We start from the raw sequence: 72,089 nt of genomic DNA, 5'->3' as shown, positions 1-72,089 counted from the left end.
ACCGGGAGGTTACCGGAACCCCCCGGGAAAAGATATGGGCCTTATGGGCCATAGGAGGGAGGCTAACCAGCCCACTAGGGGCTGGTGCGCCCCCCACAAGGGAGGAGGCCGAATTGGACTTGGGAAGGGGGCGCCACCCCCCTTTCCTTCTCCTACTCCCTCTCATTCCCCTTTCCCCCCTCCGGTAGAAGGAAAAAAAGGGTGGGGCCGAATCCTACTAGGACTAGAGTCCTAGTAGGACTCCCCTCTCCTTGGCACGCCCCTTGTTGGTCAGCCTCCTCCTCGCCTCCTTTATATACAGGGGCAGGGGGGCACCCCAAAGACAACAGACAATCTCTTAGCCGTGTGCGGTGCCCCCCTCCACAGTTCAACACCTCGGTCATATCGTCGTAGTGCTTAGGCGAAGCCCTGCGCCGATAACTTCATCATCACTGTCACCACGCCGTCGTGCTGAAGAAATTCTCCCTCGGCCTCAACTAGATGAAGAGTTCGAGGGACGTCACCGAGCTGAATGTGTGCAGATCGCGAAGGTGCCGTGCGCTCGGTACTTGGATTGGTTGGATCATGAAGACGTTCGACTACATCAACCGTGTTACTAAACGCTTCTGCTTTCAGTCTACGTGGGTACGTAGACACACTCTCCCCGCTTGTTGCTATGCTTCTCCTAGATAGATCTTGCGTGATCATACGCAATTTTTTTTGAAATACTACGTTCCCCAACACGAACGACACAGGCGAATGTGAATAAGGAGGCTGGCGGTCGCGAGCGCGTCCGGCCAGAACCGGGGAGGCACGTAGGAGTGGAAGAGCAACGTGCGAACACAGTCATTAAGAGTGTGAATGACGCGCTCGGCGCGACCATTCTGCTGTGACGTGTAGGGACAAGTGAGAGAAAAGATGGTGCCGTGGGACGCAAGAAGATTGCGGACGGCGACGTTGTCAAACTCCTTGCCGTTGTCAGTTTGGAATGCAAGAATAGGACGACCGAACTGTGTGGTGACATATGAATAAAAAGCTGTGAGTGTGGCAAGAGCGTCGGACTTGCGACGGAGAGGGAATGTCCACACATAATGAGAAAAATCATCCAATATCACCAAATAGTATAAGTAGCCCGTGTTGCTCGCAACCGGGGACGTCCAAACATCACTATGCAATAACTGAAACGGAAAGGTGGATATGTTTGTAGACTCGCTAAAGGGAAGACGAACGTGCTTGCCAAGACGGCAAGCCTCACAAGTGTGGTCGTCAACCTTATTACATGAGAAAGAAAAACTCTGAATAATCTGACGCATAACGGTGGAGTTGGGATGACTGAGGCGGGCGTGCCAAAGATCGACACTAGCAGCGAGGGCGGCGGGACGACGGGTGGTGGTGGCGCTGGAGGGGATGCACCGGGTAAAGCTCGTCCGGGCTGTCACATTGGTGGAGTACCATCAGTGTACGGGCGTCCTTCACAGAAAAGTCGATATCGTCAAATTCAATAGTGATAGGATTCTCATGAGCAAGGCGACGAACAGAAACTAGATTAGTGACTAAGTCAGGAGACACAAGAACATTAGACATGCTAACAAAGTAGAAGTAGAAGGAAATGACATATGACTTACATGTGTAATGGGTAGGGAGGAACCGTTACCAACAATGATGCGAGTGGGAGTATGAACAGGAATGGCGGACGTGAGGTTACCCGAATGAGCAGTCATGTGAGCGGTGGCGCCCGAGTCCATGTACCAGTCACCGCGCCACCATATGAACTCAGCGACGGGGCGGAGTGCAGAGCAGTGAGAAGGGCCGGGTCCCACGGCGGCGGCACCTGAGGAGGGTAAAACCCTTCGTAGGCCGGCGCGGGGGCAGCGCCATAAGCTAGCGCGGGGGCGGCGCCGTAGGCGCGTGCAGCCCCGTAGGCGGGCGCGGGCGGGGGCGCGGCACCGTACCCGCTGTAGGGAGCGACGTTCTGCGCGGCGAAGAGGGCCTGGTGGCTCGCCGGACAAGGCCCAAGGATGCCCGAAGCGGGAGCCCGAGGGACCAGCATCGAGTACGCGTGGACGACGCTGGTCCACGGGTTGGTGCCGTACGACCACGGACGGGTGGCCTGCTGCTGCTGCTGACGAGCCCCCCCCCCCCCCCCCGGCGCCTGTTGCTGTTTGCGGCCGCCCCTGCGGCGGTTGCCGTGGCGCCCGCCACCTGGCTGCTAGGGGGCAGTGGGAGGGGCGGGAGGCGCGGGCAGCAGGGGGAAGTACCCCGGAGGCGCGGGGGGCGGCGGCTGATGGCGCGGCGCAGGTGGAGCGGCCGGTGGTGGGGCGCCACGAGAGGTGCTGGCCGCGAGGGCGTGATGCTGCACACGCTTCTTGACCCCCTTCATCCGGCGCTCCTCCAACCGCAAGTATGCCACGAACTTGGGGAAGGAGGGCTCCGGCATCAAGGTGAGGTTGGAGGCGGCGTTGCCAAAGTCCTCGTTGAGGCCGGCGGTGAGCGTGCTGAGGAGGAGGTCGTCGTCAACCTTGGCGCCAATGTCGCGGAGCTCATCCGCCAACGTCTTCAGGCGGCGGCAGTAGTCATCAATAGACTGGTCATCCTGGTGTGACAGTCAAAAAATTCCTGCTGCAAAAAAAACGCCGCGTTGAAGCTTGTTGTCGGTGAAGAGGCTGTTCAGCTTAACCCACATGGCGCGGGCGTCGTCGCCGGCGCTCACGACCGTGTGGAACAGGTCCTTGGAGATGGTGGTGAAGAACCACCGGATGATCGTGGCGTCGATCGCGGTCCACTCGGCGTCGTCCACCATGGCGCGGGAGTCAACGGTGCCGTCAACATGATCCACGAGGTTGTTCTCGCGGAAGAGCGGCGAGAAGTACGTCTTCCACGCGAAGTACGTGGAGTTGGAGGCGTCGAGGACGACGGGGACGCGTGCGTGGACGTTGATGTCTTGGATTTCAGCAGGGTCGACGGCGAAGGGGTTGGAGTAGGAGGAGGCGTTGGACGACATGACGGCGAGGGTTTGGGGAAGAGGGCGGCGCGGCGGAGGAAGGGCGGCGCGGCGGTGGGAGAGGCGCGGCGCGGTGGGAGGGCGGCGCGGCGGGGAGGAGAGGACGCGTGGGGAGGGGAGGCGCGCGTGGGGAGGGATGGCGGCGGCGGCATCGGGCGGCGGCGGCGGCTAGAGTTGGCGGAAGCGGGAGGATCAACTTGCGATAGTACAAAGTAAAAAGTTTACCGGTGCTTTCAGGTTCCGCTTCCGCGTATGTACACACGACACGTGTTTGTCTAAGATCTTATCAGTAGCTCGCGCTAGAAACAAAGCCCGAATTCCGCACGGTGCTGCGCTTCTGGTCCGTAGGTGCTGGAGTCCTCGGATGCTTTCGCAACTTGTCAGTCTGTTTGGCGTTTCCTGAAGCTCTCCGCAGTCCGCACGGTGGCCTCCACGTCCGCGTGGTCGCTGGCTCGCTCCACGTAGAGTGTAAATTCACCGCCGGGAGCAGCTCGCGACGTGGGCACCGCCGCGGCCAGCCGGCCACCGCGCACACGCAGCTCGTCACGGGTTGGCTCGCGCGGAGCACGGCCTATAAAATTGTGCCCACTCCCTCTGAACAAAACATCAAGCAAACACTCAGCGACATAGCAATCATCTTTGCCTGTTACAGCATCTGTAGCTTTTTTCTGTCCTTTCGTCACTTTCCGCCCGCGGCTGATCAATGGCGACTGTGATGGCCATGAGCTCCTTGGCCGGTGCCGCCGCCGTCCTGCCGCGCGGCTCGGCAGGCCGCCTCGGCGCCAAGTCTCTGCCAGCGCTGGGCCGGCGCGCCCTCGTCGTCAGGGCCCAGACCGAGGGCCCCAGCGCACCACCGCCAAACAAATCCAAGACCAGCACCTCGATTTGGGACGCGCTGGCGTTCAGCGGCCCTGCGCCGGAGCGCATCAACGGACGCCTTGCCATGGTTGGCTTCGTGACGGCGCTTGCGGTGGAGGCAGGCCGCGGCGACGGGCTCCTCTCCCAGCTCGGCAGTGGCACCGGGCAGGCGTGGTTCGCCTACTCTGTGGCGGTCCTGTCCGTGGCGTCGCTGGTGCCACTGCTCCAGGGCGAGAGCGCCGAGGGCAGAGCCGGCGCCATCATGAACGCCAACGCGGAGCTCTGGAACGGCCGCTTCGCCATGGTTGGACTCGTCGCTCTGGCGGCCACCGAGATCATCACGGGCGCACCCTTCATCAATGTGTAAAACTAGCTTTGTTGTCAACCGGATAACACAATGTGTAGTTAGCTAGTAGGACATGTAAATGATGAGAACTGATCATCCTCGTATTCTTTGTAGTAGTATTACTAATTAAGTAATTAAAGACGGTTTATCTTTCTTTTTTCTCACTCGAAATATGTTGACATGTGTTCATCTTTCGACCACGTTTATTACATTTGAATGTTTTTATCACAAAAGCAAGTTAAGACGTTCACAATTCGGACATAAAAATCTTTATTCCTAATAGAGCAGTTGGTAGGATTGTGTTCAGGATTTTTTCGTCCCACCACTTCCGTCCGTTTTTTATCAACTTGTTTCTTTTCATCCCCTCCTCCACCCCACCGGTTTAGTTTCGCGTCACCCTCTCACACAAGAAAAAAAATCTAAACGGATCAGAACTTTCCATGATGGCGCAAGTTAATTTTTTTTGATAAAGAGTATATATTAATATCGCGAAGATACCAATTACACCCAACCTCTGCAACAACGCAATGCCCTAATGACATGACGGATGCACACAGCCAAAAAAAGAGACTAAAAAGAAGAAAAAAAGTCCCGCTACAGTGTTTCGGGCCTTGCAGCAGCAGCACAACCACCACCAAGACAACACCTGATGTCCAGGTTCTCCAAAAGTGACGCCTCCAAGGAGGAAACAGTGCACCAACACCGTTGTCGTCCGATCGTAGATCTTGGATTTTTACCCCGGAGATAATCCCCGCTATCAGAACAATGCCTTCAACAAGACCATTGCCAGGCACAACCAATTAAGACCAGACCTTGGATTTTCACCCTGAACAGAAGACTTTGAACTTCACCTGTGTTGCCGCCCCTGAAGAAAATATGCCCTAAAGGCAATAATAAAGTTATTATTTATTTCCTTATATCATGATAAATGTTTATTATTCATGCTAGAATTGTATTAACCGGAAACATAATACATGTGTGAATACATAGACAAACAGAGTGTCACTAGCATGCCTCTACTTGACTAGCTCGTTAATCAAAGATGGTTATGTTTCCTAGCCATAGACATAAGTTGTCATTTGATTAACGAGATCACCTCATTAGGAGAATGACGTGATTGACTTGACCCATTCCGTTAGCTTAGCACCCGATCGTTTAGTATGTTGCTATTGCTTTCTTCATGACTTATACATGTTCCTCTGACTATGAGATTATGCAACTCTCGTTTACCGGAGGAACACTTTGTGTGCTACCAAACGTCACAGCGTAAATGGGTGATTATAAAGGTGCTCTACAGGTGTCTCCAAAGGTATTTGTTGGGTTGGCGTATTTCGAGATTAGGATTTGTCACTCCAATTGTCGGAGAGGTATCTCTGGGCCCACTCGGTAATGCACATCACTATAAGCCTTGCAAGCATTGTGACTAATGAGTTAGTTGCGGGATGATGTGTTACGGAACGAGTAAAGAGACTTGCCGGTAACGAGATTGAACTAGGTATCGAGATACCGACGATCAAATCTCGGGCAAGTAACATACCGGTGACAAAGGGAACAACGTATGTTGTTATGCGGTCTGACCGATAAAGATCTTCGTAGAATATGTAGGAGCCAATATGGGCATCCAGGTCCCGCTATTGGTTATTGACCGGAGACGTGTCTCGGTCATGTCTACATAGTTATCGAACCCGTAGGGTCCGCACGCTTAAAGTTACGATGACAGTTTTATTATGAGTTTATGTATGTTGATGTACCGAAGGAGTTCGGAGTCCCGGATGAGATCGGGGACATGACGAGGAGTCTCGAAATGGTCGAGACGTAAAGATTGATATATTGGACGACTATATTCGGACTTCGGAAAGGTTCCGAGTGATTCGGGTATTTTTCGGAGTACCGGAGAGTTACGGGAATACATATTGGGCCTTATTGGGCCATACGGGAAAGAAGGAAAAGGGCCTAAGGGTGGCCGCACCCCTCCCCTTGGTCTGGTCCGAATTGGAGTAGGGAGTGGGGCGCCCGCTTCCTTCCTTCTCTTTTTCCCTTCCTCTTTTCCTATTCCATATGGGAGGTGGAATCCTAGTAGGACTCCACACTTGGTGCGCCCCCTCCTAGGGCCGGCCTCCTCCTCCCTTGCTCCTTTATATACGGGGGCAGGGGGCACCCCATGGACAAAACAATTGATCCTTGAGATCTCTTAGCCGTGTGCGGTGCCCCCCTCCACCATATTACACCTCGATAATATCGTAGCGGTACTTAGGCGAAGCCATGCGTCGGTAGAACATCATCATCGTCACCACGCCGTCATGCTGACGAAACTCTCCCTCAACACTCGGCTGGATCGGAGTTCGAGGGACGTCATCGAGCTGAACGTGTGCTGAACTCGGAGGTGCCGTGCGTTCGGTACTTGATCGGTCGGATCGTGAAGACGTACGACTACATCAACCGCGTTGTGTTAACGCTTCCGCTTTCGGTCTACGAGGGTACGTGGACAACACTCTCCCCTCTCGTTGCTATGCATCACCATGATCTTGCATGTGCGTAGGAATTTTTTTGAAATTACTACGTTCCCCAACAGTGGCATCCGAGCCTGGTTTTATGCGTTGATGCTATGCACGAGTAGAACACAAGTGAGTTGTGGGCGATATAAGTCATACTGCTTACCAGCATGTCATACTTTGGTTCAGAGGTATTGTGAGATGAAGCGGCCCGGACCGACATTACGCGCACGCTTACGCGAGACTGGTTTCACCGTTCGGAGCACTCGTTGCTTAAAGGTGACTGGCGGGTGTCTGTCTCTCTCACTTTAGTTGAACCGAGTGTGGCTACGCCCGGTCCTTGCGAAGGTTAAAACAGCACCAACTTGACAAACTATCGTTGTGGTTTTGATGCGTAGGTAAGAACGGTTCTTGCTAAGCCCGTAGCAGCCACGTAAAACTTGCAACAACAAAGTAGAGGATGTCTAACTTGTTTTTGCAGGGCATGTTGTGATGTGATATAGTCAAGACATGATGTGATATAATGTGTTGTATGATATGATCATGTTTTGTAACCGAGTTATCGGCAACTGGCAGGAGCCATATGGTTGTCGCTTTATTGTATGAGATGGAATCGCCATTTAATAGTTTTACTTTATCACTAAGCGGTAGCGATAGTCGTAAAAGCAATAAGTTGGCGAGACGACAACGATGCTACGATGGAGATCAAGGTGTCGCGCCGGTGATGATGGTGATCATGACGGTGCTTCGGAGATGGAGATCACAAGCACGGTGCTTCGGAGATGGAGATCACAAGCACAAGATGATGATGGCTATATCATATCACTTATATTGATTGCATGTGATGTTAATCCTTTATGCATCTTATCTTGCTTTGATTGACAGTAGCATTATAAGATGATCTCTCACTAAAATTTCAAGATAAAAAGTGCTCTCCCTGAGTATGCACCGTTGCAAAAGTTCTTCGTGTTGAGACACCACGTGTTAATCGGGCGTGATAGGCTCTACGTTCAAATACAACGGGTGCAAAATAGTTGCACACGCGGAATACTCAGGTTAAACTTGACGAGCCTAGCATATACAGATATGGCCTCGGAACACAGAGACCAAAAGGTCGAGCGTGAATCATATAGTAGATATGATCAACATAGTGATGTTCACCATTGAAACTACTCCATCTCACGTGTTAATCGGACATGGTTTAGTTGCTTTGGATCACGTAATCACTTAGATGATTAGAGAGATGTCTATCTAAGTGGGAGTTCTTAAGTAATATGATTAATTGAACTTAAATTTATCATGAACTTAGTCCTGATAGTATTTTTGCAAATTATGTTGTAGATCAATAGCTCGCGTTGTTGCTTCCCTGTGTTTATTTTTGATATGTTCCTAGAGAAAAATTATGTTGAAAGATGTTAGTAGCAAAGATGCGGATTGGATCCCTGATCTGAGGATTATCCTCATTGCTGCACAGAAAAATTATGTCCTTGATGCACCGCGAGGTGACAGACCTATTGCAGGAGCAGATGCAGACGTTATGAACGTTTGGCTAGCTCAATATGATGACTACTTGATAGTTTAGTGCACCATGCTTAACGGCTTAGAATCGGGACTTCAAAGACGTTTTGAACATCATGGACCATATGAGATGTTCCAGGAGTTGAAGTTAATATTTCAAGCAAATACCCGAGTTGAGAGATATGAAGTCTCCAACAAGTTCTATAGCTAAAAGACGGAGGAGAATCGCTCAACTAGTGAGCATGTGCTCAGATTGTCTGGGTACTACAATCGCTTGAATCAAGTGGGAGTTAATCTTCCAGATAAAATAGTGATTGACAGAATTCTCTAGTCACCATCACCAAGTTAGTAGAACTTCGTGATGAACTATAGTATGCAAGGGATGACGAAAGTAATTCCCGAGCTCTTCGTGATGCTAAAATCGACGAAGGTAGAAATCAAGAAAAACATCAAGTGTTGATGGTTGACGAGACCACTTCAAGTGTTGATGGTTGACGAGACCAATAGTTTCAAGATAAGGGCAAAGGGAAGAAGGGGAACTTCAAAAAGAACGGCAAGAAAGTTGCTACTTAAGTGAAGAAGCCCAAGTCTGTACCTAAGCCTGAGACTAAGTGCTTCTACTGCAAAGGGACTGGTCAACTGGAAGCGGAATTACCCCAACTATTTGGTGGATAAGAAGGATGGCAAAGTGAACAAAGGTATATTGGATATACATGTTATTGATGTGTACTTTACTAGTGTTTATAGCAACCCCTCGGTATTTGATACTGGTTCAGTTGCTAAAGAGTAGTAACTCGAAACGGGAGTTGCAGAATAAACAGAGACTAGTAAAAGGCGAGGTGACGATGTTTGTTGGAAGTAGTTCCAAGATTGATATGATCATCATCGCACACTCCCTGTACTTTCGGGATTAGTGTTGAAACTAAATAAGTGTTATTTGGTGTTTGTGTTGAGCATGAATATGATTTGATCATGTTTATTGCAATACGGTTATTCATTTAAGTTAGAGAACAATTGTTGTTCTGTTTACATGAATAAAAACCTTCTATGGTCATACACACCAACGAAAATGGTTTGTTGGATCTCGATCGTAGTGATACACATATTCATAATATTGAAGCCAAAAGATGCAAAGTTAATAATGATAGTGCAACTTATTTGTGACACTGCCGATTAGGTCATATTGGTGTAAAGCGCATGAAGAAACTCCATACTGATGGAATTTTGGAATCACTTGATTATGAATCACTTGATGCTTGCGAACCGTGCCTCATGGGCAAGATGACTAAAACACCGTTCTCCGGTACTATGGAGAGAGCAACAGATTTGTTGGAAATCATACATACAGATGTATGTGGTCCGATGAATATTGAGGCTCGTGGCGGATATCGTTATTTTCTCACCTTCACAGATGATTTGAGCAGATATGGGTATATCTACTTAATGAAATAGAAGTCTGAAACATTTGAAAAGTTCATATAATTTCAGAGTGAAGCGGAAAATCATCGTAACAAGAAAATAAAGTTTCTACGATATGATCGTGGAGAAGAGTATTTGAGTTACGAGTTTGGCCTTCAGTTAAAACAATGTGAAATAGTTTCACTACTCACGCCACCTGGAACACCACAGTGTAATGGTGTGTCCGAACGTCATAACCGTACTTTATTGGATATAGTGCAATCTATGATGTCTCTTACCAATTTACCACTATCGTTTTGGGGTTATGCATTAGAGACAGCTGCATTCACGTTAAATAGGGCACCATCAAAATCCGTTGAGACGACGCCTTATGAACTAAGGTTTAGCAAGAAACCAAAGTTGTCGTTTCTTAAAATTTGGGGTTGCAATGCTTATGTGAAAAAGTTTCATCCTGATAAGATCAAACCCAAATCAGAGAAATGTGTCTTCATAGGATACCCAAAGGAGACAGTTGGGTACACCTCCTATCACAGATCGGAAGGCAAGACATTTGTTGCTTAGTATGGATCCTTTCTAGAGAAGGAGTTTCTCTCGAAAGAAGTGAGTGGGAGGAAAGTAGAACTTGATGAGGTAACTGTACCTGCTCCCTTATTGGAATGTAGTTCATCACAGAAATCTGTTCCTGTGACTCCTACACCAATTAGTGAGGAAATTAATGATGATGATCATGTAACTTCAGATCAAGTTACTACCAAACCTCGTAGGTAAACCAGAGTAAGATCCGCACCAGAGTGGTACGGTAATCCTGTTCTGGAGGTTATGTTACTAGACCATGACGAACCTACGAACTATGAAGAAGCGATGGTGAGCCCAGATTCCGCAAAATGGCTTGAGGCCATGAAATCTGAGATGAGATCCATGCATGAGAACAAAGTGTGGACTTTGGTTGACTTGCCCGATGATCGGCAAGCAATTGAGAATAAATGGATTGTCAAGAGGAAGACGCACGCTGATAGTAGTATCACTATCTACAAAGCTAGAATTGTCGCAAAAAGGTTTTCGACAAGTTCAAGATGTTGACTACGATGAGAGTTTCTCACTCGTATCTATGCTTAAGTCTGTCCGAATCATGTTAGCAATTGCCGCATTTTATGAAATCTGGCAAAGGGATAAACAAAACTGCATTCCTTGATGGATTTATTAAAGAAGAGTTGTATATGATACAACCAGAAGGTTTTGTCAATCCTAAAGGTGCTAACAAAATATGCAAGCTCCAGCGATCCATCAATGGACTGGTGCAAGCATCTCGGAGTTGGAATATACGCTTTGATAAGTTGATCAAAGCATATAGTTGTATACAGACTTGCGGTGAAGCCTGTATTTACAAGAAAGTGAGTGGGAGCACTACAGCATTTCTGATAAATATATGTGAATGACATATTGTTGATCGGAAATAATGTAGAATTATTCTACAAAGCATAAAGGAGTGTTTGAAAGGAGTTTTTCAAATATAGACCTCGGTGAAGCTGCTTACATATTGAGCATCAAGATCTATAGAGATAGATGAAGACGTTTGATAAGTTTTTCAATGAGTACATACCTTAACAAAATTTTGAAGTAGTTCAAAATAGAACAGTCAAAGAAAAGAGTTCTTGCCTGTGTTACAAGGTGTGAAATTGAGTAAAGACTCAAAGCCCGACCACGGCAAAAGATAGAAAGAGAATGAAAGTCATTCCCTATGCCTTGGCCATAGGTTCTATAAAGTATGCCATGCTGTGTACCAGATCTATTGTATACCCTACACTGATTTTGGCAAGGGAGTACAATAGTGATCTAGGAGTAGATCACTGGACAGCGGTCAAAATTATCATTACTGAAATAAGGATATGTTTCTCGATTATGGAAGTGACAAAAGGCTCGTCGTAAAAGGTTACGTCGATGCAAGTTTTGACACTAATCTAGATGACTCTAAGTCTCGGTCTAGATACATATTGAAAGTGGGAGCAATTAGCTAGAGTAGCTCCATGCAGAGCATTGTAGACATAGAAATTTGCAAAATACTTACGGATCTGAATGTGACAGACCCGTTGACTAAAATTATCTCACAAGCAAAACATGATCACACCTTAGTACTCTTTGGGTGTTAATCACATAGCGATGTGAACTAGATTACTGACTCTAGTAAACCCTTTGGGTGATGGTCACATGACGATGTGAACCATGGGTGTTAATCACATGGTGATGTGAACTATTCATGTTAAATCACATGGCGATGTGAACTAGATTATTGACTCTAGTGCAAGTGAGAGACTGAAGGAAATATGCCCTAGAGGCAATAATAAAGTTATTATTTATTTACTTATATCATGATAAATGTTTATTATTCATGCTAGAATTGTATTAACCGGAAACATAATACATGTGTGAATACATAGACAAACAGAGTGTCACTAGCATGCCTCTACTTGACTAGCTCGTTAATCAAAGATGGTTATATTTCCTAGCCATAGACATAAGTTGTCATTTGATTAACGAGATCACCTCATTAGGAGAATGACGTGATTGACTTGACCCATTCCGTTAGCTTAGCACCCGATCGTTTAGTATGTTGCTATTGCTTTCTTCATGACTTATACATGTTCCTCTGACTATGAGATTATGCAACTCCCGTTTACCGGAGGAACACTTTGTGTGCTACCAAACGTCACAACGTAAATGGGTGATTATAAACTCTACAGGTGTCTCCAAAGGTATTTGTTGGGTTGGCGTATTTCGAGATTAGGATTTGTCACTCCAATTGTCGGAGAGGTATCTCTGGGCCCACTCGGTAATGCACATCACTATAAGCCTTGCAAGCATTGTGACTAATGAGTTAGTTGCGGGATGATGTGTTACGGAACGAGTAAAGAGACTTGCCGGTAACGAGATTGAACTAGGTATCGAGATACCGACGATCAAATCTCGGGCAAGTAACATACCGGTGACAAAGGGAACAACGTATGTTGTTATGCGGTCTGACCGATAAAGATCTTCGTAGAATATGTAGGAGCCAATATGGGCATCCAGGTCCCGCTATTGGTTATTGACCGGAGACGTGTCTCGGTCATGTCTACATAGTTCTCGAACCCGTAGGGTCCGCACGCTTAAAGTTAAGATGACAGTTTTATTATGAGTTTATGTATGTTGATGTACCGAAGGAGTTCGGAGTCCCGGATGAGATCGGGGACATGACGAGGAGTCTCGAAATGGTCGAGACGTAAAGATTGATATATTGGACGACTATATTCGGACTTCGGAAAGGTTCAGAGTGATTCGGGTATTTTTCGGAGTACCGGAGAGTTACGGGAATACATATTGGGCCTTATTGGGCCATACGGGAAAGAAGGAAAAGGGCCTCAAGGGTGGCCGCACCCCTCCCCTTGGTCTGGTCCGAATTGGAGTAGGGAAGTGGGGCGCCCGCTTCCTTCCTTCTCTTTTTCCCTTCCTCTTTTCCTATTCCATATGGGAGGTGGAATCCTACTAGGACTAGGGAGTCCTAGTAGGACTCCACACTTGGTGCGCCCCCTCCTAGGGTCGGCCTCCTCCTCCCTTGCTCCTTTATATACGGGGGCAGGGGGCACCCCATGGACAAAACAATTGATCCTTGAGATCTCTTAGCCGTGTGCGGTGCCCCCCTCCACCATATTACACCTCGATAATATCGTAGCGGTGCTTAGGCGAAGCCATGCGTCGGTAGAACATCATCATCGTCACCACGCCGTCGTGCTGACGAAACTCTCCCTCAACACTCGGCTGGATCGGAGTTCGAGGGACGTCATCGAGCTGAACGTGTGCTGAACTCGGAGGTGCTGTGCGTTCGGTACTTGATCGGTCGGATCGTGAAGACGTACGACTACATCAACCGCGTTGTGTTAACGCTTCCGCTTTCGGTCTACGAGGGTACGTGGACAACACTCTCCCCTCTCGTTGCTATGCATCACCATGATCTTGCGTGTGCGTAGGAATTTTTTTGAAATTACTACGTTCCCCAACAGCCCCCACTTACATACCGCTGCTACGAATCCCGAAACTCCAAGCAAGTTCCTCAACGCCGTAGACTCCAATCACCATTACTAGTCCTCCAATCTCGGCTTCCATGACATTCTCCGCCTCTGACATCACCATGGAGCTAAACATATCTCCTGATGGCAACAGATAGCAGAGCTTCGCGCCGCTCGCTCCATAACGGAGAACCAATGGGCACGACCGAATCCCACCCGATCTAGCAATCTCCAGGCATAACACGCCCATGGGAGTTTGCCGGCGGAGCCTTCCGGAACCCGCCACTCCGGCCAGATCAGGAAGGACAGACGTCAGGCAAATCTTCGTCTTAGCGCAAGAGGAACTCTAGGACCGCCGCCTTTATTCGAGCACACCAGTAGGCCCCCCACACCGCCGGTCAGAGCAACATCGGGGAAGGCAGCCGCAGCGCACAACCATGCTGCGCACCACCCTCCCTGAAGACGCCGCTCTGGTTTCAGGCCACGGCTACAAGCATCACCGCGTGGAGCAGTGGAGCAACGCCGGCCCCGCGCTCGAGAACGGCGACCGAGGGGTCCCGTCGCCGCCGTGCCGCCAGGGCTTTGCCCGGCGGCGGCGAGATGAGAGGGAGGCGCGGGGTGGCTTGCTTGAGCCTGCAGGGGCGCCCTGGTGCGGCCCGGCGCGGCCGCACGGGAGCGGGACCGGGAGAGGAGGAGGGCCCGACTCGAGCTCCTCGGCGGGGGGAGAACCGGTGAAGACGGCACCGGGCTTCGTGATGGATGGAGAGAGGACGTCGGGAGGGTCCCGGATCTGTGCTTGGTTGGGCCGGAGGTGGACGGAGGAGGGAGATCGGCTGCCGCCGGCGGCGGTCCCTGCGCGAGCGCGAGATGGGAAGGGCGTGCCTGGCGCAAGTTATTTAGTAATGTCTTTACGTGAAAGAATCAATCATGATCAATCTCTAAAGATCAAATCTAAATTAATTAACCTTACCCTAAATCATTCAATCACATTAATTAATCTTTCCATACGGGCAAAATTATAGTTTCTTTACAGAGATTTGGTAATTTTTCTGGTTTTATTTTTCTCCCTCCTCCCACCCACCTAGGAAGCCCCCCTCGCACGAAAAATCGGACCACGAACCCTGGAGCGAGGCCCATCGCACGAAAAACGTGGCTGCCCTTGATCTATTCACTACGACAGCAGGAACCACGCCCACGCCGCCGCCGATCTATCCCCCTTTGACACCGCCGAGGTGCTACAGGAGCCGCCGCCGCCTTCATTGCGAACCTCCAGGTCGTCGTTGGGACACCGCTGCTGAGGGTCGCGTGTCCGACACCCTCGAGCCACTCTTTCTTTCCGAGGCCACGAGGGGGGGGGGACGCCCGCTTGCGCGTGCTCGTGTACGACCCCGCAGCTCCTGTGCGCGGGATGTGTGGCGCGCGCCGCCGGCGTGTCGATGGCCACGCTCTTCTCGCAGCTCTGCTCAGTGGACGTCATCTACGGGGAGGTCAATGCGGGCCACTTCGACCGGCCGGTCATGGAATGGGGTGCGCTGCGGGGCCTGCTGAGTGATGGAAGTGTCGTCGTTTGTGGCAATGTCGGAGTCATACCGGCCGTTGCATGAAGTGGTGGGCCCGTTCGAATGGTTTGTGGACGCCGGTGACGTCTTCATCAACTCATTCCATAAGAGCATCTCCAGCCGCGCCCCCAACAGGCCCTCCCCAGGCGTTTTTTCCGCGCCGGCGCCCAAAAATCGGCCCAGTCGCGCCCCCAGGAGCCCGATTTTCGCCGGTTTGGGCCGATACTGGTGTCGGCGGACCCAGGCCGAACCCGGCGCGCTGGAGGCGCCGGGGTGAGCGATTTTGGCGCGAAAGCGGATGGGCCCGCCGAGTCAATGAGACGCCGCTTCGTCGCCCTCATCGCCTCGGTTCACGCGGGAATCAATGCGAAGGCTGCCGCACCGGTCAGCCTCCAATTTTGGAGATATTTGTTTCATCCCACATAGGAGCAGCTGCTGGAATAGAAATCAATTGCTTCTATACATGTAAGGCATCGTGGGTACTCTTCTTACAGGGAACATACCTACTTGGTCGCATACTCAAGTGCATTTGCTTGGTGGTGTGCTTCTTTTTTTTCTTGTAGTCATCCAGAAGGGTCATCAAAGTAGTTCTTTCGTTTGATGCATTAGCCTTTTTTCTTTTGTTTTTGGGATATGCTAACTTGTCTAAACAACTATGATGGGTTTACATATTTGCAAAATTTTGATTTCTACATGTGGAGCTATTCTGGCACAAAGAAGGGTGTCCCTAACACGTTGTTGATTCCATTTCTTCTACTATATTATATGAATATTCATTGTGATTGCTGATTCAGAAGTCTTTTAGGGAACAAGATGCCTAACTCGTTATCATGTTGTGTGGGTTAAAAAAAAATTACAACTGATGGTGGTTATAAAGCTTGGCTGAATTTTTTTTGTAAGAGATGTTCTTCAGGTAACTTTCCACAGTTGTAATCCCCTTAATTTCCAACAAATGAATTGTTACTTATATGCAATATGAGGTGAATTATTCCGGATCCATATCTGTATTTATCCCTGATGATTGGGCATCTCCAATGTATGCCGGGTACATTCCCTACAAGATTGCAAAGCACATTCGCAGTCTTCCTATCAAGTGAAATCGACATCTTCAATGTATGTTCATCCGGGGTGGATCAATACATTTGCTATGCAGACCGCAAAGAAGCAATTGGTGGAATAGGAACCGGTAGCAATAATAACATGTCAAATATGCAGTATTCTTGGATGTCAAGGACATTTGTTATTTTGGTATTTAGAAATTGTTTGAGGGACTAAAAGCATATAGGGAAACTGATGGGTCTGTCCTATTATTTCGTCCGGAGGAGAATGTCATTAGGATGAAAATTGGTTCAGATAGGATGTTCATGCCTGCACCAACTATTCAGCAATTCATGAATGCAGTGAAGCAAAACGTTTTAGCAATTAAAAGATTGGTAAGTGATTTTTATGTCTCCTGATTATGCTCATTTCATTGTGCTCTGTATACGCCCATGATCCCCTAACTTCTTATTTAATATTTTAGGTCCCTCCTACTGGTAAACATTCTTTGTATATCATGCCAGTACTAATTGGAAGGGGGGCTATTCTAGGTCTTGCACCTACTCCTGAATACACCTTTATTATTTGTATTGAACAGTTCAACACACACTGTATCACAAGTAGTGGTCTCGTCCTTACCAAAATAATTTGATCATAATATGTATCCATAAATTTTCTCACACAAACTTGTTCAGATATAAAACTGACTGTTCCTAACAGTTCACTGAGTAATTTTGCAGGAAGAGATCTTGTGTGAGGCAAATAAGTGCCTTATAGAAGAAAAGAAAAATGTAAGTTCCCATTGCACGTATTAATTAGCTTACTGAATTCTTTCCCTAAGAAGAAATAAATTAACTCGCCATTTTTCTGTCCTTTCTAGGAGGATTTAAAATGTTTTCCCAATTTTCCTTCCACCGTTTTGTAACCCTTTGCAGAATGGTCCGGGGAGGTTTGCAACATTGTCTACTCATCTCTGATGGGAAATCTGTATCTGTTGTCTATTGTGTCTCTATGGAACTGATGCAGAGGTACCAGGTACCCTTCTTTGCCTGGGAGTTATATGTGGTTCAGTTTGCTGAATTTGGTTTGGTTTTACACTGAATCCTATTATTTGATCAATGGACGCGGCCGATGGGGCATGGAGATGATGGCGAAGCATCGTGCGGTGGTGGCAGTGATGAAGGTAACCTCGTCGAACGCAGCGACGACGGGTGGCTGTCGCTGAAAGCGGTGCGGGGATGTGGGAGATGGAGTGGCAAGGGATGGAGGAAGAGAAAAGCAGCCGAGGAGATGGAGTGGCGGCGAGATTGGACGAGATCGCCTGCAGAGTGCGTGGGTAAGATTTCCTTTTCGGGTCGGCCGAGGGCTTCCTCGTGCGTGCGTGCGTGCGTGCGTCTATAAGAAGATTATTTTTCAGAGCTTTATTTTTTGGAATATTTTTCTATTACAGAATTTGATATTCGATCTTGTTATTCATTACCCGGAATCATTTATTGATCTACAGCATCACTAACAAGAGCATGGGGATTGCTTCTAGGATTCTACGGATTTTCTCCCATAACCTCCTGAAGTGACGCAATGCTGCGATCTTCAACCATGAAAATGAAACTGTCAGCGCTGACGGACTACTCCTATGATCTCACAAGTATCAAAATGCAGCTCGTAAATCTGTTTTTAAGAATTTGTTCATGATGTTCTTACATTAAGCTACTCCTATATAGCTTTTCGGTTTAATTAGGATTTTGTTTCATTTTGTAAATTTTGGTTACTCACCTTGTAATCAACTCTGTATTTGATGGTTTGGAAATCAGTCCAGGTGCATGGAAATGAATTCAGTTTAACTCTGCAATTAACCCTTAATAATATAACTGTTTTGGTTGCACTCATCCCTAATTCATAGCTTCACCAATGGTGATAGCCTCGTTCAAGGAGAAGGTGGAGAGGGAGAAAGAGAAAGGGAGAATGGAAGCCAAGTGATAGATAAAGAGAGTGGAAGATAGAAGACAGACAATAACTTGTGTTCTCTTACTAACGTTTTGTTTATTGAAGACCCGTACAAATGCATGGGGATTTCTCGCTGTATGATGGAAACCAGATGCCATCATGTTTAACACATAGTATTTCTTAATTAAAAAAATAATTTGATCATTATGTCTATATTTTAGTATTTCGTGTCAACACACTGGCAATTGGCTTCAGCCTGTAGCAACGCAGGTTGCAGGGGCATTGTCCACCCAGGTGGTGCTCCCTCAGGCGCTTCCCACCCGAGCGGCACTCGACGGCTGGACCGCGCTCGACGGCACGTTGAGGTTCCTCAGCACACTGTGCAGGGGTCGGCGCCTTACGGTGCTCTCGCTCATTGACGTCCCTTCGATGCAAGGCACGGTTGTGCTCCCTCCGTCTCTCCACCCGCGTCTTTCGGTGCAAGCAGAGGAGGGCGGCGGGTGGACATCCTGGCCTGTGCTGGTAGCTACTCCAACACCTCTTTGATCTTCTTCGGCAACAGCAGGGCCATGACGTGTCCGTTTCAAATGGGGTAGCACCATTGGGTGTACCGCCCGTGTCCGCTAATGGAGCTGCTCATTGGCTAGCGAACAATGGTTGTGCAAATAAGTAATGTAAAACTTGGGTCAGGTACGCGCCGGGTTCGTGATTTTTTGGATTCGGATCGTGCTGACATGAACGAATAACATTATTATGTTTGATAGTATGACATGTGTTAGTTTATTGTCAAAGAGAATATGTGTGTTGCTTTTCTTAAGGGTAGATGTGTGTTAGCTTAGACGGCATTGTTCTTATTATGTTAGCTCTGTGAGTAGCATTTTAGTTTTTTTATAAAAGCCCGTGACAACGCACGGGCGTTCTACTAGCACACATTAAAGCTAAGTTATAACTTGCACCTGCACCTAACTGTTGACCAACATAGATTTATAAAAAGGTTAACTACTCCAAGTTGCACGTTTCTATCTCGAGGTTACAGATAGGGATGAAATCTGAGTGGATGAACAATCAGCTTTGGGGCTTCTTTTAAGAAAAATGAGGGAGGCCGTGCATCTGCTCGGGCGACGCCGGAGGTGGCTAGGGTTTCCTAGTGCCGTCGCCCCTTCCCCTCCCATCCCCTCTTCACCACCACCCAAGGAGGTCACCGAACAAGCACACACAATCGAAGTAGACGTTTGCGGCTAGGATTTTGCCACTTCGTCCCCTTGCGAAGGACTGCATAGCTGGTGAGGCGATGACACCTTGACGGTAGTGGCGCTCGCGTGAGGTTCTCGCCGATGTCCTCGACTACGCAGCTGGTGATACATCGGTGGATGGCTGCTACGGCGCGAAGCGCCTTCCTCCTTGCCAGATTTGAAGGTACAGACTTCTCCTCGGTTCTGGCCGAAAGCCGCTCTACGACACCAGATGCGAAGTAGACAAGTGGTTGGTGGTTTATCTTGGAACCAAGGGAAATCCCCGCTCGGTGGCGCCAACTCCCTCAAGGTGTCGTTTTTCTCCTTTGAGGCGCAACCAAGGTTTCTCCTCTGGGCGAATTGGGCACCATGCCCATGTGCATCGTGTCCTCTATGGATGTGTCACCTATGAAAGGTTTGGGGTTCGGTTGAGGGGTGCTACGGGTGGGAGCTATGTGTGGCAATGGATCCTGAGTGGCAACGGTGGCACTGTGTTTGGTAGGGCTTGGCATGTGCCCGCATATCTCCTGGGTGATGCTCCTCGGTGGTGGCAACGGTGGCATTGTGTTTGGTAAGGCTTGGCATGTCCCCGCATATCTCCTGGGTGGTGTTCCCCGGTGGTGGAAACAGTGGCATTCATTTCGGCGAACGGAGCAGGGACCGCACCTCCGCCCTGACCGTCGGCGCCGCCGAAGAAGCCGAGGCTCATGTCGGGGTGCAGCCTCGACGGGTTCAAGGTTTTGAGCATCATGGAATTATGTTGCTTCCTTCGTTGACGAGCCACCTTGTTTGTTTGTTTATTTTTTTCTTTATTTTTTATGAGAGAGGGGGACTTCTTTCTTTGGTGTTTTGTGCTCTTCAACTGTTCTTTTTAACCGGAATAAGGCTCTAACTTTTGCATTGTGGGCTGCTATGCTAAAGCGGCCGTGACCTTATACTAAAATAAAGGAAAAGTATATTGTTCGTCCCTTAACTCTTTCAAGAATATTGAGATGATTCCTCAATTTCAAAATCAGCAAAACCAAGTCCCTCAATTTTCAAAAACGGATAAGTTTAGTCCCTGCCTCGGTCAAACCAGGTTTAGCTCTGACGTGGCATGGTGAAAGCGATATCGGACAATATAGGTAAGCATAGCCGGCAGCGCTGCAGCCAGGGACGAACCCCACGGGTGAGGCATGCCTCGTGCTTTTCCTGGAGCGTAGGCACAGGCGCTGGCTGCACCTCCCCGACACTCCATCCAATTGGAGACGACGGCGATTTGTGGTATGACGACAACGGTTGTGCTCCAGCATGTGGTGAGATGGAGGTGAGTTGTGGCAATGCGACGACTTCCAGAGCAGGCATAGCAATGGCGGCTGCGGGTGCATCTATGGCAGCAGGTAGTGCAGTGCAGGGATAGGCAGTTCGGCATAGGAGCCTCAGCCTCGCGGAGCCCCCGAGGTGCAGAGGCCGCTGCCGCGCTGGCCTGCTTGGCCGCAGACGCACGAGCCAGCGACCTCCGCAATAGCTGTGTGCTGTTGGTGGGCCTGTGTTCTGATCCTCGTATCCACCCACAAGCATGATCCCCGCCCCCTTCACGTTCGTCCTCAGGTGGACAAATTCACTGTTTTGACCCTTTTTCTTAACTTAAGCATAATTTGACCCTATGTGCAAAAGTATTTCGAATCTGGCACTTTTTTTATCGTCATTGTCTTTGGCGGTAGGCTAGCACATCCTACCGCCAAGGCCTTTGACGATAGGACTTACTTACACCGTCATGCCCGTTCAGTGTGAAAAAGACCCTACGACCATGGTCTTTGGCGGTAGGGACATGCATATAAGTATAATAAGGGCACGCATGCAATAAAAGATTCATTTTTTGCGAAAAAGACTCTATCGCCATAGCCTATGGCGGCAGGGTAACACATCCTACCGCCATATACTATGGCGATGGTAGGGTCTTTTTTGCAAAAATCAAAGATGACGATGCATGTAAGTTCTACCGCCAAAGACCTTGGTGGTAGGATGTGTTAGCTTACCGTCAAAAACAATAACGTTAGGAAAATGGTCAGATCCGAAAAACTTTTGCACGTATGGTCAGATCATGCTAAACTAACGACAAAATAGTGAATTTGGCCTCCTCAAGTTGCTACCTGGAGCATGTACCATACACGGCCTCGTCTACATGTCCCGTTTGACGCGTGGTGTCCACTGAGGCAGCCGCCATGCAGGGTCACGAGGAGCAGGCACTGCATGCTGCCTTGACGGAGAGCTAGATACGACGACTCGACGAGGTGTGCGAGGCTGGCGGCGGCGATATATGTAGAGGACGCAGGCAAACTGTTCGCGGGCTAGGCTCCCGGGGAGCTGTTGTGCGTTGAGGCGCGCAGGACAGCCCACAACGGGGGTTCCGTTGACGGTGGCAAGGTGAACGTGCAGACTTTGCTGGTCAATTTTTTTTAGGGAAACTTTGCTCGTCAATTGATTGTTGAAATTTCCGCACTATAGATAGATGAGAGAGACAAGACTGGTCAAAACTTGTTTTAATCAAAATCGTGTCCCAAACCGGTATGAGGGACTAAACACATCCGATTTTAAAAGTTGAGGGGCTAAAAATATCCAGTTTAAAAAATTAAGGAACTAAAGATTATCGGTTTTAAAGTTTAGGAATCATTTCTATATTTTTAAAAGAGTCGAGGGACGGAAAATATACTTTTCCCTTGAAATAATTATCACTTAAACTAGAGCAGCTCAAAGCGTTAAAGTTTTCTTTTATTATCTGTCGACGACGAAAGATAAGAGCATCTCTAGCCGCGCCTTCAGGGAGGCCTCCCCAGGCGATTTTTTCGCGCCGGCGCCGAAAAACGGCCCACTCGTGCCCCAGGAGCCCGATTTTCGCCGGCCTGGGCCGAAATCAGCACCGGCGGACCCAGGCCGAACCCGGCGCGCTGGGGGCGCCGGGGCAAGCGGTTTTGGCGCTTGGGGGCGTCGGGGCCTCGGTGCTGGGCTGATCTGCACTCTGGATAGCTTGCGCCAAGAGCAATGGATCGGTTTCAATAGTCGCCCGTGGTCATTCCAAATCCCTGCTGCGTCTTGGACGACAATGGGGCCAGGAATTGAGTTTAGCCAAAAAGAATAGGGCGGTACTCTGCGCCTTGGGCCGGTGCGCTGCTGAGCGTTGGATGCGTACGCGTGAATGGATGAGATTGTTGCGACCAAGTCATCTTCTTCCTCCCGCACGCACGTGTAAAGACAGGGAAAAAAGGATCTCGTCGTCGCAGCTCGCCGGCGCCGCTCGTGCTCGCCCTTGGCCGCCACATCGCAGCTCGCCGCCGCCTCTCACCGTCGCAGCTCGCCGGGGGCACTTGCCATATGCAGCTCCACCGGGTTGGTCGAAAGAAAGACGTCCCTTGCTCCGCTGGGCCGGGCGTGTCTCCCTCCCTCTGGTTGCAGCATCGCCGGGTGAGGGTTCCAGCATTGTCGCAGCCCGCCGTCGCAGCACCGCGCGCCATGCAGCTCCGTCGCCGCTGCTCGCCATTGTTAGCTAGCCGTTCTCGGTTTGAAGCTTTTTTAGAAGCACGTTGTAGCTTTCCTCCACGCCGGTTGCAGCTTTTTGCCGCTGCGCGATGCTGACCTCCAGCTACCCCCGTATCCAGTTGAAGCTTTTTTCAAAGCTGGTTGTAGCTTTCCTGGTTGCCGGAAGTAGCATTTTTCAGCACTGGTTATAGCTCTCACGTACATCCATCGAAGCCCCTGCTTCCTTTGATTCCAGCAAAATATGTTGTTGGTTCCAGCTCTGGATTTGCTGGTTGTAGCAAAAACAAAAGCTGGTTCCAGCTCTGGCTTTGCCGGGACAAAAATCATTTGCTGGAAAAGCCATTGCTGGTCGCTGCTTCCGCCAGTCGCCGTGGTAGCAAAAAATCTTGCCGGTAGAAGCTTCTGCCTTGTCGTTTGCAACAAAAGGAGGCGACCGCGAATGTCGACGTAGAAAACACTCCAGGCGATGCACCAAAACTAAGTGCCGGTTCCAGCTCTGGGTTTGTCGGTTGCAGCAAAATCAGACGCCGGTTCCAGCATCACCTGTGTCGTGGGTGTGTGGTGTGCCTCGCCGTCGCAGTTATGCAGCTCGTCTGCCGGAGCTGGGGGATTGCTGGAGTTGGAGACGGTGCGCTAGGAGAATAGCCGGAGCTGCGGATAAGAGGTGCTCGTGCGTGTGGGGAAATTGCCGGCCGTGGGGTGGATGACGATCTCACCAACGAGATTGGCTGCGGCGGGCGGGGGGGGGGGGTGGTAAGGGGTGATGCTGGGGAAGGGGGGGTAAACGGCGCCTCGCCGGGGCCGCTCGTCGTCATAGCGGGTGGGGCGGGAGAGAAAACAGGAGCGCGTGGTAGCGGCCGACCGGCCGAAGCTTCGGCCAGCGCACCGTCCCTAAACGTTTACCAAAAGAATATGCAAGTCTTAATATATCTTTTTGAACACAGTAAGGTCTTAATCTTTAAGGCGTTAAATCAAGAAAGTACGCATGATTCCCTCAAATAAAAAGTATGCATGATGGGATGGCACAATACGAAGAAGAAAGTTTACCTGAGCTTTCCTGCCTGCAAAGGCTCCGCTTCCGCGTATGTACACACGTGTTTCTCTAAGATCTTTCCATTAGCTCGCGCTAGAAACAAAGCCCGAATTTCCCACGGTGCTGCGCTTCTGGTCCGTAGGTGCTGGAGTGCTTCGCAACTTGGCAGCCTGTTTGGCGTTTCCTGAAGCTCTCCTCAGTCCGCACGCTGGCCTCCACGTCCGCGTGGTCGCTCGGTCGCTCCACGTAGAGGGTAATTCACGGCCGGGAGCAGCTCGCGACGTGGGCACCGCCGCGGCCACCGCGCGCAGCTCGTCACGGGTTGGCTCTCACGCAGCACGGACTATAAATTGTGCCCGCTCTCCCGGAACAATACATCAGCAAACACTCAGCGACACAACAACAATCAGAACTGTACTACTAGCAACCATCTTTGCCTGTTGCAGCATCTGTAGCTTTTTTCTGTTCTTTCGCGCACCTTCCGTCCGCGGCTGATTAATGGCGACCATGATGGCCATGAGCTCCTTCGCCGGTGCCGCCGTCCTGCCGCGCGGCTCGGCCGGCCGCTTTGGGGCCCGGTCTCTGCCAACGCTGGGCCGACGCGCCCTTGTCGTCAGGGCACAGACCGAGGGCCCGAGCGCACCACCGTCAAACAAACCCAAGGCGAGCACCTCGATCTGGGACGCGCTGGCATTCAGCGGCCCTGCCCCGGAGCGCATCAACGGGCGGCTGGCCATGGTGGGCTTCGTGACGGCACTTGCGGTGGAGGCAGGGCGTGGCGACGGGCTCCTCTCGCAGCTCGGCAATGGCACCGGGCAGGCGTGGTTCGTCTACACCGTGGCGGTGCTGTCCGTGGCGTCGCTGGTGCCGTTGCTCCAGGGCGAGAGCGCTGAGGGTAGAGCCGGCGCCATCATGAACGCCAACGCGGAGCTCTGGAACGGCCGCTTCGCCATGCTCGGACTCGTCGCGCTCGCCGCCACCGAGATCATCACTGGCGCGCCCTTTATCAACGTGTAAACTAGCTTTGTTGTCTCGACCGGATAGCCCAATCTGTACTTAGCTATAGTAGTAGGACATGTAAATGATGAGAGTTGATCAACCTTGTATTCTTTGTACTACTATTAATTAAAGACTATTCATCCTCGTAACTTTTTAGTACTAATTAAAGACGGTTCATTTTTTCCTCACGCGAAATCTTCTTAATTATCACTATTACTCCATATGTTGACATAAATTCATCTTTCTATCGTAGAATATTCGAAGAATTTTTCATTAAGTTTAATCCAAAAAATATATAAAACATGATTAACATAGTACTCCCTTCAATTCATATTACTCCCTAGAGAAATGGGAGGCTTGCGGGTAGGGATGGAAACCGGAAATCGGCGGCATGACAAACGTGTGCGGCGACTCTGGCAGTGGCACACGAGGAAAGGGCGACAAGCCCGTGCTGGCCTGGGTTTAACCCTAGGTAGAGCAGGGCCTCCCTTGTTGCCGCAATGACTCTGCCAATGTTTTCCTCTTGTCGTGCGGCGGCGGCTAGGGCGGCGGCGGACGCAGCTTCAAGCTTTGCATTCCTGCGCGTGCCTCTGGCCCTTCCTCTTGGCCAATTGCACGACCCGTCGTTCGTCCGTCAACAACTTCTTCTTGGTCGACGCGGGGCTTGCCTTTGGCGGAGGCGAAGAAGGCAAGGCCGGAGGAGGTTGATACGTCTCAAACGTATCTATATTTTTTTATTATTCCACGCTATATTATATTTTGTTTTGGGCATTATTGGGCTTTATTATACACTTTTATATTATTTTTGGGACTAACATATTAACCTGAGGCTCAGCCCAGAATTGCTGTTTTTTGCCTATTTCAGTTTCGCAGAAAAAGAATATCAAACGGAGTCCAAACGGAATGAAACCTTCGGGAACGTGATTTTCGGAACGAACGTGATCCAGAGGACTTGAACCCTACGTCAAAAAGCTATCAGGAGGGCACAAGGTAGGGGGCGCGCCTCCACCCTCGTGGGCCCCACGTTGCTCCACCGACGTACTTCTTCCTCCTATATATACCTACGTACCCCAAACTACCAGATACGGAGCCAAAAACCTAATTCCACCGCCGCAACCTTCTGTACCCGTGAGATCCCATCTTGGGGCCTGTTCCGGAGCTCCGCCGGAGGGGGCATCGATCACGGAGGACTTCTACATCAACACCATAGCCTCTCCGATGAAGTGTGAGTAGTTTACCTCAGACCTTCGGGTCCATAGTTATTAGCTAGATGGCTTCTTCTCTCTTTTTGGATCTCAATACAATGTTCTCCCCCTCTCTTATGGAGATCTATTCGATGTAATCTTCTTTTGCGGTGTGTTTGTTGAGACCGATGAATTGTGGGTTTATGATCAAGTTTATCTATGAACAATATTTGAATCTTCTCTGAATTCTTTTATGTATGATTGGTTATCTTTGCAAGTCTCTTCGAATTATCAGTTTGGTTTGGCCTACTAGATTGATCTTTCTTGCAATGGGAGAAGTGCTTAGCTTTGGGTTCAATCTTGCGGTGTCCTTTCCTAGTGACAGTAGGGGCAGCAAGGCACGTATAGTATTGTTTCCATCGAGGATAACAAGATGGGGTTTATATCATATTGCATGAGTTTATCCCTCTACACCATGTCATCTTGCTTAAAGCGTTACTCTGTTCTTATAAACTTAATACTCTACATGCATGCTGGATAGCGGTCGATGTGTGGAGTAATAGTAGTAGATGCAGGCAGGAGTCGGTCTACTTGTCTCGGACGTGATGTCTATATACATGATCATACCTAGATATTCTCATAACTATGCTCAATTCCGTCAATTGCTCAATAGTAATTTGTTCACCCACCGTAATATTTATGCTCATGAGAGAAGCCACTAGTGAAACCTATGGCCCCCGGGTCTATTTTTCATCATATTAATCTTCCAACAACAAGCTATTTCCATTGCCTGTTATTTTGTTTTTATTTTACTTTGCATCTTTATCATAAAAATACCAAAAATATTATCCTATCATATCTATCAGATCTCACTCTCGTAAGTGACCGTGTAGGGATTGACAACCCCTTATCGCGTTGGTTGCGAGGATTTATTTGTTTGTGTAGGTGCGAGGGACTCGTGCGTGGCCTCCTACTGGATTGATACCTTGGTTCTCAAAAACTAAGGGAAATACTTACGCTGCTTTACTGCATCACCCTTTCCTCTTCAAGGAAAAAACCAACGCAGTGCTCAAGAGAAAGAACCGCTAGGATGCGTGCTAAGAAAGATTGCTTTGTAAAAGCGTGTTCTTCTAGTTCCTATGAAAATAAAGATGAAGATCAAAAAGTTATTGATGTGTCCCCTATTAAATCTTTGTTTAGCAATATGAATCTTGATAATGATGGGACTGAATATGATCCACCTTTACCTAGAAGGCGTTCCGAAAATTCAGAGTTTTTAGATCTTGATGCAAAAATTGGTAAAAGTGGGATTGAAGAGATCAAAACTCTAGATATTAATGAACCCACTATTTTGGATTTCAAGGAATTTAATTATGATAATTGCTCTTTGATAGATTGTATTTCCTTGTTGCAATCCGTGCTAAATTTCCCTCATGCTTATAGTCAAAATAAAGCTTTTACTAAACATATCGTTGATGCTTTGATGCAATCTTATGAAGAAAAACTTGAGTTGGAAGTTTCTATCCCTAGAAAACTTTATGATGAGTGGGAACCTACTATTAAAATTAAAAGAAAAGATCATGAATGATATGCTTTGTGTGATTTGGGTGCTAGTGTTTCCACGATTCCAAAGACTTTATGCAATTTACTAGGTTTCCGTGAATTTGATGATTGCTCTCTAAACTTGCACCTTGCGGATTCCACTATTAAGAAACCTATGGGAAGAATTAATGATGTTCTTATTGTTGCAAATAGGAACTATGTGCCCGTAGATTTTATTGTTCTTGACATAGATTGCAATCCTTCGTGTCCTATTATTCTTGGTAGACCTTTCTTAGAACGATCGGTGCAATTATTGATATGAAGGAAGGGAATATTATATTCCAATTTCCGTTAAGGAAAGGCATGGAACACTTCCCTAAAAAGAAAATAAAATTACCTTATGAATCTATCATGAGAGCCACTTATGGATTGCCTACCAAAGATGGCAATACCTAGATCTATTCTTGCTTTTATGCCTAGCTAGGGGCGTTAAACGATAGCGCTTGTTGGGAGGCAACCCAATTTTATTTTTAGTTTTTTGCTTTTTGCTTCTGTTTAGGAATAAATATTTGTTCTAGACTCTGGTTAGATGTATTTTTATGTTTTAATTAGTGTTTATTCCAAGTTTAACCTATAGGATCTTCTTGGATGATAGTTATTTGATCTTGCTGAAAATTGCAGAAACTTTCTGTTCATGAAAATAATTGTTAAAAATCACCAGAACGTGATAAAATATTGATTCTAATTGCTGCTGATAAATAAACAAATTGTCTAGGTCGTCTTATTTTGGCTGAATTTTTGGAGTTCCAGAAGTTTGCGTTAGTTACAGATTACTACAGACTGTTCTGTTTTTGACAGATTCTGTTTTTCGTGTGTTGTTTGCTTATTTTGATGAATCTATGGTTAATAAAATAGTTTATAAACCACAGAGAAGTTGGAATACAGTAGGTTTGAAACCAATATAAATAAAGAATGAGTTCATTACAGTACCTTGAAGTGGTGTTTTGTTTTCTTTCGCTAACGGAGCTCACGAGATTTTCTGTTAAGTTTTGTGTTGTGAAGTTTTCAAGTTTTGGGTAAAAGATTTGATGGATTATGGAACAAGGAGTGGCAAGAGCCTAAGCTTGGGGATGCCCATGGCACCCCAAGATAATCTAAGGACACCTAAAAGCCAAAGCTTGGGGATGCCCCGGAAGGCATCCCCTCTTTCGTCTACTTCCATCGGTAACTTTACTTGGAGCTATATTTTTATTCACCACATGATATGTGTTTTGCTTGGAGCGTCTTGTATGATTTGAGTCTTTGCTTTTTAGTTTACCACAATCATCCTTGCTGTACACACCTTTTGAGAGAGACACACATGATTCGGAAATTATTAGAATACTCTATGTGCTTCACTTATATCTTTTGAGTTATATAGTTTTTGCTCTAGCACTTCACTTATATCTTTTAGAGCACAGTGGTAACTTTCGTTTTATAGAAACTATTATTCTCTCATGCTTCACTTAGATTATTTTGAGAGTCTTAAATAGCATGGTAATTTGCTTAAATAATCCTAATATGCTAGGTATTCAAGATTAGTAAAAACTTTCTTATGAGTGTGTTGAATACTAAGAGAAGTTTGATGCTTGATGATTGTTTTGAGATATGGAGGTAGTGATATTAAAGTTGTGCTAGTTGAGTAATTGTGAATTTGAGAAATACTTGTGTTGAAGTTTGCAAGTCCCGTAGCATGCACGTATGGTAAACGTTATGTAACAAATTTGAAACATGAGGTGTTCTTTGAGTGTCCTCCTTATGAGTGGCGGTCGGGGACGAGCGATGGTCTTTTCCTACCAATCTATCCCCCTAGGAGCATGCGCGTAGTGCTTGGTTTTTGATGACTTGTAGATTTTTGCAATAAGTATGTGAGTTCTTTATGACTAATGTTGAGTCCATGGATTATACGCACTCTCACCTTTTCATCATTGCTAGCCTCTTCGGTGCCGTGCATCGCCCTTTCTCACATTGAGAGTTGGTGCAAACTTCGCCGGTGCATCCAAACCCCGTGATATGATACGCTCTTTCACACATAAACCTCCTTATATCTTCCTCAAAACAGCCACCATACCTACCTATTATGGCATTTCCATAGTCATTCCGAGATATATTTCCATGCAACTTTCCACCATTTTGTTTATCATGACACGTTCATCATTGTCATATTGCTTTGCATGATCATGTAGTTGACATCGTATTTGTGGCAAAGCCACCATTCATAATTCTTTCATACATGTCACTCTTGGTTCATTGCATATCCCGGTACACCGCCGGAGGCATTCATATAGAGTCATACTTTGTTCTAGTATCGAGTTGTAAATAAATAAAAGTGTGATGATCATCATTTTCTAGAGCATTGTCCCAAGTGAGGAAAAAAAAGAGAGAAATGCCATAAAAAAAGGAAGAAGGCCCAAAAAAATGAGAGAAAAAGAGAGAAGGGACAATGTTACTATCCTTTTTACCACACTTGTGCTTCAAAGTAGCACCATAATCTTCATGATAGAGAGTCTTTTGTTTTGTAACTTTCATATACTAGTGGGAATTCTTCATTATAGAACTTGGCTTGTATATTCCAACAATGGGCTTCCTCAAATGCCCTAGGTCTTCGTGAGCAAGCAAGTTGGATGCACACCCACTTAGTTTCTTTTGTTGAGCTTTCGTATATTTATAGCTCTAGTGCATCCGTTGCATGCCAATCCCTACTCCTTGCATTAACATCAATCGATGGGCATCTCCATAGCTCATTAATTAGCCTCATTGATGTGAGACTTTCTCCTTTTTTGTCTTCTCCACATAACCCCCATCATTATATTCTATTCCACCCATAGTGTTATGTCCATGGCTCACGCTCATGTATTGCGTGAAGGTTGAAAAAGTTTGAGATTACTAAAGTATGAAACAATTGCTTGGCTTGTCATCGGGATTGTGCATGATGAGAACATTCTTGTGTGATGGAAATGGAGCATGACTAAACTATATGATTTTGTAGGGATGAACTTTCTTTGGCCATATATTTTGAGAGGACATAATTGCTTAGTTAGTATGCTTGAAGTATTATTATTTTTATGTCAATATTGAACTTTTATCTTGAATCTTTCGGATATGAATATTCATACCACAATTAAGAAGAATTACATTGAAATTATGCCAAGTAGCGTTCCACATCAAAAATTCTGTTTTTATCATTTACCTACTCGAGGACGAGCAGGAATTAAGCTTGGGGATGCTTGATACGTCTCCAACGTATCTATAATTTTTGGTTGTTCCATGCTATATTATATTCTGTTTGGACATTATTGGGCTTTATTATACACTTTTATATTATTTTTGGGACTAACCTATTAACCGGAGGCCGAGCCCAGAATTGCTGTTTTTTGCCTATTTCAGAGTTTCGCACAAAAGAATATCAAACGGAGTCCAAACGGAATGAAACCTTCGGGAACGTGATTTTATGAACGAACGTGATCCAGAGGACTTGGACCCTACATCAAGAAAGCTACCAGGAGGGCACGAGGTAGGGGGGGCGTGCCTACCCCTCAGGGCGCGCCCTCCACCCTCGTGGGCCCCACGTTGGTCCACCGACGTACTTCTTCCTCCTATATATACCTACGTACCCCCAAACTACCAGATACAGAGCCAAAAACCTAATTCCACCGCCGCAACCTTCTGTACCCGTGAGATCGTATCTTGGGGCCTATTCCGGAGCTCCGCCGGAGGGGGCATCGATCACAGAGGGCTTCTACATCAACACCATAGCCTCTCCGATGAAGTGTGAGTAGTTTACCTCAGACCTTCGGGTCCATAGTTATTAGCTAGATGGCTTCTTTTCTCTTTTTGGATCTCAATACAATGTTCTCCCCCTCTCTTGTGGAGATCTATTCGATGTAATCTTCTTTTGCGGTGTGTTTGTTGAGACCAATGAATTGAGGGTTTATGATCAAGTTTATCTATGAACAATATTTGAATCTTCTCTGAATTCTTTTATGTATGATTGGTTATCTTTGCAAGTCTCTTCGAATTATCATTTTGGTTTGGCCTACTAGATTGATCTTTCTTGCAATGGGAGAAGTGCTTAGCTTTGGGTTCAATCTTGCGGTGTCATTTCCCAGTGACAGTAGGGGCAGCAAGGCACGTATAGTATTGTTGCCATCGAGGATAACAAGATGGGGGTTTATGTCATATTGCATGAGTTTATCCCTCTACATCATGTCATCTTGCTTAAAGCGTTACTCTGTTCTTATGAACTTAATACTCTACATGCATGTTGGATAGTGGTCGATGTGTGGAGTAATAGTAGTAGATGCAGGCAGGAGTCGGTCTACTTGTCTCGGACGTGATGCCTATATACATGATCATACCTAGATATTCTCATAACTATGCTCAATTCTGTCAATTGCTCAACAGTAATTTGTTCACCCACCGCAATACTTATGCTCATGAGAGAAGCCACTAGTGAAACCTATGGCCCCCGGGTCTATTTTTCATCATATTAATCTTCCAACAACAAGCTATTCCATTGCCTTTTATTTTGCTTTTATTTTACTTTGCATCTTTATCATAAAAATACCAAAAATATTATCCTATCATATCTATCAGATCTCACTCTCGTAAGTAACCGTGTAGGGATTGACAACCCCTTAACGCGTTGGTCGCGAGGATTCATTTGTTTGTGTAGGTGCGAGGGACTCGTGCGTGGCCTCCTACTGGATTGATACCTTGGTTCTCAAAAACTGAGGGAAATACTTATGCTGCTTTACTGCATCACCCTTTCCTCTTCAAGGGAAAACCAACGCAGTGCTCAAGAGGTAGCAGAGGTGAGGGAGGTGAGGCCGGCTCCGGCGTCGAGGATCGGCACGTCGTCCATGGCGAGCGGCCAGGAGCGCGAGCGGGCGGGAGTTTTTTGGGAAAGATAGAAAATGGGGCTAGCTGTGCCGCCGACTGACCGGACGGGGAGGAGTAGGCGGGCGTCACGCCCGTCCATTTTGTTTTTTTTACGCGTCAATGGTGGGCTTACGCCTGCCTGGACTTTATTGTCAAAACCCACAGAGTTGTTACAAGGAGCAGAGTTACATGGTGGTTAGAGTAGGGAGGGGGGGGAAGCAGAGATTACAAAAAGGAAGAAAAGAGAGCTGGAGGCTAAATTCTCCCGGCAAGGTGAAACAACATGGAGCCCCAGTCGCGAATGCTGATTTGCTTTTGAATGTTTTTGCATCTATAGGACCACAGGCGTAGATCATCTACCGTGGAGCTGGTAAGGTGGTGTAGTTGTTGGTGTTCATTCAGAAAGACCTTGGCGTTGCGTCTTTTCCAAATGTTCCACAGAATGGCTAGCAGAACCGTTGACCTGATTTTATTGGTCAGCTCCCCCTCCCAGGCGTGAAGGAGCCCCTGCGGGGAGTGGCATAAGCTGTTCAGCTCCGCCCAGAGAGGGGCGAGCCGCCTACAGGTGAAGAGCAGGTGGTCGATGGATTCGTCTTGACTGTAGAAGGGGCACTTGGCCGAGGTAGTAATGCCCCGGCGAAAACGTCGCGCGTTGGTGAACAAGCGGTCTTTATGGGCGAGCCAGGCAAAAATTCTGCACTTGTTAGGCGCGTAGTTTCTCCAGATTGTCGGTGCAAGAGGGTCTGTAGGCCGGGGCTTCCAAACTGCCTCATACGCCCGCTTAGTGGTCAGCGGGTGACCTGCCTCTCTCATCGTTCGTCTGTTAGTAACCTGCAAATTCAAATTTACCGTAGCCAACAAGGATCGGAGTTCATTAAGCTCGCGTTCGGCCGTGGAAGAGAGCCGAGGGGTAAGGTCTAAGGTTAGGTCGGCCGAAGTCATTGCACGTGCCACGGAGGTGTGGATTCTGTTGGAGTGGGTGAAAAGCGCCGGGAATTGCTGTGCGAGGGTTCGGGTGGAGTGCGGGAGCCAGAGATCATTCCAGAATGAGGTGGAAGTCCCATTGACAAGATGAACTCTGGTGATGGAGCGGTAGAAATCGAGCCCTTTGATGATGTCCCGCCATATAGGAGGGTGCATGGGGTCAGGGGAGCCTACATTTTTGAAGGGGGACTAGCTGAACCGGGAGATTAAGAAGGAAGGTTTCGGGGAGGCCAGGTCGTCGTGAAGCTTAGAGATGTGTTTAAGAAGCAGGCACAAGTTCATGTGCTTGAGAGAGAGGAAACCAAGGCCCCCATTGGTGAAGGGTGCGCAAACAAGATCCCAAGCAACTTTGCACTTGCCGCCCGTTACTGAGTCTTGGCCAGTCCAAAAGAAGGCTCTACAACGTTTTTCGATCTCCTGTAAGGTTCCGGCGGGAAGCAGAAGGACACTCATAGCATAGATGGGGAGGGCGCGAAGGACAGAACGGACCAGGATAGCCCTACCAGCGATAGATAAAAGAAGGCCCCACCAGCCGGCTAAGCGCTTGTCGACCTTGTCGATGATGAAAAAGAAATTGGCCAGGTTAAGCTTATGGGTCGATAAGGGCAGGCCTAGGTAGGATTGGGGGAAGGTAGCGATCTGACATCCGAGGATAGCCGCTAGGCTTAGAGTTAGCTCCGGGTCCACGTGGATAGGCGTGAAGGTGATTTTGTGGAAGTTAATGGTTAAGCCAGTGGTCTGAGAGAACTGGAGAAGGATGTGTTTGAGAGTGTGTAATTGTGCCGCGTCGGGGGGTAGAACAATTAGAGTGTCGTCGGCATATTGTAAGACGGTGCAAGGTTGGTTACTAACGAGCAGGTGGGACAACAGACCATTGTCGGAGGCTTGTAGAATGAGACGCTTTAGGATGTCGGCGACGATGATGAAAAGGTATGGAGAGAGAGTCGCCTTGTCGAAGGCCCTTTCGGCACTGGAACTAGGGGCCGGGCTTCCCATTTAGTAAAATAGCAGAGCTGGCCGACGAATTCAAGAGCTCTACCCAACGACACCAAGAGGGTGGCACACATAATTGATGACAAGGCGGTCCAAGATACCGAGTCAAAGGCTTTATGAAAGTCTAGTTTGAGAACAATATCCGGCGTGCATCGTTTCAAGCAGGTTTGGACAATATCGGCCTGATACGTCTCCAACGTATCTATAATTTTTTATTGTTCCATGCTATTATATATTCTGTTTTGGATGTTCAATGGGCTTTATTATACACTTTTATATTATTTTTGGGACTAACCTATTAACCGGAGGCCCAGCCCGAATTGCTGTTTTTTTGCCTATTTCAGTGTTTCGAAGGAAAGGAATATCAAACGGAGTCCAAACGGAATGAAACCTTCGGGAACGTGATTTTCGGAACAAACGTGATCTAGAGGACTTGGAGTGGACGTCAAGAAACGAACAAGGAGGCCACGAGGCAGTGGGCGCGCCTACCCCCCTGGGCGCGCCCTCCACCCTCGTGGGCCCCTCATAGCTCCACTGACCTACTTCTTCCTCCTATATATACCTACGTACCCCCAAACCATCAGAACAGGAGCCAAAAACCCTATTTCCATCGCCGCAACCTTCTATACCCGTGAGATCCCATCTTGGGGCCTTTCCGGTGCTCCGCCGGAGGGGGCTCTGATCACGGAGGGCTTCTACATCAACACCATAGCCTCTCCGATGATGTGTGAGTAGTTTACCTCAGACCTTCGGGTCCATAGTTATTAGCTAGATGGCTTCTTCTCTCTCTTTGGATCTCAATACAAAGTTCTCCTCGATTCTCTTGGAGATCTATTTGATGTAACTCTTCTTTTGCGGTGTGTTTGTCGAGATCCGATGAATTGTGGGTTTATGATCAAGATTATCTATGAACAATATTTGAATCTCCTCTGAATTCTTTTATGTATGATTGGTTATCTTTGCAAGTCTCTTCAAATTATTAGTTTGGTTTGGCCTACTAGATTGATCTTTCTTGCAACGGGAGAAGTGCTTAGCTTTGGGTTCAATCTTGCGGTGCTCGATCCCAGTGGCAGCAGGGGAAACGACACGTATTGTATTGTTGCCATCGAGGATAAAAAGATGGGGTTTATATCATATTGCATGAGTTTATCCCTCTACATCATGTCATCTTGCTTAAAACGTTACTCTCTTCTTATGAACTTAATACTCTAGATGCATGCTGGATAGCGGTCGATGTGTGGAGTAATAGTAGTAGATGCAGGCAGGAGTCGGTCTACTTGTCACGGACGTGATGCCTATATACATGATCATAACTAGATATTCTCATAACTATGCTCAATTCTATCAATTGCTCGACAGTAATTCGTTTACCCACCGTAATACTTATGCTATCTTGAGAGAAGCCACTAGTGAAACCTATGGCCCCCGGGTCTATTTTCCATCATATTAATCTTCCGTCAACAAGCTATTTCTATCTTTGTTTATTTTGCTTTCTTTACTTTTACTCTTTATCATAAAAATACCAAAAATATTATCTTATCATCTCTATCAGATCTCACTCTCGTAAGTGACCGTGAAGGGATTGACAACCCCTTTATCGCGTTGGTTGCGAGGTTCTTATTTGTTTGTGTAGGTGCGTGGGACTCGAGCGTAGTCTCCTACTGGATTGATACCTTGGTTCTTAAAAACTGAGGGAAATACTTACACTACTTTACTGCAGCACCCTTTCCTCTTCAAGGGAAAACCAACGCAGTGCTCAAGAGGTAGCACGGCCGCATGAACAAAAAGTTCTCGGCAATCCCACGACCCCGGATAAAGCCAGTTTGGTCACAATGGATGATCTGGTTGATCAGGGGCATGGCACGGTTGGAAAGACACTTGGAAGCGAGCTTAACGGAGCAATTTTGGAGGGAAATAGGGCGGAAGTTTTCAGGCTTAGAGGCGTCACTTTTCTTGGGAAGCAGAACTAAATGGGCTCGGTTGATGCGCTTCAGATCGGCCGTGCCAGAGTGAAAGTCCGCAAGAAAGTGAAGGAGGTCAAGCTTGACGATATGCCAGTTTGCTTTGTAGAAGGCTGGGCCCAAGCCGTCAGGGCCTGGGCTCGCGTCATCCTTCATTGCCCAAAGGGCCTCCTTAATCTCGTCGAGAGTAAAGGCCTTCGAGAGGTCTGAGGCCTGCGCAGCAGAAATGGAGTTCGGGCGCAAAAGACTTTCAAGGTCAACGGATGTGCTGACGGTGGAGCTGACCCCCATTAGATTTTTGAAGAAATGAAGAAATGACGGCTTCCTTATCGTGGTGCGCGGTGAAAGTCAGATTGTTGTCAGTGAGGGATTTAATTTGATTCTTGCGATGGCGAGCCGAAGCGCACACATGCAGGTAGGCCGAATTTTCATCGCCGAAAACGCAGTCCTTGATTTTCGCCCGTTGTCTCTAGTAAGCGGCAATGGCAACATTGTGTCGATGGAGAGTGACTTTGACTAGGGTTCGAAGGTGCGATTCGAGCTGGGAGAGGGGGCGAGCCTCCTCTAATTTGTCCAAAAAAATCAATTGTGGTGCGACAGTTTATGGCTAGGGTCTTAGGGGACCGACAGGAGGCCATCCACTTCTTAGCCATGTTCCTGGTGCGCTTAATCTTCGATGATAGAACTCCAGCAGAGCCAAGGTGGGCATGGCGAGTGCCCACACTCCTCCAGTTAGCCATCACCTTCTCCTTGAAATGAGGATTGCTGAGCAGGGAGCGATTGAGGCGAAACACCGTAGATCGAGGGATAGTGGTAGCAGCGGTGAGACGGATAGGGACGTGGTCGGAAGTTGTACGAGTGATCGAAGAGAGAGAGGTGTCGGGGAAAGTCGTAGCCCATGCAACGTTGGCAAGGGCTCTATCGAGCCGAACCAGGATAGGCATGTCTTGTTGGTTAGACCAAGTAAGGCGCCTATCAAGGAGAGGGAGATCCTGGAGCTGGAGAGTGTTAATTGCAGAGGCGAAAAGATTAGCCTCGGCCATACTGAAATGCGTCATGGATCTTTCGGAGGGCCGGAGGGTAATATTAAAGTCACCGATGATTGTCCAAGGGCAGGAAATAGTTGGCATCAAATCAACCAAGGATTGTAAGAAGAGAGGCTTGGAGGCAGAGTCGCAGGGTCCGTAGACATTGGTGACGGCAAAAACTAGGTCGTCCGCACGTGATTCAAACTAGCAAGTTAAAGCGTAGTCCCCTTTGATGATTTTTGAGCAGTCAAAAATGATGTCATCCCAGGCGGTGACAATCCCACCCGAGGCACCATTGGAGGGGATTAGATGGAAATTGCGCAGATTGGTGGGAAGAAACGAGATAGCCTTGAAGTGGGTGATCTCTTGAAGTTCAGATTCTTGAAGACAGAGGACCGAGCAAGTGGACGAGGAGAGAGACGATTTCACATCCGTGCATTTTTTGTGTCTACCCAGACCCCGCACGTTCCATGAGATAATTGAAAGCTCCCTAATCATTGAGAACCCGAAAAGCGACAGGGAGTAGACAGTGAGATAGCATAACACGTAAACGATGGAACAGTCGGTTACAGGAGGAAAAGCGGGGCACAGTACAGAGAAGGGCAGAGAAACACAGAAAAAAGGGGGTACAGACTCGGGGTACGAGAGGGTAGACATGGCGGCGGCTCGCCCTGCTAAAGAAACTACGGTTAAAACTGGTAGAGGAGCTGTAGTTGCGTGAGGAGGAGGGCATGGGATGGTGCCGCCGCGGAGCGCAGGCCGTGGGGCCTTCACACATCATCACTGGCAGGCATCGAGTTGAGGTCGATCTCGGAGACGCCGCAGGCAACGGCCAGCTGCACGGCGTCCTTGCGTAGGAGCGGAGGCCCGCCGTTCGCAGCGAGCTCCAGCAGCTCAGCCGACAGCAGCAGGAGCGCCGAGCTCGGGGCAGCCGATTTGCCCTCCAGCTTGAGCTTCTTTCTGATGGTGGCCTTCTCGAGCATTGTCATGCGGTTTGGGTTCTCCCCCTCCTTGATACATGCACTGCGGCGGGTGTAGAAGATCTTTGGCGAAGCAGCATGGGGAGGGAGGTCGCCGGGCATGCCGAGGGGTGGAGGAGACAGCTGCAGGGGCTCGGGCTGCCCCTCCTGGACGACGCCGGCGATAGGCAGCGGCGGCGCTTCTGGGATGTGTGGTAGGCCATTGTCGAAGCGCTCCACGTCTTGCATGACTTGGTCTTCGCCGTCGCAACCCAGGGTGAAGGCGCGGCCACGGAAGTCATTGCAGATGACCTCGGCATCCGTGAAGGGCGTGTGGGAAGGCCCCACCGTCGCCACCCTGTCGAGGAAGCCGATGGAGCAGGTGGCGAGGTTGGCGACGATGAGCTTGGGCGAGCCGGCCGGGTTCATGGGGATGCGGTAGAAGCCGCGCTCGCCGCCCGCACCCTGGACGCGCACGTCGTAGAAGCCTTTGAAGAGCTTGACCTCCACCGACTTGGGGCGGGCAGTTAGAGGCACCGCACACACAAGCGGCTTGTGATTCGCCATCATGGTGAAGCCGCCGGGCAGCTGAACTACCCGGTCGTCATGGCCCTCATCAGTGGGAGGGGTGGTGGGGTGGACATGTTGGGGTCCATGCCGTTGGGGAAGTCGCCGTCCCCACCGTCCGTGCCGCCCCCGCCATTGTTGTCATCATCAGAGTCCGGCATCGCGAAGGCGGGATCAGGTGAGAGCTCTTGGGAATGGATCACAAGGACCAAAGCAATGGCGCCAAGGCCGGAGAAACCATGCACCGGGATAGTGTGAGGGTAAGGCTGCAACTCTTGACAGAGACAAGAACCGCGGAGTAGTCGACACCGGTGAGGCAGACTGGATTGATCTGAATTGGGCAGGTGAAAGGGACGATGGAATTGATGATTGTGGGGGTGAACCAGTACTCGATCGGGAAGTCCTCGATGCTTAGGGCAGAAACCGTGCCAAGGCGAAAGAGAAAGCGATTTTCTGTGTCCTCGTGGCGAACAAGGCTGACGGTGTTGATGGGGCATGTTAGCGGGCTGGAAAGGATGGAGACCTCCCTCTCATAGACCGACCCAAAGACCACTAGGCCTGCCCCGTAGGACGAGGCCCGAATCAGAACGGGAGGGTTTCCGGCTCCGGATTGGAGCGCACGGCGGATGCAGGCTTGAGGGGAGGGGTGGGGTGGGTTGACAAGAGCATAGGCTAGGTTCTGGAAGTGTTCGATGGGGGTGAACGGCATGAAGACGTTCGAGAAGTCGCGTCGATGCCTAGGTGGAGAAGAGGGAAAAACAGATTGGATCTCATCCGAGTCGGTGGACTCTTCCCCCGACTCGAACTCGACCTCGTCTGGATCCTCTTCCTCAGCTAGGCTATCGTCATCGACTTCCGCCGCCTCGGTTTGCTCAGGGAAGGAAAACACACGGGTGGACGGCTGGCGGGCAGGGGAGAGCTATTGCTCATCTTCGGAGGAGGAGGGCTCGAGAGGGATGAAGTGGGAGGGGTGGAGGTCTGGGGGCGGTCGCTGACAAGCGTGGAAGAGGGAGAGGTAGGAGCGATGGTGGCTTGAGTGGTTGGAGGAGGGGTGGCAATGGCGGCCTGTGAGTTGTGAATGGCTAAGGGGGGTGCCAAGGGGGGTAAAATAGCCGTGCAAGAGTGCTGGGTGTGACCCACCCGCCAGCATCTCCGGCAGCGCAGAGGGTCACGGCATGCGCGCACTTGGTGGTGGAGAGCCAGACACCGGAAGCAGCGCCTCATGGAGGAGAAGTGTTTGGGAGGGGAGGCTGCTCTGTGCCGATGAGGGCAGGGGGTCTGCATGCTAAAAGGGGTAGCGAGAAGGGCGTGGGCATAAGATTCCAACGGGCGTGCATGTGTAGCAGCTGCATGGGGCGGCAGCCGAGGCGTGGAGGGGCTGGCTATCTCGGTTTGGCTGCCGGTCCGGTCCGTGATCTGCAGCAAGGCCGATGGAGTGGCGTCGCGATCTCCATGCAGAGGAGGGAAGGCAGTTGACCAAGGCAATGGGCCCAGAGGCCGCGGCAGATACGTCCAGCGGGGTCGTCGTCTGCGGCCAAGCATGCGAGGACAAACCGGGCAGAGCGGGTGTGCAGGTGGGGGCGGGCCCGAGATGGGCAGAGGCGCATGCATGCTCCCACCCTGCATCTGCGACGACAGGCAGGCGGCCAACTGAATCAGCTGTTGCGGACCAGTCGGAAGCGGCAAGATGCCCAACGCACATAAGTCCAACATTGGAGGCCGTATGACTGAGAAGGCAGAGGTCGACCCAGGCGAGCGACGTGGCAGCCCAGGGTGTAAATGGTGACCTTCCAAAAGACGGTCACGGGGAGAGCAACAGGAGATGGCAAGGGTGGACTCCAGTGAGCAGAGTTGAACCAGGGAGCGATCAGGCAAGAGGGAGGCGACGGGGGCCGTACAGCATGCAGCCGAGGGTAGGTTGTTTGTAGCGAGAGGGCTCGGAGTAGCAGCAGGGGTCGGGTACGGAAGATCACGCGTGCCTGAGCTGGGATCTTTGTCCAACGTCACCGCAGAAGCAGGAGCAATGGAGGGGCCGGCCCGCGGACCGGGGCCAGAGACGGGAGGGAAAGCATGGGCAGCGAAGAGCCGAGTCGGGGTAAAAAAAATCGACACACGTTCGTTTAGATCGACGCCTTGACACGACTTTTGTATCCATTTCAATCCAAGCTTACACGCGCGCATGAAATGGTCGGGTGCCTTGGATTTGCTCTAAGGCTGCTGCCAATGCATGGGTGTTTAGACGAGGTGCTAAGCACATTAAATAGCTTAGCAACTATACTCCCCAATGCATAGGTGTTTAGCTTATGGTTGCTAAGCTTGCTTCATTTAATGATTTAGCAACTAAAGCTCTTCATGTATTGGTCGGTTTCTTTTCTTTAAATGTTTTGCCTAGGTTCACGCGCCTAGCATTGGTTCTTCTTTGGATCACCACACTCATCTCTCTCTTTTTAAATAACTTGCCACGTCAGATTTTTTGCCCAGAAAACAGACGTGTCCCACCTCCCGCGCAAGGTGTCCGCAGTTATTTTCCTGTTCGCGCGCGCTTGGCGAGTGGCGGGCGGGGAAGTCGCCTGCGCCGCCGACATTGCAGCGACTCTCCGGCTGTGCTCTGCTCCACCACCCAATGAACCACCCTTTCGACGTACTCCAGGAGGGTTCAACCGGCTGTGACCGGAGCCCGCGCCGTGCCGCGCCCGTGTGACGACACGAGGTACGAGCCAAATCCCGGAACTCTTGGTCTAGCCCCCGCAAAACTCCTCTTCTCTTTCTAATTTTGGGATATGTTTTCCCAAGGATGTTCTACATGCTAGTATATGGTGAAATATCAATTTCGAAAATACCAACTTGAGCGTAGCTGAAGTAAGCCAAAACCAGATGTGTCGATGCATGCCAGGTGTTTGTTAGAATGTCGATTCATGGATACACTCGAAAATATGTTTGCTTTTGCTGTGAAACAATGCCCGCACCTGCGGCAACCCCTAAATCCCTAAACCATCCGAGGAGCCAACATGTGACAAGCTGTACGGGACTGAAGTTCATGATAAAAAGAATGTAGCAAACACTTGAATAAATGGTTCAATTCAACCAGGTTTGAATAGGGTATACACACGGAAATTACTACGAACAATGACCGGACTGGGACCAGTGCTGACAAACTGGATGCCCAGGATAAGTTGAACTTTATGTATGGGCATAAACATAATTAGCTGTTGTATGTCGAGCTAATTCAAGCCAATCCTTTACCATTCTAGAAATTTATTCAGCTGGAGACTGCTTTATGCAGTACCAGCTCAAATGAGCTAGAAACAACTTGAACTTGAAACAGGTGCCACTCATGTGCTAAGACTTCTTCGGCCGGTATCAGCGACAGTTGAACCATCGCGCGTACGGCCACTTGTTTTTTGACCTATGACTTCTTTGACCCTGACAAGAGACAGTTGAACCATCCCTCCTCGAGCATTTTCACTTGTTTGTTGACCTGTCTCTTCTTGGATCCCCATAGGAGACTGTTGAACCATCGCTCCTCCAGCCTGCTCGCCTCCATTTCCTTGTGCCTGCTCCCCATTTTGGCCAGGTTGCTCGCCTCCAGCCTGTTCGCCTCCATTTCCTTGTGCCTGCTCCCCATTTTGTCCAGGTTGCTCGTTCCTTGGATACAAGTAAATGATCACAGCTACCACAAAACAGGATGTCGTGATAGCTACATTAAGTTTGAAAAGTCCTCGAAAACTGCCAAACGTGAGTTCGTCTGGATCAGGTGCACGTCCTGCATTGTTACAGTTGTTTTCATATCCTACTCCGATCCATTTCTTCTCAATTTGATTGATAGTATCTCCTCCTATTACACTGAGGATTGCCTTTGAGATGTCCCCAACTAGAGGGGATCCTTTTGGAAATGCCTGTTAAAGAAATTTATTGTTCTATTAGCTTATATGCATAGCTCTAGAGCACTTCATATCCTGCTATGGTGATGCCTAAAGGAAAATCAAATTGAACCCATGTGGTATCAAAGAAGTCCAGATTGTCGTTAGCATAAGTGTTTTAGGAAGTCATTCTGGTGTGCATAAATGAACTTATGTGGAAGCACATATTTTTTTTGCGGGGTAAGAGCTAGGCAATCCAAATTGTTCTTGGTCTAAGTTTTAAGAGCTCATATAGATTAATGTATATGAACGTATGTGGCAGCACATATTGACTCGGGAAGAACTAATAAACAACAGTGCTGAGCCTAGCTTGGCACCCATTCGTGGTGCGTAACTGAACATGCATAATTCCATTCTATATCTATGTGATAAACAAAGAAAAAAAATCGCTTGTATGGGTGAGTTGCGCACAATTTCAAACTGAAAAGTCATTGGTGTTGCCATCACTTGTTTGAACACTTGTCACAATATTATCGTACATGTCCTTGATGAGGGTAATGTACTTTGTTGGGACTTTGTGTTTCTCCAAACCCACCATATGACATTCCGCGGTAGCTTATCGTAGGACTTCTCCAAGTCAATGAACACCATATGCAGGTCCTTTTGCTCCCTGTATCTCTCCGTAAGTTTGTCGTACCAAGAAAATGACTTCCATGTTTGACCTCCCATGCATGAAACCAAACAGATTTTTAGCCATGCTTGTTCTTGAAGATTGGTGGTATTAATATACTCCGCCTCTAATCTTCAAGCATCTTGTTTGACCCAAAAAAGAGGTTGAGAAGTTTAGCTAGCCATACTATTGCCGTCTCCAATGCCTTTCCACACCTCAATAGGGATACAATCAGGGCCCTGATAGATGCTCTGGATCGTGTAGGCTAGGATTCCGGCAACAGCGGTGGTAGGCATTACCTTCTCCTTGTGGCTCGAGGAGCCACCGGTGCCGGCCATGGTGACGGTGGCCGGTGATGGCAGAGAGTAGTGGGCGAAGTGGTGGCGGCGCTTCCCATCAACACTGCACTAACCCTAGATCGGTAGGGGATTAGGTGGGGTGTACGGCGTTGCGACGAACCTTGTGATGTGAGCCGCCAGCCCCCACCTCTTTATATAGTGCAGGTGACAGGGGCCCGTCAACCATAGTGGGTTGAGCGCCCCCGATCAGGGCGCAGATCTAAGGGCCCGGTGGGCCGTTGGGCCTACACGGTGGAGATCATCCTAACATTCTCCCCCTTGATCTCAACTTTTACTTTTGACCTTATACTTTTATTTTACTCGTTTCATAACAGATCAATACATAGAACATGTTTCATCGTCACAGCTCAATTGCCGATAGAATCAGACAGCCACAACGTACCTCTCTGTTTTGAAACAAATTCTTTAACCTTGGGCCCTTTTATTGTTCGGAAATCTTAGACTATATCATAAAACCCATGTCGACTGTGTGTTCTACGAACACACTGGGCGGTAAGCCTTTAATAAGCAGATCTGCAAACACTTGTCTGTTGCTTTTATGCTTCAAGCATTTCTACATAATTCCGGACTTCCTCCTTTACAACGCATAACTCTGTGTTAGTGTGTTTGGCATCAACACTTGACTCGTTGTCATAGGAGAGAAAAACTTAAAATGGTTATCGCTGTTGTCAACCATTATTAACTCCGGGTACAGGTCTCCTTAACCATTTTGCCTGTCCCTCAGCCTCATATCAAGCTATAAAATATCTTTGCATCACATTGATGATAATTTCATTCTTTGGAGCTTTTCCACACAAAAACCTCCAAGTATGAAAGTTAGCGACAATTGTGGATTTCGCTATACATTTCACAAGTCCTGCCTTTGTACTCACAATCTTTTGAGAGCACTTATTTCTTTCAGCATGAGGCCGATATCTTTGACTCCATTCCAGCGATCTATATATGGACTGGACATTGCCAAAACAACCCGGATACGTGAATTGTGTCAGGATAATATATTGAGCTTCCAACAGCTGAAGCATATGGTACCATATCCGTTTTCAATCTTTTCTCATCAACTTTTGGAACACCATAGTTTCCAGTTCCATTACCCTTGACTATAAGAACAGGCGTAGGTTTTCTCGCATGCCTACTTTAGAGACCTTTGTTAGCATGTCCATGCGACATTCCTAATACCCCATTTTATTCTTTCCTTGGTGAATCTCGATATTTATAACGAGAGACACTCTGAGAAATGCAATTTTGAACTTTGAGGACAAGAACTTCTTTTCTCCACCTGAAGTAGATTGACATCACCACTAGCAAGTAGGACGTCATCCACATGCACAGGATTGGGAAATGAATTTCCCATTCTATAACTTGCATGAATACAATTCTCCTTCCATTTTCTTTAACCCAAAATATCATCTGATTCTTTAAACTTTAAATGCAACTGTCTAGAGACTTGCTCTAGTCCATAAAAAACTTCTTGAAGCAGTATCCCTTGTGTTCTATACATTCATCTGATGTAACTCAGATCATGATGTCGGTCATGATGTGCCACTAACACTCATTGTAATTTGTTCATTCTCTTTGCACAAAATCTTTCGATTCAAGTCGCGCTTTACACCTTTACATATTTCCTTTGGAGTCACATTGACTTTGTAGACCTTTTACAGCCTACTGTTTATGCTTCATTGGAAATTACTTATGAGTCCCAAACATTGTCGGGATTCACCAATTTTATTTCATCTCATGTAGTCTCTTATCATTTGGACAAACAGAGACACTTCTCTAAGCTCGATTGAGCGCTTTAAATGAGGTGAGATCAACCTCGATTTGAATTTCACTAACATAGACTTTATAGTAATCAGAAGTATCTGATTTTCTCATTCCTTGAGACCATCTGTGTCTCAGGTACTGGCACTTCTTTCATATGGGGCTGTTGTTGCTCTGTCATTGCCAAGAGGCAAATTAATTCTATAGTCTTTTATTTCCAAGAGGCAATAGGTTTTACAGGGACCTGTGTCACAAGATCCATGTGTACTCATTCATCCTTTATAGAGCTAACATCAGGTGTTGTATAGGTCATACAACATGCTCCCCCAGATTACTCCATCTTCACTAAAAATGGCGTATCTTTAAACTTTATTATTTGGGTTTATTCTGTTAAAACTTTCTTCTTTATGGCACTTTAAGCACCGTCTTAGTATTCCTTAGTCTGCTTTCGGAACTGTAAAAGATCCAGGAATACAGCTATTTCTTTTCTTTAGGGGTATTATTATGATCGTCGTACTCCCCCAGACGATCACATTCTTCATTAATGGATATCTCATATTTCTTTCTCCCCCTCGAAATGTGGCAAGAACTTTTCTGCCACAATTTCGAAAAGCCATTCACAACTCTTGTGAATTGAGGAAACTTTGAGTATCTACTTCATGTATCTGATTACTTCATATGTAATGAAGTTATCTGTTAACGGTATGGGAGTACTTTTTCCTTATTCCTCATTCCATTTCGGAAACTCAAAATAGTTCTTTATCATTAGTACTTTTGCAAGTCACACTTGCATATCATTCTTATCTTTAGGTTTGTCTGTAACTTTTATTCTCTTTGGATTTATTGAGTGCTTAATGACCATTACACATAAGGTGTACGGTCGATACTAGGAAAGCATAATAGCTACTCCATACTTTTCTCCCAGAGTGGGACACATTAAACGCACACGAGTCATCATATCTTTCTCCTGTCATACAGGATAAGTCCTTTGCCTACATTTCTCCTGACGTATAGGATTTTTGACATAATACTATGTCAACTTTACCCAGTTACGCAGGTATTTTCCCAGACTTTCCCCGCCATGCGGGTTTTTATCATAATCCTCTTTTCCCGCTATGCGGGTAATTCCCTGTAAGGAACATAAATGCCAGAATTGGCTCTTTTGACTGCATATGCAATCATGAAATTCAGAAATAAATCCGAACGCTCTTTGACACACATGCTTAATCCGACGTTGGTCAAATTAAACACGCATGTTGCTTGTTTCATCTCAAATCGTGTTGACTGAAAAATCTTCTTCATATAGAATACATGAAAGACATTCGTCAACCAAGACTCTCAATGATCTATTTCTTTTCTTTTCTTGGATTAATATCCAAGAATTCTTTTCTTTTGAAGCCATTCTTTAGAGAGGACATACTCCCTCACGTTATGACCTTTCTTGGTCATCTTTCGGGTAACAAGTACCCAGCCATTCGCTTTCACGAATGAAAGCATGGAAAACTTTTAGTCTGAGAAAACTTAGCCAATAATCAACAATAATGAGCATAAAAAATAACCCTACGTTGGTCTGGTTAAAAAATATGCACATTAAACTTTTTAAAACTTTCCTTTTATACTCTAAATCACCGTTGTGGTAGAATTAGAATAAAACTCATTCTTCTACATTAATTCCATATCACCGTTGGGCGGAAATGGAAATAATGCATATAACTCATAAACAATGTGATGATAGTATTTCTATTAAACAACTTTGCTAAGAAATAATCATCATCATCAACTTTATTGCAGCGGAAACAAGAATATGCATTTCTCTAGTTCAAGATCATTTCTTCATCTTTAACTGTTCTCTGAAAATTGATCACTTTGACACAAAATTTATCAGAGTTTAAGCTTTGAACATAAGACTCATAGAATTATAGTATTGTTATCATCAACGTTAGTCAGAAAATAACAATACCATATTTTAACTTTAAAACAAATACCTTTCTTTTGTCATAGCGGAAACTATCTGCATCTTATTTCACCCACAGGGGAAAAACGTTGCTAAGAACAATTCTTCCAATTAAATTTTCCCGTTGGTTCCAATTTAATTGGAGGATAAAACTTTTACTTTGCAGCGAAAACTTTACAATATTCTATTCAGAAACAATTATGTACTCTTTTACTCTCTAAGCAATTTTAACCTGTTGGTTCAAAATTGCATTAGAGCACTATTTTTTTTATCTGCAGCGGAAAAACATGAATAAAAATTCATGAACTTTTATTTTCTTTGTAAAAGAGCACTATTAATTATTTACGCAGCATAAAAGCATGAACAAAAATTCATTAACTTTTTTTTATTCTTTACAGAAACTTTTCTTTGACCAAATTAAAATTCATGAACTTTATTATTTTCTTTGTAAAATTCATGAACATTTCTTTTTCCGAAAATTTTCTATTTTCATTTTCAGAAATTTTTTCTGTTTACTTTTATATTTTCTAAAATAAAATTTTGTTGGAAAAAATCCCATAGAAAAACTATTTGAAATCTGCCACAAATCTTGACAAATAACAAAGAAATGCAGCTGGTCCGGCGCGCTGCTGCGGCGTCGGCCCAGCACCCCGCGCGAGTGAGCCCGCGGGGGCTGGCCTGGTCCGGCTCCACTTTAGGCCCAAAAAGCCCGGGGCGAGGCTAGGGTTTCGATTTTAGCCGTTCGATTGCATCGAACGATCCAGCGAACTTTTCGCTCGAACCAAAACGAGGAGAGCCCCCCGATCCGAAAACCTAGCCCCCATTCTCTCGATGCTTCTTTCCCTCTTCGTCTCTGTAGTCGCCCGCGACGGCGACGGCCCGGCCGCCGGCGACGACGCTGAGGGCCACCGCGCCGCGCCCGGTCGCCGGAGACGGCCACCGCGCCGTGCCTCTTTTCTTCCCCTTTCCTCTATGCATCTCGCCCGCAGCGGCCACTGCATGCCGCCGACGATGCTCAGCCCGTCCGCCGGCGACGGGGTCGAAAACCCCCGCGTGGCGTGAGGCTCTGCTGCCTCCCCCCTTTTCTTTCCATCTTTCAAGCCCCCCATCCACCACCGCGTTGTAGTGAGAGAGAGAGAGAGAGCCACGGGCAGAGCTGCTGTTTGCTCCCCTTCGCGCCGGCGGCCGACGCGCGATACTGCGGCGCCCTCCCTGTCCCCTTTGCCGGCGTGCGCGAGCACCTCCAGGGTGAACGCGCCGCCGTCAAATGGCACGGTGGTGGTGCCCTTTGCCCCTTTCGGGGTGGTTCTTCGTCCGGCGCCTCGGCTTGCCGATGTGCGGCCGGATCGACAGGAACGGCGCGGCCATGACGGCGGCGCTACTTTAGGGATTTCTTTTCCCTCTTTTCTCTGTTAGCAGTTAGGGTTCTTGAGGAGGGGGGATCTTTCTATCTCTGGCTTTCTTTGTACCGAAGATCCTATACCAATCTCTGGTTGATACCATTGATAGATGCTCTGGATCGTGTAGGCTAGGATTCCGGCAACAGTGGTGGTAGGCATTACCTTCTCCTTGTGGCTCGAGGAGCCATCGGTGCCGGTCATGGTGACGGTGGCCGGTGATGGCAGAGAGTAGTGGGCGAAGTGGTGGCGGCGCTTCCCATCAGCACTGCACTAACCCTAGATCGATAGGGGATTAGGTAGGGTGTACGGCGTTGCGACGAACCTCGTGATGCGAGCCGCCAGCCCCCACCTCTTTATATAGTGCAGGTGACAGGGGCCCGTCAACCATAGTGGGTTGAGCGCCCCCGATCAGGGCGCAGATCTAAGGGCCCGGTGGGCCGTTGGGCCCACACGGTGGAGATCATCCTAACAGGCCCATCTCCTTGCCTCCTTTCATTCTTTTTAAAGCCTCCCCGACCTCAGGCTCCTGGATTCATCGCACAAAATGTCTGTTGGCATCATCAAAAGAGTCGTCCAGGTCAATGGTAGAGCTATCATTCTTTCCATTGAATAGTTTGCCGAAGTGCTCTTGCTATCTATGCTTCATCTGCTCGCCCTTCACTAGAAGCCGATCTGCTCCATCCTTGATGCATTTGACTTGGTTGACATCCCTCGTCTTCATCTCTCGGATCTTGGCCATCTTATACATGTCCCTTTCGCCTTCCTTCGTGTTTAAATGCTGGTAGTGGTCCTCATACACCCGACCCCTTGCTTCACCCACAACTCGCTTTACTGTCTTCTTTGACACCTTGTACTTCTCTACATTGTCTGCACTCCTATCCAAGTTTAGGCATCTGAAAAATCTTTCTTCTCCTTAATAGCCTTCTGGACATCATCGTTCCACCACCAGGTATCTTTAGCTCGGCTTCTACTTCCCCTGATCACCCCAAACTCCTATGAAGCCACCTTCCGAACGGAAGTCGCCATCTTCATCCACATATTGTTTGCATCACCCCTTCCTCCCAAGAGACCCCTTAATAACCCTCTCCTGGAAAACCTAACTTGCCTCCCCTTGAGCTCCCACCGCTTCGTTCTAACGACTTTGGTGCGCTTATCCTACTGGACACGAATTTGAAAGCGGAAGTCACCACCACAAGCTTTTGTTAAGGGACAACACACTCTCTCTGGGCATCACCTTACAATCTAGGCAAGCACGTCTGTCTTCTCTTCTTGAGAGGATGAAATCAATCGGGCTAGAGTGTTGACCACTAGTAAAAGTCACCAGATGGGATTCTCTCTTTCGAAAGAGGGCGTTAGCTACAATCTCGTCGTATGCTAAAGCCAAGCTTAAGACATTCTCTCCTTGATTCTTGTTGCCATAACCAAAAGCCCCAATGCACCCTTCAAAACCTGCGTTAGATGTACCGACGTGACCTTTGAGATCTCCTACTACGAAGAGCTTCTCGCCAATAGGTACACTCCTAACCATTTCCCAGTCCTTCCCAGAACTCCCTCGTGGTGCTCTCATTGTGGCCTACTTGCGGGGCATACGCGCTCATAACATTGAGAACTAACTCCCCAACGACCAGCTTTACCAGGATAATCCGGTCCCCTTGCCTATTGACGTCTACCACTCCATACATGAGGCTCTTGTTGAATCTGCCTACTCCATTTAGGTTTGTAGTTCTCCACTTGTACCACAGTTCGAAGTCGGTTGTTAGAGTTATAATATAAGTCATGTATACCCCTTTGTATTTATCCCGTAGTATAAGGGGTTTCCTGCATATGTACCACACCTGTACATGTATATATATCGGCCTATGGCCTCATGGGAATACAAGTTGCTTATTCCTAACATGGTATCATAGCTAGGTCAATTTTTTGCACGCTGCAACTCGTGCTATTGGTCCGTCCCGATCGAGTCGGCCGCCGCTGCTCCCGCTCGAAGTCGCCGTCCTCCTGCTCGAAGTCGTCGTCGCCTGCGGCTGCTCCCGCTCGAAGCTCCCTCCCGCTCCCGCGGAGTCGGCCGCCGCTGCTCCTGCTCGTCCGCCCCTCCCGCGGCTGCCGTTCGTCGACCGCGGCTGCTCCCGCCCGAAGACTCCCTCCCGCTCGAAGTAGGCCGCCGCCGCCGCTCTCCCCGGCTCGGCCACCGCGACCTGCGGGCCCCCGTACCAGGCCCCGCGCCCCCGTACCAGGCCCCGCGCCCGCCCGTGCTCGTCCGCCCCTCCCGCGGCTGCTGTTCGCGCGTGGTCTTCCGCCTGCTGTTCGGTGGTTCCTCTGATTCCGGGTCTCTCCAAAAAAAATGTCTGCTGCATCGGGCTATGTTTCTGTCCCTCGCTGTCCGGTGATCTTTGATGGTACTAACTACACCGAGTTCGCTGGCTTCATGCGCATTCACATGCGTGGCATCCATCTCTGGGGTGTTCTTTCTGGCGAGGTCTGCTGTCCGCCCCGTCCGGTTCCTCCGGTGGCCCCTACTCCGCCGAATCCACTGGTTCTTCCTACGGATGCTAATCAGGCCGCCAAGGATGCGGCTAAGATTGCTGATGAGGCTGCTGATCGTGCCTATGATGAGCGGGCTTTGGCTTATGAGGAGGCTCTTCAGACGTATCATGGTGCTTTGTCTGTTTACACTCAGTGGCTTGATGATGATGCTCGTGCTGCAGCTGTTCTCACTGCTAGTGTTCTGCCTCAGTTTGCTTCTGAGTTTCTGGGTCTTCCTACTGTCTTCCAGATGTGGACCTGTCTTCGTCAGCGCTATGAGCCCTCTGGTGATGCCTTATATCTTTCTGTGGTTCGTCAGGAGCATGCTCTTCAGCAGGGTGACTCTACTGTTGATGACTTTTATGCACAGAGTTCTGCTATCTGGCGCCAGCTTGATTCTCTCCGCAGTGCTGGTTGTCATACTTGCCCCTGCTGCCAGGCTGTCCAGGCCGATTTGGAGTTTCATCGCGTCTATGAGTTCCTGTCTCGGCTCCGTAAGGAGTTTGAGCCCCGGCGTGCTCAGTTGTTTGCTCGTGGCCGTATTTCTCTCATGGAGGCGCTTTCAGAGATTCGTGCTGAGGAGACTCGCCTACGTGGTGCTGGTTTGCTGGAGGTTCCCTCTGTGCTCGCTACTCGGGTTTCTTCCACTCCACCTCCTGCACCGCCCCATTCTCGCTCGAGTGCTCCGCCGCTCTTGCCCACTCCTTCTGGAGGCTCAGGTCGGCCCCGTTCACATTGTGACTACTGCAACAATGATGGTCATATTGAGTCCCAGTGCTACACAAAGCGGAAACACCTGCGCAAGGCGCGATCATCCTCCTCAGGGACTTCGTCATCTCCCTCGCCAGCTTCATCCATTGCTTTGACTGAGCAGGATATTCTGAGACTTAAGCGTCTGCTTGCGGCTTCAGGTTCTTCCTCGACGGGTACTGCTGGTTCTGTGACTGATGCTTCCCGCACTGAGCACCCGCCCTCTACACAGTCAGGTACATCCCCATGGGTTCTGGATTCTGGAGCTTCTTTTCATATGTCTTCTCATTCTTCCGCTTTGTCTTCTCTTCGCTCGCTGGATTCTCCTGTTCATGTCTTCACTGCTGACGGTACTCCACTTTCTGTTGCTAGTAGAGGCCATCTTTCTACTCCTTATTCTGTTCCTGATGTTGCTCATGTTCCTCGACTTACTATGAACCTGTTTTCTGCCGGTCAACTTACTGACTCTGGTTGTCGTGTCATCCTTGATGTTGACTCTTGTTCTGTCCAGGATCGTCGCACGCACACTCTGGTTGGGGCTGGCCCTCGCCGCCGTGATTCTCAGGGTCTTTGGGAGTTGGACTGGCTTCATGTTCCTTCCGCTGCCACCACCATCGCCAGTTCCTCCGCTGCTGTCGCTTCTGTTACTGGTTCCTTCAAGCAGTGGCATCATCGACTTGGTCATCTGTGTGGTTCTCGATTATCGTCTTTAGTTCGTCGAGGTCTTCTGGGGTCTGTCTCAGGAGATGTCTCTTTAGAGTGTCAGGGTTGTCGTCTTGGCAAGCAGATTCAGCTACCATATTCTCATAGTGAGTCAGTGTCTCAGCGTCCTTTCGATTTAGTCCATTCTGATGTATGGGGTCCGGCTCCTTTCACTTCGAAAGGTGGTCATAAATACTATATTATTTTCATCGATGATTTTTCTCGTTACACATGGCTTTATTTCATGACTTCACGTAGTGAGGTGTTGTCTATTTATAAGCGTTTTGCTGCCATGGTTCATACTCACTTCTCTTCACCCATTCGTGTTTTTCGTGCTGACTCCGCTGGTGAGTATATCTCTAAGATGTTGCGTGGTGTTCTTGCTGAGCATGGTACTCTTGCCCAGTTCTCTTGTCCTGGTGCTCATGCTCAGAATGGTGTGTCTGAGCGCAAGCATCGTCACCTTCTTGAGACGGCTCGTGCTATGATGATCGCCGCCTTTCTTCCGCCTCATTTTTGGGCCGAGGCTATCTCCACTTCTGTCTATCTCATCAACCTTCAGCCATCTGCTGCTTTGCAGGGTGGTGTTCCTTTTGAGCGTCTGTTTGATCGCTCTCCCGATTATTCGATGCTTCGCTTGTTTGGTTGTGTTTGCTATGTTCTTCTTGCCCCTCGCGAACGCACCAAACTGACCGCTCAGTCTGTTGAGTGTGTCTTCTTAGGCTACAGTGATGAGCATAAGGGCTATCGTTGTTGGGATCCTGTCGGTCGTCGGATGCGTATCTCTCGAGATGTGACTTTTGATGAGTCTCGTCCTTTTTACCCACGACCATCTTCCTCGGTCTTTTCCGTGGAGGATATCTCTTTTCTCACTTTTCCTGACTCCCCTATCACTTCCGTCATGCCTGTGCCTATTCGTCCCACTCCCTCTGCTTCTCCACCCCTCATCGATTCACCGCCACCATCTTCCCCGGTCTCCTCACCTAGCATGTCACCGGATTCTACACCTTCATCTCCGGTGACTTCTTCTTCGCCACCCCCTGATTCTACCTTGGCGATTCCTCCTTCTCTTGTTCCATCTCTTCCGCAGCATTACACTCGTCGTTCACGACCTGTGGATGCTTCCTTGGATGAGTCGTCCTCTTCCTCTCAGCCTACTTATGGCCTGCGTTCTCGTCCTCGTCCGCCTGTTGATCGCTTTGGCTTTCCCACCGCTGGTGCTGCTGTTCTTGAGCCGACTTCTTACCGTCAGGCTGTTGTTCATCCTGAATGGCAGTTTGCGATGGCGGAGGAGATTGCTGCTCTTGAACGCACTGGTACCTGGGATCTTGTTTCTCTTCCTCCCGGAGTCCGTCCCATCACTTGTAAGTGGGTCTACAAGGTTAAGACTCGCTCCGATGGTTCTCTTGAGCGTCACAAAGCTCGTCTTGTGGCTCGTGGTTTTCAGCAGGAGCATGGTCGTGATTATGACGAGACTTTTGCTCCTGTGGCCCATATGACCACTGTTCGTACACTTCTTGCTGTTGCCTCTGCACGCCACTGGTCTATATCTCAGCTTGATGTTAAGAATGCCTTTCTTAATGGTGAGCTGCGTGAGGAGGTGTACATGCAGCCACCACCTGGGTATTATGTTCCTGATGGCATGGTATGTCGTCTTCGTCGCTCTCTCTATGGCCTTAAGCAAGCCCCTCGCGCCTGGTTTGAGCGTTTTGCCTCTGTGGTCACTACTGCTGGTTTTTCAGCAAGTGCTCATGATCCAGCATTGTTTATTCACCTTTCTCCTCGTGGTCGGACTCTTCTTCTTCTCTATGTTGATGACATGATCATCACTGGGGATGACCCCGAGTATATTGCCTTTGTAAAGGCCCGTCTTAGTGAGCAGTTTCTTATGTCTGATCTTGGACCTCTTCGCTACTTTCTTGGGATTGAAGTCTCTTCTACCTCTGATGGCTTTTTTATATCTCAGGAAAAGTATATCCAGGATCTTCTTGCTCGTGCTGCTCTTACTGACGAGCGCATTGTTGAGACTCCTATGGAGCTCAATGTTCACCTCCGTGCTACTGATGGTGTTCCTCTCCCTGACCCGACGCGTTATCGTCATCTCGTTGGCAGTCTTGTCTATCTAGCTGTCACTCGTCCGGACATCTCTTATCCGGTTCATATTCTGAGTCAGTTTGTCTCTGCTCCCACATCGGTTCACTATAGTCATCTCCTTCGTGTTCTCCGATATCTTCGGGGCACGATCTCTCACCGTCTCTTCTTTCCTAGCTCCAGTTCTTTACAGCTTCAGGCCTATGCGGATGCTACGTGGGCTAGTGATCCTTCTGATCGCCGTTCACTTTCTGCCTACTGTGTTTTTCTTGGTGGTTCTCTCATTGCCTGGAAGACGAAGAAACAGATTGCAGTTTCCCGTTCGAGTGCTGAGGCTGAGTTGCGAGCTATGGCTCTTTTGACGGCAGAGGTGACTTGGTTACGGTGGTTACTTCAGGACTTTGGTGTTTCTGTCACTACACCGACTATGCTCTTATCTGGCAGTACAGGTGCTATTAGCATTGCGCGCGATCCTGTGAAGCATGAGCTCACCAAGCATATTGGTGTTGATGCTTTCTATGTGCGCGCCGCTGTGCATGATCAGGTTGTTGCTCTTCAGTATGTGCCTTCCGAGTTACAGTTGGCGGATTTCCTGACGAAGGCCCAGACTAGAGCACAACATGGCTTTTATCTCTCCAAACTCAATGTTGTTCCTCCATTATGAGTTTGAGGGGGGGTGTTAGAGTTATAATATAAGTCATGTATACCCCTTTGTATTTATCCCGTAGTATAAGGGGTTTCCTGCATATGTACCACACCTGTACATGTATATATATCGGCCTATGGCCTCATGGGAATACAAGTTGCTTATTCCTAACATCGGTATCCTCCACCTCCTCCGCCTTATGTCCCTTCCATTTGGTTTCTTGGACTCATAGGATATCAACACCTCTCCTCACCGTTGTACCAACTAACTCCTGTAACTTACCCGTCAGGGACCCTACGTTCCAGCTACCTAAGCAAATCCTACTCAGCTCAGGTAGTTCCTTACCCTTCATACTTGTTGAGTCAAATGCGAAGACCCTTGCTCATTTTTCACTACACCCGGGTGTCGACGTAGCGTGCCACTAAGGATGTGACAAACCGATCCTTAATCACTTATTACCATATCCGAATCAAGATACGGCGCCACCAAGGTCCAAGGGGGTGATGGCCTGGCCCATGCCCATTTGACACCACACCCGGGTTCCGATATGGTGCGTCGCTAAGAGGGTTACGCTCCAACGATGTTCTTCTGGGTTCCGATATGGCGCGTCACAACCCTCCTCTACCCAGGCTTGGGGCCGGCTATGTTGAGACATGTTAGAACGGAGTACTTGTGCACTTCGAAAGAAAATAGTAGATGCACATGTTAGAATACATGCACCACTCAAAAAATTAAATATTAACATGTTGTAATCATAAATACATGTGGTCAAATGTTTTCACAATTTTTCGGTAGTCTATACACATCAAGTGACATGTTGTAATCTGAATTTAAATACTTTGAGGACGAAACTTTCTGTCAAATGTTGTGAAGTCCTATTTCAGCGGAAGGTTTCTATACACTCGCTTAGGTTCCATGAATCTCCCCTCTTGTAAATACTTTTTCTTACATACTCAAAATATTATATACTGTCGGGGGCTCCCAATCATTTTTCTTTCAAAATATGTTTTTTAACGCATAAGTGCGACTTTCCAGAATTATGCACTATCCATAGAAGAACATATTTTTTCATTAACTAGTAGTGATACCATCCTCTTACTTAAGGAATAGCACCTGTGGCGGCATAAATCATTATGAAATTTCAATGTCAAAGTTGATCATTAGTCACTTCATTCAGTGATCTTTCAGGATATGCCACTATACTAGTATGTAATCTATTACTGGCGGGCGGCAGCGGCGATTGGAGTTCAACTAGGACAGCAGGTGGAGCTAGGCGTGCGTGCGTGCATCTGTTTTCTTCTTCCATTTTTTAGATGTGCGTGCGTCTGGGTTAGATTAGGGGCATGGGTCAGTTAGTGGCCCCACAAGTCAGTAGGGGATGTCAATTTTACAAATGCTGACACGTTTTTCTTCTGGTCAACTGGCCAAAAGAAATGGTTAACTCTAACTCACAGTGTAACAGAGTGGTAGTTGTGATGCATTGTCAGAAGCTAGAATGGTAAAACTGAAATGTCAATTTAAGAGTGGCATGGTCCAAATCTAGAGTGGCAGAAACAAAACAAAAATCTGAGGCTAGCGGCACAACTTTGTTGATTTAGTGTCAAGGAGTTATGAACTAGTGATTAACGGCCATTTTATCAGTAAACATGAAATGTTCACAAAGTGCATATGCTAGTTATGTGAGCATTAGTTCAAAACCATTTGCCATCCGTTCATTCAGTTAGGAATCGGGTATGCAAAGCCAGCAATGGTCCCATCTTAAATAAAACTAGCAGCGATGATATGTGTGCATGTATGTCTGTAATTTATACGTATTTTTAAAAACTGAATTAACTGTCAGCTCAAGAGACTTATTGCAAACAAAAGATGAAATTAGGTTACTTACATATCCGAAACCTGCTGCCTTATAAAAAGGAACCATGGTGTATCCTTTGCAGTTCCTTGCGAGAAATAATCTGATGTATGGAACTTCATGAATGAACGCGGCAATTCCGCCATTTTTGCTTCCCTTCGAGAGCGCACTGTAAAATCCATCGTAGGTACTATAGGTCTTGATCTTTGATCTGTTGAAATTGAGTTGCTCCAGTAGACCCTGGACGTAGGAACCATGAGTGCATCCTACATATTCCCCACTTCTACGGAGGTCATGGATATCAGTTATAGTTGGATTTAGCTGTCTTATGGTAAGCATTGTTGCCAAATTTGCGGTGTAGCTTGCTGACAATACAAGGAAGAAAAATACCCATACAATCAAGACTATCCGAGATAGTAAGTGTCTCACTCTGTCTGAATTTTTTGATATGGAGTTCAATTAGTTTCAGTCATATGGAAGGAAAATTCAGGAACCACATAACTACATAATATAGATGAAAGTGATGAAACTTAATACGTAATTTTCTACATGTAGTGCTTATTAAGTTTTCAAATAGTGGGAGTTATTTGCTAGTGTAGTTATCTTATGTCTCACAACCCACAGAACAGGGTTCAAATCCTGGACAACCATAGCTGCAAATCCTGAACATGTGGTTGAAAATCGAACTCAGATCATCAGCCAAAGACAAGAGATACCACATCGAAGCTTTTTGTAGTGTTAATTATGGGTAATATAGTACCATTTCTGTGACAAAAACTATTGTATTATATAAGATACTGAAATGACGAACAAAGTAACCCGGCCACTTGAGCTTTGTCTTATACACCCCAGGCCTATCCTGTTAAGCTTCATGCACTAGCCAACGCAACCAAATTAGTCCGAACTGATGGAAAGGGCTAGGCAATCCACATATACACTTCAACACCCCATCAAGAGGCCTATACGTGGACACAAAGGGGGGCAAGCAGCAATTTTTGGATAAATTGCGAAAGCTAGGACTTGAACTCAAGACCTTAGGCCCTGATACCATGTTAAGGTTAATGCACTAGCCAACGCAAGCAAAAGTCCGAACTGTTGGAAAGGGCTAGGCAATACACATATACACTTCAACATATCGAACAGCAGGAGCATCTAGTTTTGTAAGCTATGTCTACACATTCACGTTCTTGCATACTTGGAACATGTCAGATTGTTCAGCATAGACCCAAGGTTTGTTCCCTACATTGGTTGTTTGCTCATCTGAGACATGGAGGCAACTAGATGCATGTCTATTTGCTATAACATTGTAACTTTGTTAGTTGTACCAAGATATATTGAAATACTGTTTCTTCATGCAGCTTGATACTTCATGTTATATGTTATGTAAAAGTTCATTTTCTCTTAAGGAATAGAAGTATTTTGATAAATGTACTCACTGTCTCCGAATAGTGAAAAGAATGTCATAATCCCGATATTTTTCAGAACTTCTCCAGTAATATTTGCGTTGTTTTCCAGAAGCTCCAGTATCCAGAGAACAAGCCATGTGTAGAACAATAATCCGATGCTTCTGAGCCACAGGCCACGTGATAATGGCTCAACAAAAATCCATGCGTTGTTAGTTCTGCTGCTCTTGGCTGGAACAACCATTGCCACTCCTGATTCTGTGTACGGTAGAGTGAAGTCGACGTAGGAAGTTCTGTTATGTGAGATTGTTATATCCCCAATTGCTACATCGTATTTCTGCAAGGCATCAAATAGAATTTGCTTTACTAACCAGCACAATGATCGCTTAATCTTTATTATGAAAGCCGTAACTATGTCATAAGGACATGAATAGGTAAACTAAGAAGACCCTAACTATGCCATGTTTCTTATTATGTAAAGATGATGTGTATATTACTCTGATATAGTACTTTACCTAATGAGTTGCAAGCAACAGATGTCACGTTAATGCAATTTTTGCTAAAATAACATACTCCCTCTCTTCCATAATGTAGTGCATATAGATTTTTTTGAAAAGCCAAACCATATAAACATTGACCAAGTTTGTGGAGAAAAACATATACATCTAGAATGCCAAACATATATCGTTAGATTCATCATAAGATGTAGTTTCATATTTTATATATTTGGTATTGTAAATATAAAGTTTTCACTATGAATTTGGTCAAAATTTGCAATGTTTGACTTTTCAAAACATCTATACGCACTACATTATGGAACGGAGGGAGTAGTACAAAACAGTCACCTGACCCATAGTTAAGCATGATATGGTGGTTGTACAGACTATATAATAGTGAAATATGCCCCTGCTTAATATCTCCTCTCAATTGCAATTTATTTGAGTGGGTTGTGTGCCATTTCTTTTACATAGTTGCACTAAACTAAAAGAAATAGCAAAAATATGTGGGAGCTCTTAGATCATGGCATGCATATAAAATGTACTTTTTGCAAATTCAATGCAGAAGTGGAAGCCCTGATGCGGTTATTACCTTAAGGTAAACTTGGTAAATAAAATCATCGTAACCTCCACTGCTTGTATCATTCGTAGTGCCAAATGCTACATATTCATAGGGTAGTGCATAGGGAAGTCTTTTAACTGCCTCTTCGAATACATCAATTGAAAGGCCACTTGCTTTAGTTGCCCCTGTGATTGGATCCTTCCAACTTGTCATAAATTGTGGGTATACACTTACGTGCACTCCTACTCGAAGCTTCTTCCCATCTGCAGGAGCTTCCCACCCTCTGGGTATCTCTGTTGATTTTCCCGGCCAAATCACGGGGTTTAGGTCAGAAGCTAAGCCTGAATGATGTGTCACTGATTCCCCGTGATATAGTCGCCGGGAAATACCATTCTCTGCAGTCCAAAACCCAATTTGTTTCCACCCTTTACCAACTACATTTATTATCTGAAATGTAGAGGCTTGTAGCTGCCTGCCAGAAAGGTCAAAATGACCACTCAAACCTCTAAATTTGTATTGCAAGATGGTCTTTAGGAGAGCCGGCCCATAAACAGAAGTTCCCAAGCTTGTCATGTTTCTTGCAACTGCTGGTTTTTGAAATGATGTTTTGTTCTTAATACCAAGGTTTTCAACTGCTTGTGCTACCGCCCATATAGTATCATAGCCCCAGAGTTCAAATATGCTTAGTTTCAGTGGTGGATCATTTGGGTTATCAATCTGTAATCTCCTGTTCCAGTTTATGGTAAAGTTATCCAGTTCCGCTGATTTAGGAGTATAAAACTTTACTCCTAAAACACCATTCATTGCTTCCATGACAGAAGGGTTCGTGGAGTCTATGACATTGGTTAGTCCATCTGTCATGATCCATACGAATCCTTTCTTCATCATACCAACCTCTTTTGCCTTTGTAAAGAGGATCGAAGCCAGATCAGGGGACATATGCACCAAGAAGACCCTTGTTTGCATTGTCATTAACTTATAGAGTTCTTTGGTAATTTGTTTAGTAGTTGCTGACAAGGGGATCACACTCCGATAGGGAACACGAACATCAATTTCTTGGAGGGCGTCGATGAGATATGGTATGACACCTCTACCATAGTCAGTTTCTTCATAAATTGGCACCACCTGTCTCCACCCGTAGGCCTTGATTAGGGAGGCAATGCTATTGACTTGTGCAGAGTCACTCAGTGTTGCACGAACAAAATATGGAAGACTGCCAGAGTAAAGAGATGGGCTTGTTGCTGTGAAGGAGATGACAGGGACCTGACTTTTATTCCCGAGATCTGATACAAATGCTGCTTGTGAAGATGTTTGAGGGCCTATAATAACTTGGACGCTGTAATTCTCTAGCAGGTCGAGAGCTGTAAAGTTGCATAATCAAATTTTAGTTGAATGCAAATTTGTGCTGCCAGAAGCTTCGTAAATTCAGAATCTAAGAGTAAAGAAACTACATATACAGTACTCCCTCCATTCCATAATTCTTGTCGGGGTTTTAGTTTAAATTTGAAATAAAACCACGACAAGAATTATGAAACAGAGGGAGTAGTATTTATTCAATATATGTTCATTCATAGCACTCTATAGCGTGTGTTTCTACTGTCCTAGCAAACTTACACGTGTGCAGAACAGGATTGTCAATTATTACTGATTTACAGATGAAGCTACGAATTTGAACCCACAGGGATGTTTGTTAGACCTTTCAGCCTGAGCATTTCATAGCTGTGGATGACATTAGGAGAGTTGGGACAATTTTCGTTGGTTTATTTCTCACTCAAATGCCATTGCCAACCTGAGGGGTTGGGGATACATACTTATAGGCTGGCAGCCAAGCATATGCTAAGATGCTAGTCTAAGATACTGCTAAGATGCCAGTCTAAGATGCTAGTCTAAGATGCTATCCTAACTGCCAGTCCTTGATGGTCAGGGATTCTATCCTAACTGCCACAAGGACCATGTGCTGCAGCCAAAGGACCATGTGCTGCAGCCCCACAAAGACCTTAGTACATAGATTTATCCATCATTCTCCCCCTAAGTCTTGTACGTTGTTTTGTGGGAGGGTTGAATCATCCCGATCCTGGAGCAGAGTTCGAGGAACTTGATCCTCCCAAGAGGCTTGGTGAGCAGGTCTGCGAGCTGGTCCGTGGTGTTGATGTAGTTCGCCTCGATGCTCCCTTCTTCCACACAGCTGCGGATGAAGTGGTACCTCAGTCGGATGTGCTTGCTCCGTTCGTGGAAAACGGGGTTCTTTGCCAGGGCCAGGGCGGACTTGCTGTCCACCAGGAGCTGCACCGTTCTGGTGTCTCGGACGAGGAGATCACCAAGCACACCAAGCAGTCGAGCGAGCCAGAGCGCCTGAGTGCAGGCGGTGGAGGCCGCTATGTACTCAGCCTCACAGCTGGACAGGGCCACCACCTGCTGCTTGACTGATTGCCAGCTCACGAGACACTTGCCGAGGAAGAAGAGGATCCCGCTCGTGCTCTTGCTGGTGTCGATGTCGCCGGCGTGGTCGCTGTCGCTGTATCCGACGAAGTTTGCCGCCCCGGGACACCTATGGTAGTGGAGGCCGTGGTCGAGGGTCCCTGCTACGTAGCGGACGATCCTCTTCACTGCCTGCTGGTGCTCCGTCGTCGGTCGCTCCATGAACCGACTGACATAGCCGATGGAGAATGCCAAGTCCGGCCGTGTGTGGGCGAGGTAGCGAAGGCTCCCCACAAGGCGTCGGTACTGCGTAGCATCCACTTCCTCCGCCTTGTTGTCACGGCTCAGTTTCAGCCTCTCCATCGGAGTGAGAGTTGGGTGACAGTCGGTGAGCCCAGCTAGCTCAACGATGCGCTTGGCGTAGGCGGACTGTCGAAGCGCGATCCCGGAGTGACCCTGGTGCACCTCAATCCCAAGATAGAAGGAGAGGAGCCCCAGATCACTCATCTGGAAGGTGGCCTTCATGTCTTCCTTGAACGCTGCCACCTCTGCATCTTTGGTGCTGGTAATCACCAAGTCGTCAACATAGACGCCCACCAGCAGGGCGTTCCCTCCACTGCCCCGTCGGTAGACGGCCGCCTCATGCGGGCTTTGCTCGAATCCCATCTTCTTTAGCGTGGAGTCTAGCTTGGCGTTCCACGCCCTAGGTGCCTGCCGTAGGCCATAGAGAGCCTTGCGCAGGCGGAGTACCTTGCCCTCCTGGCCAGGGATCGCAAATCCCGGTGGCTGATGCACGTAGACTTCCTCCTTCAAGTCGCCGTTGAGGAATGCGGACTTGACATCCATATGATGGACATGCCAGCCCTCCTGGGCAGCCAGCGCGAGGAGAAGTCGCACGGACTCGATCCGTGCCACGGGAGCGAAGGCGTCGTCGAAGTCGACTCCTTCCTGCTGCAAGAAGCCTCGGGCCACCAAGCGAGCCTTGTGCTTGATGATGGCGCCGGCTCCATCCCTCTTCAGCTTGAACACCCACTTAAGGGTGATTGCGCGGTGACCACGAGGGAGGTCAGCGAGCTCCCAGGTGCGGTTTTGCTCGACCGCATCCATCTCCAACTGCATCGCGGCGCGCCATGCCGCGTCTCTCTCGGCCTCTGCAAAAGACCGTGGTTCGCCGTCTTCACACGCGAGTTGTAGCTGCGCCTCCAGGTCACGTGGCACCAGTCCCGGCACCGGCTAGTCGCCGAGTAGATCTTCCATCGTACGATACCGCAGCGGTTCGCCGCCGTAATACGCGTCGATCCGCTCCTCGTCGTGAGTGAGCGGAGAAGCGAACTTCGTCGGGTTGTGCTCTGCGTGAGCTGGTGCTGATGAAGATGAGCCCGGGGTGGTGACTGCCGGGGCTGGAGTGTGCGGCCTCGCCGGTTGTGGTGCCGTCGGCGTAGCAGGCACCGGAGTCGATGTGGTTTTGGGGGCCGGGGTAGGCGTGCCCGGCGAAGAGGAGCTGGTTGCTCCCCCGGCTTCCTTGAAGTGGGCGTACTCGACAATGAAGTCGTCATACGTCGGCGTCGAGCCGTCGTCCACCGCCTTGTCCCATTGCCACCCTCGCCCTTCGTTGAACACGACATCTCGCGCCGTGCGCACACGCTGTGTCTTTGGGTCGAGGATGCGGTAGGCCTTTGAGCCCTCCGCGTAGCCGATGAAGACTCCCGGAGTGCTCCTGTCGTCGAGCTTGCCGATGTGGCCGAGCTCCTTGGCGAACGCAAGGCAGCCAAAGACCCGCAAGTGGGAGACCGCCGGCTTCCGCCCATGCCAGGCCTCGTACGGTGTCCTGCCATCGAGTGCCTTGGTAGGCGAGCGGTTGAGGATGTAGACGGCTGTTAGCACCGCCTCTCCCCAGAAGACAGCCGGCATCCCTATCTGCTTGAGAGCCCGAGCCATCCCCACAACCGTCTGGTTGTGCCGCTCGACGACGCCGTTTTGCTGCGGGCTGTACGGCGCGGAGTAGTGGCGCTGGATGCCCTCATCAGCGCAGTACGACGCGAATTCAGCCGTCGTGAATTCGCCGCCGTTGTCAGTGCGCAACACGCGCAATTTGCGGCCGCTCTCCGCCTCCACACCAACCTGCGCGCGCCTGATGGCGTCCGCCGCCTCTCCCTTACTGCCGAGGATCATCACCCACATGTAACGGGAGAGATCGTCGACGAGCAGCAGGAAGTAGCGTCGACCTCCTGGTGTGGCTGGCGTCACCGGGCCGCACAGGTCTCCGTGCACGAGCTCCAGCCTCTCCTTGGCCCGAAAACTCGCCTGTTGGGGAAAGGGGAGTCGTCTCTGCTTCGTCATCATGCAGATGTCGCAGAACTGCCCCACATGGTCGAGGCATGGCAGGCCTCGCACCATCTCCTTGGCACTTAGACGCTTCAGGGCCTCAAAATGAAGGTGCCCAAAGCGCTCATGCCATTGCCACGCCTCGTCGTCCCGACGGACAGCGAGACAGACCGGTTGTGCCACCTGCACATCAAGGACGTAAATTCGATTTCCACCTCTGGGTACCTTGGCGAGAAGGCGACCCTGGCGATCCCAGATGCGTAGGACCCCATGCTCAATCAGCACGCGTGAGCCGTTCTCATCCAGCTGTCCCAAGCTGATGATGGAGTTCCTTAGCGCGGGGATGTAGTAGACACCGGTGAGCAGCCGGTGCTCTCCCGTCTTGGTGGTGAAGATGACGGAGCCGACGCCCTTAATTTCCACAGCGGAGGCATCCCCAAACTTGACGGAGCCTCGCGCATCGGAGTCGAGCTCGGCGAAGAACTCCCTTCGACCGGTCATGTGGTGGGTGGCGCCAGTATCGAGGCACCACCCCTCAGTCTTGTCCTTCCCGGAGCCATCGCCGAGAAGAGCGTGTGCTTTTGGCTCGTCGAGGTGGAGGGGAGCCTTTGCGACTGGTGTCGCTGAAGATAGCTCGATGCTTGCATGCGCCATGAACAGAGCCGTCTCCTCCTCCTTCGCCTGGGCAACGTGAGCCTGGCCTTGTCGTGGTTGTCGACACTCATTGGCCCAATGGCCAAGCCGGCCACAGTTGTGACAACTGTTATCCTGTGCCGGCTTGGGCTTGCCAGCGGCGCCGTCCTTGGAGCCTCCGCGGGCGTCACCTTCGGCACGTACTTGTGCCTTGCCTAGGGGGCCTCTTCGCGCCTTGCGCTGCTTGCCACGCTTGCGGCCGCCCGTCGTGGAAGAAGGCTCCCCCTTCTTCCTGTCACCAAGGCTGGGATCCCACTGCTCCCGAGTTAGGAGCAGCTTCCCACCGGTGGTGATGGGCCCCGAGGGAGGCTGTGGCTCGTCGGTGTCGACGACCTTGAGACGGCCTATCGCCTCCTCGATCGTCATCGTGGAGAGGTCCAGCAACGACTCGATCGAGCGAGCCATCTGCTTGTACTTCTCGGGAATGCACCGAAAAAGCTTCTCGACCGCTCTCTCCTCGGTGTAGGTGGCATTGCCAAACTTCACCATCTTCTGCAGCAGAGTGTTGAGACGGAGAGCAAAGTCATCAACGTCCTCACCTGGCTTGAAGCCCAGGTTCTCCCACTCCTTACGAAGTGCCTGCAGGGTGGACTTGCGAGCACGGTCGCTGCCGATGCGTGCTGCGGCGATGGCGTCCCAAGCCTCCTTGGCAGTCCGCTTGTTGGAAAGCGAGAACTGCATCTCGGGCGGGATTGCGGCGATGAGGGCGTCCAGCGCTCGTCGATCCTCTAGGTGGTCGACGTTGCTGTCCTGGACTGCCTCCCACATGCGCCGCACCTGGAGCCTGACCTTCATGATCCCGGCCCACTCGACGTAGTTGGTTTTAGTGAGGGTAGGCCACCCAACACTGGGACCAACATCCCTGACCACAGTCCGGACCTCGTAGAGGCCGCGGTCCTGGTCGTTGCAGCCGCCGTCGCGGTGCGCGCCTCCGCCTGGAGCGCGGGCGTGCTCGGCTGCCCACTGCGCCGTCCGCTCCTGCGCCACTTTGGCGCGATCTGCGTCGGCGCCGTCGTCCGCAGGCGCGGAGCTGCTGGGGCCGCCGCGAAGTGCCTTGGCATCCGCCGTAGCCTCACGGGCTGCTTCTGCTGCTGCTGCTGCTTCTACCTCCGCCCTGGCTGCTTCTACCTCCGCTCTGGCTGCTGCCAGCTCCGCTGCAGCCAGCCTCGACACCCTTGCCGCCACAGTAGCTGCTGCTACAGCCGCTCGCTCACGCTCCTCTGCCACGGCGCGCTCGGCCTCCTGCCGGCGCCGCATGCTCGAGGTAGCCGTGTGCTGAGAGCGACCTGCAGACATGGCTCGCTGCAGGGGGGCTGTTGCGTGAAGAGGAGGCTATTGTTGCCGAGCCGCTGCTCGACAGTCCAGAGGGAGGGAGGTAACCAGAGGCAGACGGAGCAGCTGCTGCTACCGACTTGGGCTGCTCAGCTCCTGGTGAGGGAGGTAAGCAGGAAATGCTCAGGGTACAAGATAACCTGGCTCTGATACCACTTGTTAGACCTTTCAGCCTGAGCATTTCATAGTTGTGGATGACACTAGGAGAGTTGGGACAATTTTCGTTGGTTTATTTCTCACTCAAATGCCATTGCCAACATGAGGGGTTGGGGATACATACTTATAGGCTGCTAGCCAGCCAAGCATATGCTAAGATGCTAGTCTAAGATGCTGCTAAGATGCCAGTCTAAGATGCTAGTCTAAGATGCTATCCTAACTGTCAGTCCTTGATGGTCAGGGATTCTATCCTAACTGCCACAAGGACCATGTGCTGCAGCCAAAGGACCATGTGCTGCAGCCCCACAAAGACCTTAGTACATAGACTTATCCATCAATGTTGTCATACAATGAATCATTACAGTCTGCCCTATTTACCTGAGTTACTTGTTTTGAAATTTTGCATTTACAGCCTGTATTACTAGTTATGCTGATAAATAGTGTTTATTTCACCTTGGATTTCATCACCAAATTTAGAAGCCTTTTATGGAGCATATTCTGTGCTCTTTTACTACAATAGCAGTTCTAAGAAATGCTCGATTCCCCTTTTCCGTTTCAGGTCATACTATCATAGGGACATTTCCTTGATCCATCTGAGTATTGTTTGAAGGTATTTTGGTGTGATTTTTCAGTTGGAAGTGAACTTCATATTTCCATTGAGAAAAAAAGGGTCCTCAAGTAGAAAGATTACTGCTAATAAAGCCATTCTGATTTCTAAGTCCACCTGCTATGTTCTATTTTTTTGTGAATAGAAACGGTTGATTAGTGAATCTCTCTGTTACTCAGTTAGTATGGAGAGAGCAGTCCAGATACGAAGGCATCAACACCATGGCTCTGGTCAAGTAACTGGGTTCACAGAACCTTATCATAAAAAGCACACTGAAGCACTTGCCCAGCAAAGATAGCTATCCATTGTTGAAAATTTATGTAATGAATATGTCATACGATTAAATTTCACAAATTACAGATGACCATACATCTGAAAACATGAGTAAATCTATAATCTCTGGGTATTGAAGTTTGAACCCAGTACTTTACAACAATCAGGTGGTTAACCAGATTACAGCCGGGTAGGAACTGGCAGTTATCATTTTGTTGTTAAGGTTTCTCAGACTAGCAAACTCATCAAGGGTAAGCTAAGCTACACATAATTGGGTTATTAAATATGTATGCACTAACCTTTATGAGAGTAAAACTCGTAACATTTCCTTGCAAAAAAGTGTTGTAAATATTTATTGGTAATAGTAACTTAGTAAGAGTTTAGTAGTTCTGTATGTTTCTGAACTTTAGCGAGAGATATAGGCTTAAAGTACATAAATTAGCCTTGTTAGTATCTATTCATTTGATTTACAACTGTTCTGTTCATGGACATTTGTTAGTTGGATGTCTATTGTTAAACAGAAGTATTATGAAGCACATGGATAGCCAAAAACACTTGTTCCAAAGTAAAATCCGTTAAATCCTTTTGATAAATGTTACTATTAAACTCTTCCAACTTTGTCCATTAGTAGTGGTGGCACGTTGGAGGATAACTATGTTATTTTTCATCGAAACTGTGTTCATAATATTCGGAAATCCAACTCGGTGATGAAAGTCGGTTATATAAGTTGTACTTTGAAGACAGTGTAAAATAAATAAGTTGTACTCTGAAGCATATACTCCCTCCGTTCCTAAATATAAGACATTTTGGTAGTTCAAATGAACTGCCAAAACGTCCTATGTTTAGGAACAGAGGGAGTATGTAGCAATGGAGAAGTTTTTCATGATAGACTGAAGAACTTTTACCTGCTGATGCAGCTTGGACATTGTTACTTTTGGAGTCCCTGATGTGGAGAACTAGCTTCGGGCTGTAGTTTCTGTGGACTGCATAGAAGTCTTCCAGGGCCATCAAAATGCTGGTCCGTGACATCTTGCCCCCCAATGATTCCAAGTCGAGGATCACTCCGACAGGGAACTCGTCTGCACCACTTGTGGTAGCATTTTGAGCTACGCCGAAATGGATGATGAGTAACAGGAAGAAGGTGATTGGAGATGCTCTCTCCATTCAGACAGTGCTGCAAGGTTCGCGAAGTATTTTGTGCCCAGAATCTGAGGCTGCCGAGGTTCATATATAGTTGGTTTCTTTGACGCATTCAAGCTAAATTTTTAGCGTAGCTTAGCGTAGCGGCATCGGTGGCTAAATTTCGATACCTTGCGCCATGCATATTTAAGTGTGGAGGGAATGATTCTACCCCTTTTCAGTTGTAGTTTCCAAAGGTCAAATGATGTAGCACGGCCAAGCAATTTAAATACGAATACGTAGTTGAGGACATGTTGCATTGATAGGTTCGATGATACAGTAGTGGAGTACTCCGTTTCTGCATGTTACCACCGGGCTGTACAGGTACTTAAATACTACCAAGTGACCAGTAAGCTCGTTCCGTTCAATCTAACACTATATCCCTTGAAAGCGACAACAACTGTTATCCAATTGTTTTCAAATGTTTGCCTTATTTCCCGAAGGAACTGAATTTTGTTGACGCGATTTCTGTTGTTTATCTGAAACCAAATTGCGGGGAAGTTGTCCAGAATTCCCTTCATCCTGTTGTTTATCTAGATTCCAATTGCTGGGAAGTTGCCCAGAATCCCCTTTATTATGTACGTCAAAACCTGATGAATGTGACAATGGAATCTGCTTACATCAGAATGCGTGTGTTGACATTTGAGAAAGGGAATTTTTGCGGAATTATTTTGCTCAGTTACTCAAAGGCGAAAATGGATTGTCGGGTTGCCTCGCTGTCCAAGGAATTGTACCTACGTAAATAAATTACCAAAAGATAGGTGTTGTGTTCTGTTAGGAATGACAGATGTAGCCTTCCTAAATTTTATTTTGATGAATTTCTGTCGGATGAGCTTCAGTTTGTTATTAACATTGCTGGCTCGCTGGCCTTCTCAATTTTAATGTAATTCAGCACACCTGGTTGAGTATAAACCAGTAATTTTCCAAACCAATTTGATAACAAAGTCAGACACGAACCAGGACATGTATTGAGTTGTATCTGTATCACTATATGAGTGCGCTCCACGATGATAACCATATTAGTGGAGTGCAAGTGATGCCAATTGCCAACAGGGAAATTGTTTTTTGATGAAAATATTGGCAAAACATCTAACAGCGCTAAGAGTTAGACTAGCCACAATGGGTAGTAACATAGACTAGTAACATACACATGTTACTAGTCTATGTTACTACCTTTATAGTGGGGAGTAGCATATGTGTGGTAACATGCAACACTTCATTTATTAGGCTGTAGACTCATTTTGCCTTGATATGTGTGATGTTACTCATACTACTAGTTACTAGCTATGTTACCACTTTCCTCCATTTCTTCATTTATTGCTTGCCACATCAACTATTTTATCTAGATATGTGTGATGTTACTACCTATGTTACTCCCATTGTGGGTAGTCTTAGGCACCAACGTAACACCCAAGACCCAATGCACCCAGAAAAAGTTGGCAATTGAATGACCAGGGCAAGCAGGACCTATGGGGAAGCTGGTTATTTACTTTTTTTTTTAGGGGAAGCTGGTTATTTACTTAGAAGAGAAACGGGACTAAGAGCATCTACAGCTGGACTAGACAAAATTCAAGCCCCGCCTGTGGATCCGCCCGCCCGCGGGGAGAAACCGGTCAGTCCTCAGATTTGCTCATCTTTATTCAAAAACCTCATACTAAAAATCTTGAAGGGATTTCTATCTTTGTGCACCTCATTGCTTAGTTCTTCTTAATTTTGCCCAAGCCAACTCTTTTTGCTCACTTTTCCCCTCCACCGCGTCACCCACCCTCACCTTGCCCAAACGAGGGTTTGCCGTTGGTCAAGGGAGTTGGACACACTGCGCCACGTGGCGCTCTCACAGCCGGCCGTATGCGTGCCCACATGCATGAGTAGTCACATCATGGTCACGTCGATGCTTACACACATGGGAAGTACGCATCGCGCGGTTTCCCATACAAGGAGTTGCGTCACCGGCGTGCCCGTCAGGTGCCTATTGATGCATTTTTATAGCCGCACGCGGCGCACCGGTGCTCACCCACTCCTGTCCCAATCACCTTTGTACCCCTCCCCTCGCCGGCCCACATCCTTCTCCACCGTGTGCCTCCACCAAACCCTAGCCACCTCCCCTTTCGCAGCCGCAACAAATGGCCAGCCACGATGGTGGGGCGGGAAGCAGCAGTCGGGGATGACGTCGTGTGCTGTTCATTCCCGGCATGTCGCGCGCCCTCGGGGTCGACGAAGCGTCGCTCCTCGCCAGCTGTGGCGTCATGGTGCCTCCGGATGAGTGGTCCAAACCGCGCTACGTGCCTAGCAGCCAGCGATGGCCGCGGATCCTGACGAAGGACAACACCGCCCGCATATAGCGCTATGATGACGTCCACTACCCGCCCTCGCGCAACAACATCGAAGAGAGGTACGCCTTCTGGGAAGGGCGTACCTTCCCCGATGTCATGGCCGCGTGCTTTGCGCAGCTCTGCCTGGAGGAGGGCGACCGGGTTTCGTTGCCGCAGTCCACGTCCATGTCTGTGGGAGGTGGTGGCGGTGCCAGCAACAGCGGGGGGCTCTGCGTTCCGAAGTCGGAGCCAGGGACGGGGACGAGCTTCCGCGGTGACGGCGGCCTACACATCCTGAAGCCGGAGCCGGGGACGAGCTCCCGCGGCAGCCCCCTGCTAGTCCCGAAGCCCGAGACTGGGACGAGCTCACGCGCCCCCTGCTCATGCCCAAGCCCAAGCCTGGGACGGGCTCAGGCGGCCCCTTGCTCGTGCCGAAGCCAGAGCTGGAGTCCACGTCGGAGCCGCCGCTGTTGGATGGCCGCCTCATGTATCCGTGTCCGCGACACGTCCGCAGACGGATTATGAGAGCATCTACAGCCGTACCTAGCAAATTTGCCCCCCCCCTCCCCCGAAACGTTCGTGGAAGCCCATAGACGTGTCCTCGGGTGTGACCAGTCACCCTTCAAATGTACGAGTCCACAACCGGGTACCTCAT

The 72,089-nt window shown here is 48.4% G+C and overlaps 2 protein-coding genes across 2 annotated transcripts; both read left to right on the top strand.

The window, feature by feature from the left end:
• Positions 1-3,508: 3,508 nt before the first annotated feature.
• Positions 3,509-4,358, top strand: LOC123124836 (low molecular mass early light-inducible protein HV90, chloroplastic-like). Its single transcript, XM_044545387.1, has one exon. It carries the CDS (start codon positions 3,684-3,686, stop codon positions 4,203-4,205), a length of 522 nt encoding a protein of 173 aa, XP_044401322.1. The 5' UTR covers positions 3,509-3,683; the 3' UTR covers positions 4,206-4,358.
• Positions 4,359-24,366: 20,008 nt separating this feature from the next.
• On the top strand, positions 24,367-25,123 carry LOC123124835 (low molecular mass early light-inducible protein HV90, chloroplastic-like). The gene has a single exon (XM_044545386.1). The coding sequence runs from the start codon at positions 24,474-24,476 to the stop codon at positions 24,990-24,992; it is 519 nt and encodes a 172-aa protein (XP_044401321.1). The 5' UTR covers positions 24,367-24,473; the 3' UTR covers positions 24,993-25,123.
• Positions 25,124-72,089: the final 46,966 nt, after the last annotated feature.

Source organism: Triticum aestivum, chromosome 5D (genome assembly GCF_018294505.1).
Source record: "Triticum aestivum cultivar Chinese Spring chromosome 5D, IWGSC CS RefSeq v2.1, whole genome shotgun sequence".
Taxonomy (NCBI): Eukaryota; Viridiplantae; Streptophyta; class Magnoliopsida; order Poales; family Poaceae; genus Triticum; species Triticum aestivum.
The sequence above is the reverse complement of the archived record's forward strand: the minus strand, read 5'-3'. Positions and strand labels throughout refer to the sequence as shown.

What these genes read in the sequence shown, in the direction of transcription:
- LOC123124836 (XM_044545387.1), top strand. Translation starts at nt 3,684, where the DNA reads ATGGCGACTGTGATGGCCATGAGCTCCTTGGCCGGTGCCGCCGCCGTC.
- LOC123124835 (XM_044545386.1), top strand. Translation starts at nt 24,474, where the DNA reads ATGGCGACCATGATGGCCATGAGCTCCTTCGCCGGTGCCGCCGTCCTG.